Genomic DNA, 71766 nt, shown 5'->3' with positions numbered 1-71766 from the left:
GGCTGTGTCCCTGTAACTTTCTCATAGCCCAGTCTGGATGGGGCTGTTTCCTTGTAACTTTATCCTAGCCCAGTCTGGGTGGGGCTGTGTCCCTGTAACTTTCTCCTAGCCCAGTGTGGGTGGGGCTGTTTCCCTGTAACTTTCTCTTAGCCCAGTCTGGGTGGGGCTGTTTCCTGTAACTTTCTCTTAGCCCAGTCTGGGTGGGGCTGTTTCCCTGTAACTTTCTCATAGCCCAGTCTGGATGGGGCTGTTTCCCTGTAACTTTATCCTAGCCCAGTCTGGGTGGGGCTGTGTCCCTGTAACTTTCTCATAGCCCAGTCTGGATGGGGCTGTTTCCCTGTAACATTATCCTAGCCCAGTCTGGGTGGGGCTGTGTCCCTGTAACTTTCTCATAGCCCAGTCTGGATGGGGCTGTTTCCTTGTAACTTTATCCTAGCCCAGTCTGGGTGGGGCTGTGTCCCTGTAACTTTCTCCTAGCCCAGTGTGGGTGGGGCTGTTTCCCTGTAACTTTCTTAGCCCAGTCTGGGTGGGGCTGTTTCCCTGTAACTTTCTCTTAGCCCAGTCTGGGTGGGGCTGTTTCCTGTAACTTTCTCATAGCCCAGTCTGGATGGGGCTGTTTCCCTGTAACTTTATCCTAGCCCAGTCTGGGTGGGGCTGTGTCCCTGTAACTTTCTCATAGCCCAGTCTGGATGGGGCTGTTTCCTTGTAACTTTATCCTAGCCCAGTCTGGGTGGGGCTGTGTCCCTGTAACTTTCTCCTAGCCCAGTGTGGGTGGGGTTGTTTCCCTGTAACTTTCTCTTAGCCCAGTCTGGGTGGGGCTGTTTCCTGTAACTTTATCTTAGCCCTGTCTGGGTGGGGCTGTTTCCCTGTAACTTTCTCTTAGCCCAGTCTGGATGGGGCTGTTTCCCTGTAACTTTATCCTAGCCCAGTCTGGGTGGGGCTGTGTCCCTGTAACTTTCTCATAGCCCAGTCTGGATGGGGCTGTTTCCCTGTAACTTTATCCTAGCCCAGTCTGGGTGGGGCTGTGTCCCTGTAACTTTCTCATAGCCCAGTCTGGATGGGGCTGTTTCCTTGTAACTTTATCCTAGCCCAGTCTGGGTGGGGCTGTGTCCCTGTAACTTTCTCCTAGCCCAGTGTGGGTGGGGCTGTTTCCCTGTAACTTTCTCTTAGCCCAGTCTGGGTGGGGCTGTTTCCCTGTAACTTTCTCTTAGCCCAGTCTGGGTGGGGCTGTTTCCCTGTAACTTTCTCATAGCCCAGTCTGGATGGGGCTGTTTCCCTGTAACTTTATCCTAGCCCAGTCTGGGTGGGGCTGTGTCCCTGTAACTTTCTCATAGCCCAGTCTGGATGGGGCTGTTTCCCTGTAACATTATCCTAGCCCAGTCTGGGTGGGGCTGTGTCCCTGTAACTTTCTCATAGCCCAGTCTGGATGGGGCTGTTTCCTTGTAACTTTATCCTAGCCCAGTCTGGGTGGGGCTGTGTCCCTGTAACTTTCTCCTAGCCCAGTGTGGGTGGGGCTGTTTCCCTGTAACTTTCTCTTAGCCCAGTCTGGGTGGGGCTGTTTCCTGTAACTTTCTCTTAGCCCAGTCTGGGTGGGGCTGTTTCCCTGTAACTTTCTCATAGCCCAGTCTGGATGGGGCTGTTTCCCTGTAACTTTATCCTAGCCCAGTCTGGGTGGGGCTGTGTCCCTGTAACTTTCTCATAGCCCAGTCTGGATGGGGCTGTTTCCTTGTAACTTTATCCTAGCCCAGTCTGGGTGGGGCTGTGTCCCTGTAACTTTCCCCTAGCCCAGTGTGGGTGGGGCTATTTCCCTGTAACTTTCTCCTAGCCCAGTCTGGGTGGGGCTGTGTCCCTGTAACTTTCTCTTAGCCCAGTCTGGGTGGGGCTATTTCCCTGTAACTCTGTACTAGCCCAGTCTGGGTGGGGCTATTTCCCTGTAACTTTGTACTAGCCCAGTCTGGGTGGGTCTGTGTCCCTGTAACTTTCTCTTAGCCCAGTCTGGGTGGGGCTGTGTCCCTGTAACTTTCTCCTAGCCCAGTCTGGGTGGGGCTGTGTCCCTGTAACGTTCTCCTAGCCCAGTCTGGGTGGGGCTGTGTCCCTGTAACTTTCTCCTATCCCAGTCTGGGTGGGGCTGTGTCCCTGTAACTTTATCCTAGCCCAGTCTGGGTGGGGTTGTTTCCCTGTAACTTTCTCTTAGCCCAGTCTGGGTGGGGCTGTTTCCCTGTAACTTTCTCTTAGCCCAGTCTGGGTGGGGCTGTTTCCCTGTAACTTTCTCTTAGCCCAGTCTGGATGGGGCTGTTTCCCTGTAACTTTATCCTATCCCAGTCTGGGTGGGGCTGTGTCCCTGTAACTTTCTCCTAGCCCAGTGTGGGTGGGGCTGTTTCCCTGTCACTTTCTCCTAGCCCAGTCTGGGTGGGGCTGTGTCCCTGTAACTTTCTCCTAGCCCAGTCTGGGTGGGGCAGTGTCCCTGTAACTTTCTCCTAGCCCAGTGTGGGTGGGGCTATTTCCCTGTAACTTTCTCTTAGCCCAGTCTGGGTGGGGCTTTGTCCCTGTAACTTTCTCCTAGCCCAGTCTGGGTGGGGCTGTGTCCATGTAACTTTCTCATAGCCCAGTCTGGATGGGGCTGTTTCCTTGTAACCTTATCCTAGCCCAGTCTGGGTGGGGCTGTGTCCCTGTAACTTTCTCCTAGCCCAGTGTGGGTGGGGCTATTTCCCTGTAACTTTCTCCTAGCCCAGTCTGGGTGGGGCTGTGTCCCTGTAACTTTCTCTTAGCCCAGTCTGGGTGGGGCTATTTCCCTGTAACTCTGTACTAGCCCAGTCTGGGTGGGGCTATTTCCCTGTAACTTTGTACTAGCCCAGTCTGGGTGGGTCTGTGTCCCTGTAACTTTCTCTTAGTCCCGTCTGGGTGGGTCTGTTTCCCTGTAACTTTGTACTAGCCCAGTCTGGGTGGGGCTGTGTCCCTGTAACTTTCTCCTAGCCCAGTGTGGGTGGGGCTGTTTCCCTGTAACTTCCTCCTAGCCCAGTCTGGGTGGGGCTGTGTCCCTGTAACGTTCTCCTAGCCCAGTCTGGGTGGGGCTGTGTCCCTGTAACTTTCTCCTATCCCAGTCTGGGTGGGTCTGTGTCCCTGTAACTTTATCCTAGCCCAGTCTGGGTGGGGTTGTTTCCCTGTAACTTTCTCTTAGCCCAGTCTGGGTGGGGCTGTTTCCCTGTAACTTTCTCTTAGCCCAGTCTGGGTGGGGCTGTTTCCCTGTAACTTTCTCTTAGCCCAGTCTGGATGGGTCTGTTTCCCTGTAACTTTATCCTAGCCCAGTCTGGGTGGGGCTGTGTCCCTGTAACTTTCTCCTAGCCCAGTGTGGGTGGGGCTATTTCCCTGTAACTTTCTCCTAGCCCAGTCTGGGTGGGGCTGTGTCCCTGTAACTTTCTCTTAGCCCAGTCTGGGTGGGGCTGTGTCCCTGTAGCTTTCTCCTAGCCCAGTCTGGGTGGGGCTGTGTCCCTGTAACTTTCTCCTAGCCCAGTCTGGGTGGGGCTGTGTCCCTGTAACTTTCTCCTAGCCCCGTCTGGGTGGGTCTGTTTCCCTGTAACTTTGTACTAGCCCAGTGTGGGTGGGGCTGTTTCCCTGTAACTTTCTCCTAGCCCAGTCTGGGTGGGGCTGTGTCCCTGTAACTTTCTCCTAGCCCAGTCTGGGTGGGGCTGTGTCCCTGTAACTTTCTCCTAGCCCCGTCTGGGTGGGTCTGTTTCCCTGTAACTTTGTACTAGCCCAGTGTGGGTGGGGCTGTTTCCCTGTAACTTTCTCCTAGCCCAGTGTGGGTGGGTCTGTTTCCCTGTAACTTTGTACTAGCCCAGTGTGGGTGGGGCTGTTTCCCTGTAACTTTCTCCTAGCCCCGTCTGGGTGGGTCTGTTTCCCTGTAACTTTGTACTAGCCCAGTGTGGGTGGGGCTGTTTCCCTGTAACTTTCTCCTAGCCCAGTCTGGGTGGGGCTGTGTCCCTGTAACTTTCTCCTAGCCCAGTCTGGGTGGGGCTGTGTCTCTGTAACTTTCTCTTAGCCCAGTCTGGGTGGGGCTGTGTCCCTGTAACTTTCTCCTAGCCCAGTCTGGGTGGGGCTGTGTCCCTGTAACTTTCTCCTAGCCCAGTCTGGGTGGGGCTGTGTCCCTGTAACTTTCTCTTAGCCCAGTCTGGGTGGGGCTATTTCCCTGTAACTCTGTACTAGCCCAGTCTGGGTGGGGCTATTTCACTGTAACTTTGTACTAGCCCAGTCTGGGTGGGTCTGTGTCCCTGTAACTTTCTCTTAGCCCCGTCTGGGTGGGTCTGTTTCCCTGTAACTTTGTACTAGCCCAGTCTGGGTGGGGCTGTGTCCCTGTAACTTTCTCCTAGCCCAGTCTGGGTGGGGCTGTGTCCCTGTAACTTTCTCCTAGCCCAGTCTGGGTGGGGCTGTGTCCCTGTAACGTTCTCCTAGCCCAGTCTGGGTGGGGCTGTGTCCCTGTAACTTTCTCCTATCCCAGTCTGGGTGGGGCTGTGCCTGTAACTTTATCCTAGCCCAGTCTGGGTGGGGTTGTTTCCCTGTAACTTTCTCTTAGCCCAGTCTGGGTGGGGCTGTTTCCCTGTAACTTTATCTTAGCCCAGTCTGGGTGGGGCTGTTTCCCTGTAACTTTCTCTTAGCCCAGTCTGGATGGGGCTGTTTCCCTGTAACTTTATCCTAGCCCAGTCTGGGTGGGGCTGTGTCCCTGTAACTTTCTCCTAGCCCAGTGTGGGTGGGGCTATTTCCCTGTAACTTTCTCCTAGCCCAGTCTGGGTGGGGCTGTGTCCCTGTAACTTTCTCTTAGCCCAGTCTGGGTGGGGCTGTGTCCCTGTAGCTTTCTCCTAGCCCAGTCTGGGTGGGGCTGTGTCCCTGTAACTTTCTCCTAGCCCAGTCTGGGTGGGTCTGTGTCCCTGTAACTTTCTCCTAGCCCCGTCTGGGTGGGTCTGTTTCCCTGTAACTTTGTACTAGCCCAGTGTGGGTGGGGCTGTTTCCCTGTAACTTTCTCCTAGCCCCGTCTGGGTGGGTCTGTTTCCCTGTAACTTTGTACTAGCCCAGTGTGGGTGGGGCTGTTTCCCTGTAACTTTCTCCTAGCCCAGTCTGGGTGGGGCTGTGTCCCTGTAACTTTCTCCTAGCCCAGTCTGGGTGGGGTTGTTTCCCTGTAACTTTCTCTTAGCCCAGTCTGGGTGGGGCTGTTTCCCTGTAACTTTCTCCTAGCCCAGTCTGGGTGGGGCTGTGTCCCTGTAACTTTCTCCTAGCCCAGTGTGGGTGGGGCTGTTTCCCAGTCACTTTTTCCTAGCCCAGTCTGGGTGGGGCTGTGTCCCTGTAACTTTCTCATAGCCCAGTCTAGATGGGGCTGTTTCCCTGTAACTTTATCCTAGCCCAGTCTGGGTGGGGCTGTGTCCCTGTAACTTTCTCCTAGCCCAGTGTGGGTGGGGCTGTTTCCCTGTAACTTTCTCCTAGCCCAGTCTGGGTGGGGCTGTGTCCCTGTAACTTTCTCTTAGCCCAGTCTGGGTGGGACTGTGTCCCTGTAACTTTCTCCTATCCCAGTCTGGGTGGGGCTGTGTCCCTGTAACTTTATCCTAGCACAGTCTGGGTGGGGCTGTTTCCCTGTAACTTTATCCCAGCCCAGTCTGGGTGGGGCTGTTTCCCTGTAACTTTCTCCTTGCCCAGTCTGGGTTGGGCTGTGTCCCTGTAACTTTCTCTTAGCCCAGTCTGGCTGGGGCTGTTTCCCTGTAACTTTCTCCTAGCCCAGTCTGGGTGGGGCTGTGTCCCTGTAACTTTCTCCTAGCCCAGTCTGGGTGGGGCTGTGTCCCTGTAACGTTCTCCTAGCCCAGTCTGGTTGGGGCTGTTTCCCTGTAACTTTCTCCTAGCCCAGTCTCGGTGGGGCTGTTTCCCTGTAACTTTCTCTTAGCCCAGTCTGGGTGGGGCTGTGTCCCTGGGTGTGCTGTCTGCTATAGGGGGTTAGTGTGGAGCTGAGCCCTGCGCTGCCTGCCCATGGCTCAGCTCAGGCCTAGAGATTTAAGATGCTTTTGAGTTTGAGTTTATTTTTTATTTTTACAGGGACAGTGCACATTAATCAACGTTTCAGTAAAAGTGCCGGTTTTAGCCAGCCGGCTAATTTTCAACCGCAGTCCCTGGGCAGGTTATTAAAAACAATTACAATATAGACAATAGCAACATAGAACAAGCAAGCCATAGCAACATAGGACAAGTAAGACATAGCATACAGACAGAGCAACATAGGACAAGCAAGACGTAGCATACAGACAGTGCAACATAGAACAAAAAGCAGCAAGACAAAATTCATAAAAGCAACAAAGTGTTTCCACACCTCACAAGCTACAGACAACAGACAACATGGAAAGCGGCAATACACAGCTAGGGACCATGTTCACAAATCTGATTGACCTTTAGCCATGTCTTCAAGCATTTTGTGAAAGTGTGATATGTGGTGCAGTTATGTGTGTCTGATGGCAGTGTATTCCAGACATGGGAAGCTCTCACAGAGAATGCAGATTTACTAAAGGTGCTTTTCCTTAGGGGAACTATACAGTCACCTCTCATGGCAGACCTTGTGGATCTGCTGCCATATGTCTGGGTTTTCTGTTTAACAAAAATATTGAGTGGAGGGGGAGCCAGGCCATTAAGGATCTTGAATACAAGACATGCGTCGGTGTATTGCACAAGATTTTCCCAACTCAAGAGCTCATGCTTTCTAAGGATGTGACAATGAGGATGGCTATTGGGCTTCCTATCAAGCACTTTGAGAGCCTGTTTGTAGACAGACTGAATAGGTTTTAATGTTGTACAGCAAGCTTGGGCCCAACTAGTCAAGCAGTATGTTAAGTGGGGGAGTATCATAGATTCGAAGTACAGTTTTGCTACCTCTGTAGTCAAACAATTTCATATAAATCGGAAATTAGCTAGGTTGAATTTGGTTATTTGAATTATCTTTTTCACATGCTTTTTAAAAGAGAGGTTGGAATCAAGTATGATGCCAAGGTACTTAAAATCAGATACCACCTGGAGCTTCTCCAATGACACATAGACATCTGGCTCAGTAGCATCTGTTGCCCTCTTTGTGAAGAACATGCAAACAGTTTTTTTCACATTGAGATGCAAACACGAGTCACTGAGCCACTTTGTAACCTGGACCATTACAGTAGTGAGTTCTTGTGCAGCTTGTTGTTTGCTCTTTGCATGCACATATATCACTGTATCATCTGCATACATTTGAACTTCAGACCCAGTACAGACAGAAGGCAGATCATTAATGTTCAGGCTGAACAGGAGGGGCCCCAGTATTGACCCTTGGGGCACGCCCACATCATAGCTACGAGTGGGCGACAGCTCATTGCTCACTCTGACACACTGAGTTCTGCCTTCAAGGTATGATTTCATCCATCTCAAGGCATCAGGGGAAAAGTTGAACTTGGACAATTTTGTGATGAGAATCTCATGGTTAACAGTATCAAAAGCCTTCCTTAGGTCAGACAAACACAGCCCCAACAGCACCCCTTTGTCCATCTTGGACTTCACATTTTCCAGAAGAAAGTAGTTGGCCGTTTCTGTGGAGTGTTTCGCTCTGAAGCCAAACTGCATGGAGTGTAATGTGAAGGGGCTGTTGTTGAGGTGGGCAATCAGTTGTTCTGCTACACACTTTTCAACAACCTTTGACACCACAGGTAGTATACTAATGGGCCTGTAGTTACTCACGTCAGCAGGGTCGCCTGATTTAAAGATGGCCGTTATTATGGCCGACTTCCATACCCTTGGAAACACACCGAGACCAATAGATGTGTTGGTGACCTTAGTAATGGGGCCAATGAGTGACTCTTTGTAGTTTTTAAGAAGGGTAGAGTCCATCCCAAACACATCTTTGGCTTTAGAGTTCTTTAGTGAGCTAATCACCTTGTTCACCTTTGACTCAGAAACCTCCCTTATGATGAAGACAGGTTGAGTGTCATTCACTCGCACTGAGCCCAAGAAACCAGTGGAGGGGTTCTGTGTCAGTACCCTGACAGAGTCAATAAAGTAGGAATTGAAGGCTGTTGCTATTTCGACTGCATCCTGTGTTAGTTTGTTATTCACCATGATTTCTAGTCTTTTTGCAGTGTTACTATGGTCTTTCCCTGTTAACTTTTTTAGATTCTCCCATATCAATTTAGAATTTCCCTTTGCTTCACCAATTATGTTAATAAAAAAGTTTGCCTTGGCCTGTCACCTTATTTCTCAACATGGTAAACCTACGTCTGTCATGCTCTAATTTAGATTTTAGGGCTATTTTTAGAGCATAATCTCGTTCTTTCATCAATTTCCAGATTTCTCCATTTAGCCAAGGAAGAGTGCTCTTTTGGCCAGGTTTGGATTTGATTTTCTTTAGGAAGCCATTTATTGTAGTCTGGATTGTGGATAGAAAAACCTGACTATCAGCTTCCACGTCTGTATAGGACAAGAGATCATTCCAGTTTATTCCCTTAATTGCTTTTTCAAAATAGTTTAATTCACTCTTAGGTATTCTGAGTTGATCCGGCTTTCTAACAGTAGAGAGGTTAAACCTGCTCTTAGACAGCTTTCTGGCTATAAGTGTCAGATTATGATCAGACAGCCCAGTAACCATATTGAATGATTTAGTCACTCTCTCTGGTTTATTACTGAACACCAAATCAATCTGTGTTTTAGAGCAACAAGTCACCCTGGTTGGCCCTTTAACTAGCTGTGTAAGATCAAAGGTATTAGTGATCCGTTTGAGGGTTTTCCTACAACACTTGTCTTCATAATTAATGTTAAAATCTCCCATTAAGATGACCTCTTTCCCAAAATCACATTCCCTAAGCATGATATTAAACTGATAAAAAAACACACTTTTGGTGGAAGGTGGCCTATACATTCCAATGAGGGTAAAGGCCCTGTGGCCCACAAAGCCACGTGTGTATATATATATATATATATATATATATATATATAGAGAGAGAGAGAAAAACGAGAGAGGGGGGTAAGAGAGAAGGAGTGAAAACAGGAATGTGCAATGAAAATGCACCAACACCATGGCATGCAGATGCAGACCCACATCCCTCCCTCCCCAGTCAGTCAGTAGACATGCCTCTGATCCAGGCTGTGGGAACAGAGCCATAGTTCAGCATTGTTGACCTTTGACCCTTGCCTCCAGCTGTATTGCTGCTGGCCGGTCAGCCGGCTTGCTGATGGCTTTACAACATGGCCTCTCTCTCTACTCTGCTCTGTTCTCTGCTCTCTGCTATGGGAAGGTCAACAAATGCTACTGGGCAAGCTCACAACCAGCTGGCTCTACAGTAGGAAGTGATTTACATCAATACTATTTACCTTGCCCATAGGGGGAGAGGTAGATATTCAGTCTGTGTCGTTTGGCTGAATCAGTGTGCATGTGGCAGGTTGATGTTTGTTGTTACGAGTCTTGTCCTGGAGGCACAACTGAACAATTTCCCTTTAGATAGGCCAGCTGCAAAGTCAAAATTGGCTATATTGTATAAATTAATGAAAACAAACATGAGCTTTTTGGTCTTAATTTAAGGTTAGGGTTAGGCAGTAGGATTTGCAGTGTGGTCAAGGTTAGGTTTAAAAACAAATTTTATGACTTTGTGTTCGTGCCAGCTATGGACCACTCTGCAGAGCTGCTTCCAGAACCAGATTCGTGACGGAAAAACACAAACCTGTGTGCACGTGTGTGTGTTCCTTCTTCAGGGGCAGAGTGTGTGTTTATGTTTCAGTCTGTCTGTCCTTTGGCTGAGTCATTGTGTGTGTGTGTGTGTGTGTGTGTGTGTGTGTGTGTGTGTGTGTGTGTGTGTGTGTGTGTGTGTGTGTGTGTGTGTGTGTGTGTGTGTGTGTGTGTGTGTGTGTGTGTGTGTGTGTGTGTGTGTCCATCAGGGGCAGAGTGCATTGCGGGTGCTGTAGAACACATGTGGTGTATGTCTATGGAACGGAGGAGAGGAAAATAAAGAGTGCCATCTGATGAAGGGTGGAGAGAGAGAGAGGGGAGCTACGTCTGTTTGTCACATTTCACCATTCCTCAAATCCAGCTGGACAGAACGAGGGAGGAGAGGGAGGGAGAGAAAACAGACAGAGTAGAGGGAGAGAAAACAGACAGAACAGAGGGAGAGAACAGACAGAACAGAGGGAGAGAACAGACAGAACAGAGGGAGAGAAAACAGACAGAACAGAGGGAGAGAACAGACAGAACAGAGGGAGAGAAAACAGACAGATCAGAGGGAGAGAAAACAGACAGAACAGAGGGAGAGAACAGACAGAACAGAGGGAGAGAAAACAGACAGAACAGAGGGAGAGAACAGACAGAACAGAGGGAGAGAAAACAGACAGAGCAGAGGGAGAGAAAACAGACAGAACAGAGGGAGAGAACAGACAGAACAGAGGGAGAGAACACAGACAGAGTAGAGGGAGAGAAAACAGACAGAGTAGAGGGAGAGAAAACAGACAGAACAGAGGGAGAGAAAACAGACAGAACAGAGGGAGAGAAAACAGACAGAGTAGAGGGAGAGAAAACAGACAGAACAGAGGGAGAGAAAACAGACAGAACAGAGGGAGAGAAAACAGACAGAGTAGAGGGAGAGAACAGACAGATCAGAGGGAGAGAACAGACAGAACAGAGGGAGAGAAAACAGACAGAACAGAGGGAGAGAACAGACAGATCAGAGGGAGAGAACAGACAGAACAGAGGGAGAGAAAACAGACAGATCAGAGGGAGAGAACAGACAGAACAGAGGGAGAGAAAACAGACAGAACAGAGGGAGAGAACAGACAGATCAGAGGGAGAGAAAACAGACAGAACAGAGGGAGAGAAAACAGACAGAACAGAGGGAGAGAAAACAGACAGAGTAGAGGGAGAGAAAACAGACAGAACAGAGGGAGAGAACAGACAGAACAGAGGGAGAGAAAACAGACAGAACAGAGGGAGAGAAAACAGACAGAACAGAGGGAGAGAACAGACAGAACAGAGGGAGAGAACAGACAGAACAGAGGGAGAGAAAACAGACAGAACAGAGGGAGAGAACAGACAGAACAGAGGGAGAGAAAACAGACAGATCAGAGGGAGAGAAAACAGACAGAACAGAGGGAGAGAACAGACAGAACAGAGGGAGAGAACAGACAGAACAGAGGGAGAGAAAACAGACAGAACAGAGGGAGAGAAAACAGACAGAACAGAGGGAGAGAAAACAGACAGAACAGAGGGAGAGAAAACAGACAGAACAGAGGGAGAGAACAGACAGATCAGAGGGAGAGAAAACAGACAGAACAGAGGGAGAGAAAACAGACAGAACAGAGGGAGAGAAAACAGACAGAACAGAGGGAGAGAACACAGACAGATCAGAGGGAGAGAAAACAGACAGAACAGAGGGAGAAAACAGACAGATCAGAGGGAGAGAAAACAGACAGAACAGAGGGAGAGAAAACAGACAGAACAGAGGGAGAGAACACAGACAGATCAGAGGGAGAGAAAACAGACAGATCAGAGGGAGAGAAAACAGACAGAACAGAGGGAGAAAACAGACAGAACAGAGGGAGAGAACACAGACAGATCAGAGGGAGAGAAAACAGACAGATCAGAGGGAGAGAAAACAGACAGAACAGAGGGAGAAAACAGACAGAACAGAGGGAGAGAAAACAGACAGATCAGAGGGAGAGAAAACAGACAGATCAGAGGGAGAGAAAACAGACAGAACAGAGGGAGAGAAAACAGACAGAACAGAGGGAGAGAAAACAGACAGAACAGAGGGAGAGAAAACAGACAGAACAGAGGGAGAGAAAACAGACAGAACAGAGGGAGAGAAAACAGACAGAACAGAGGGAGAAAACAGACAGAACAGAGGGAGAGAAAACAGACAGAACAGAGGGAGAAAACAGACAGAACAGAGGGAGAGAACAGACAGATCAGAGGGAGAGAAAACAGACAGAACAGAGGGAGAGAAAACAGACAGAACAGAGGGAGAGAAAACAGACAGAACAGAGGGAGAGAAAACAGACAGAACAGAGGGAGAGAAAACAGACAGAACAGAGGGAGAAAACAGACAGAACAGAGGGAGAGAAAACAGACAGAACAGAGGGAGAAAACAGACAGAACAGAGGAGAAAACAGACAGATCAGAGGGAGAGAAAACAGACAGAACAGAGGGAGAGAAAACAGACAGAACAGAGGGAGAGAAAACAGACAGAACAGAGGGAGAGAAAACAGACAGAACAGAGGGAGAAAACAGACAGAACAGAGGGAGAGAACAGACAGATCAGAGGGAGAGAAAACAGACAGAACAGAGGGAGAGAAAACAGACAGAACAGAGGGAGAGAAAACAGACAGAACAGAGGGAGAGAAAACAGACAGATCAGAGGGAGAGAAAACAGACAGAACAGAGGGAGAGAAAACAGACAGATCAGAGGGAGAGAAAACAGACAGATCAGAGGGAGATAAGTGTTCATACATATACAGTATGTAGAGAGAGAGAGAGAGAGAGAGAGAGAGAGAGAGAAATAAAGTTAGGAGAAGGAAAGTGGAACCAGTTGAAACGGGAAATGGAAGAGTGGAGAGAAGAAATGAAAGAGAGATAGAGATTAAGATAAAGAGAGAAGAGGAGGAGGAGAGTGGAAAATGTCATGGTTTCAACTAAATTATCAAAAGACGATTTCTTACAAACAACTTTAATTTTTTCCTTCAAACGTTCAATAAATACAAGCAAAATTCAGAAAAATAACAACACTAATACAAAGTATTTTAAAATAATTATACATATTACTGAAATGAGAAACAGACAACCACATGAAGAGGTGCAATACAGGTCAATGGTACCAGACTCAGAGCTGCAAATAAATCTAAATCAAATGTTTATGTAAAGTTACTGTATATTCTAATCTCTTCAGTGAGCAATTAGAATAGATACTTGGGTGTGTTATGCTTTTCCAAGGGAAGAGTTCCACTTATGTGTGGTGCTGACTGGATGGGATGACAGGACATATGTGGTGCTGACTGGATGGGATGACAGGACATATGTGTGGTGCTGACTGGATGGGATGACAGGACATATGTGTGGTGCTGACTGGATGGGATGACAGGACATATGTGTGGTGCTGACTGGATGGGATGACAGGACATGTGTGTGGTGCTGACTGGATGGGATGACAGGACATATGTGTGGTGCTGACTGGATGGGATGACAGGACATGTGTGTGGTGCTGACTGGATGGGATGACAGGACATATGTGTGGTGCTGACTGGATGGGATGACAGGACATGTGTGTGGTGCTGACTGGATGGGATGACAGGACATATGTGTGGTGCTGACTGGATGGGATGACAGGACATATGTGTGGTGCTGACTGGATGGGATGACAGGACATATGTGTGGTGCTGACTGGATGGGATGACAGGACATATGTGTGGTGCTGACTGGATGGGATGACAGGACATATGTGTGGTGCTGACTGGATGGGATGACAGGACATATGTGTGGTGCTGACTGGATGGGATGACAGGACATATGTGTGGTGCTGACTGGATGGGATGACAGGACATGTGTGGTGCTGACTGGATGGGATGACAGGACATGTGTGGTGCTGACTGGATGGGATGACAGGACATGTGTGGTGCTGACTGGATGGGATGACAGGACATATGTGTGGTGCTGACTGGATGGGATGACAGGACATGTGTGGTGCTGACTGGATGGGATGACAGGACATGTGTGGTGCTGACTGGATGGGATGACAGGACATATGTGTGGTGCTGACTGGATGGGATGACAGGGCATATGTGTGACTATGTTTTGTGTGTGTTTCCATCTAGCCACCAAGCATTTTTACCACTGGCAGGCAGACACACACACACACACACACACACACACACACACACACACACACACGCATCTAACAATGCAAAGACTACCAACACATCCATTTTACAAACTAAGCAAACCTTGTTGTATTCGAATATGAAGGGTAATTGTATGTGATTTTTGAAAGGGCGGGCAAAATTCATCACGGGGAGACAAAAGAACTGAAAACAAAACAAAAATGGCACATTTCAAAGGAGGAACCAGTCAAAAGACACTGCTGCAGCAGCTGTGGTTGGTCCACTTCAGATCTCTTTTTGTTCCCTTCTTTCCATTCTCTTCCATGACACCTCAGTGCTTCTCTTTCTTTTCTTCTGTTTGTCTTTCCTTCCTTCGTTACAATCCTTGTGGACAGGGGGGTTGTGGGTTGGGGCTGGAGGGTTATAGGGGTCTCGATTTTAGGGGGTGTTAGCTGACCCAGTGTGCAGGTCTAGGTCTGCCCATGAGGGGGTAGGTAGAGAGAGGAGGGGGGGTGCGGGGGAAGGTAGAAGTGGGGGATGCGGGTGGAGAGGGCATCTCAGCTCAGTGTCTCCAGCTGTTCTTCTTTTCCGGAACTTTCATCAGCTCCTCCTCTTCCTCTTTGGAATCTAAACAAAAGAGACAATCAAATATGAATGAATCTGTGATTACTACATGAATCATCACTGTTTGAAAGCATGTCATCAGGATTGAGAGCATGTCTCGCTATTTCAAGCATGTGTCCTTGGATGCTCTGGCTAGGGAGCATGAGGGAGGAGGGTGTATGTTTGTGTGTGCTTGGATGCTCTGGCTAGGGAGCATGAGGGAGGAGGGTGTATGTTTGTGTGTGCTTGGATGCTCTGGCTAGGGAGCATGAGGGAGGAGGGTGTATGTTTGTGTGTGCTTGGATGCTCTGGCTAGGGAGCATGAGGGAGGAGGGTGTATGTTTGTGTGTGCTTGGATGCTCTGGCTAGGGAGCATGAGGGAGGAGGGTGTATGTTTGTGTGTGCTTGGATGCTCTGGCTAGGGAGTATGAGGGAGGAGGGTGTATGTTTGTGTGTGCTTGGATGCTCTGGCTAGGGAGCATGAGGGAGGAGGGTGTATGTTTGTGTGTGCTTGGATGCTCTGGCTAGGGAGCATGAGGGAGGAGGGTGTATGTTTGTGTGTGCTTGGATGCTCTGGCTAGGGAGCATGAGGGAGGAGGGTGTATGTTTGTGTGTGCTTGGATGCTCTGGCTAGGGAGCATGAGGGAGGAGGGTGTATGTTTGTGTGTGCTTGGATGCTCTGGCTAGGGAGCATGAGGGAGGAGGGTGTATGTTTGTGTGTGCTTGTCACCTTGGCACTCAGGACAGCACATGCCCTCCCGGCGGGTGATGTTACTACAGGTCAGAACTGGACACTGTTTCCTCTGACACTTAGTCACACCATGCTGGAGAGAGGGGGAGAAAGAAAGAAAGGAGGGAGGGAGAGAGAGACCAAGGGAGGTACATTAGGAATGCTTCTCACAATGCTGTGAAACCAGAAAATGCTCCACTCCAAATCCCAGAGTTCCCCACACTGACACTGGAATGTTTATGGACCAGACAAGGGGTATGGACCAGACAAGGATTATGGACCATCCCTACAGCTATGAAGCCCAACAAAGTCTGAAACATCCCTACTCTATCTGTACAAATATGTATTGAGCACAGTGGCATGGAAAAACTTCTTCAGTCTTCTTCAGAAACGTTGAGTCTTTTTCTAAAGGTTTACTGAAACAGAGGGAGTTCTACAGTGTTTTTTCCTTTTTGGTCTATGGGGTTTAGGTCCAACAGTCTGAAGCTTTTTTGTCTTGAGTTTTGTTGCTTGGCAACAGGTCCAAACTCACTCTTAAGTGTCTGTATTTTGTAAAAGACTTGTCTGGTCCCCGACTGGTCCCCGACTCCCTGTAATACTCACGTCACACCAGCAGGTGATGCACTTCATCTCTCCCATCAAGGGTACACGGGGGTGCCAGTTGTCACTGTTCTGGTAGAAGTTCTTCCCAAACTTGCAGTGACGCGTTCCGTCTGCCTGCATCATGTCAGCGTGCACCAAGGGGGGTTTGTCTTCCTCCGGACATTCCTTACAGCAGTCTGAGGGGCTACGGCGTACCGGACGACTGCAGGTCAGGGCTGGACACGTCACCTTCTCACAGTGCACCTCGCCTGTCGCCCCCTACAGGAGTAGAGGAGGAAGGACACAATGGGAAATTAGCGTAATTTACGTTAAATTCTACGAAGCTGCAGAAAGATTATGTTTCTAATGATGTTTTGTTAGCATCACTTATCGACTTACATCATCCTAGCTGTGAAGAAGTAACCTAGAGGCCTACCTTGCAGGTGCAGAGAGCACACTTGATGTAGCCAAATGGAGGGACGAATGGATGCCATGTTGACCCAGGAGCATGCATCTTCTGGTCCCCCTCAAAGTAACAACCTGAGTGAGTGAGTACAGGGGGGTTCAAAGGGATGAGAGAAATAGAGGACACTCTTAGCATTAGAAATACATATCAATCTCAGAGGTAAAACGTATCTGTTGGCACAAAGAGACAGAGGGAACAGACAGATGGAGAGGAGGGAGGGTGATGTAGAGAGACAGAACGAGTGTCCCCTGGCAGGGAGAGACAGAGGGAACAGACAGAAGGAGAGGAGGGAGGGTGATGTAGAGAGACAGAACGAGTGCCTCCTGGCAGGGAGAGATAGAGGAACAGACAGAAGGAGAGGAGGGAGGGTGATGTAGAGAGACAGAGCAGTGCCTCCTGGCAGGGGAGATAGAGGAACAGACAGAAGGAGAGGAGGGAGGGTGATGTAGAGAGACAGAACGAGTGCCTCCTGGCAGGGAGAGACAGAGGGAACAGACAGAAGGAGAGGAGGGAGGGTGATGTAGAGAGACAGAACGAGTGCCTCCTGGCAGGGAGAGATAGAGGAACAGACAGATGGAGAGGAGGGAGGGTGATGTAGAGAGACAGAACGAGTGCCTCCTGGCAGGGAGAGTTAGAGGAACAGACAGAAGGAGAGGAGGGAGGGTGATGTAGAAAGACAGAACGAGTGCCTCCTGGCAGGGAGAGACAGAGGAACAGACAGAAGGAGAGGAGGGAGGGTGCTGTAGAGAGACAGAACGAGTGCCTCCTGGCAGGGAGAGACAGAGGAACAGACAGAAGGAGAGGAGGGAGGGTGATGTAGAGAGACAGAACGAGTGCCTCCTGGCAGGGAGAGACAGAGGAACAGACAGATGGAGAGGAGGGAGGGTGATGTAGAGAGACAGAACGAGTGCCTCCTGGCAGGGAGAGACAGAGGAACAGACAGAAGGAGAGGAGGGAGGGTGATGTAGAGAGACAGAACGAGTGCCTCCTGGCAGGGAGAGACAGAGGAACAGACAGAAGGAGAGGAGGGAGGGTGATGTAGAGAGACAGAACGAGTGCCTCCTGGAAGGGAGAGACAGAGGGAACAGACAGAAGGAGAGGAGGGAGGGTGATGTAGAGAGACAGAACGAGTGCCTCCTGGCAGGGAGAGATAGTAGAGGAACAGACAGAAGGAGAGGAGGGAGGGTGATGTAGAGAGACAGAACGAGTGCCTCCTGGCAGGGAGAGACAGAGGGAACAGACAGATGGAGAGGAGGGAGGGTGATGTAGAGAGACAGAACGAGTGCCTCCTGGCAGGGAGAGATAGAGGAACAGACAGAAGGAGAGGAGGGAGGGTGATGTAGAGAGACAGAACGAGTGCCTCCTGGCAGGGAGAGACAGAGGAACAGACAGATGGAGAGGAGGGAGGGTGATGTAGAGACAGAACGAGTGCCTCCTGGCAGGGAGAGACAGAGGGAACAGACAGAAGGAGAGGACGGAGGGTGATGTAGAGAGACAGAACGAGTGCCTCCTGGCAGGGAAAGACAGAGGGAACAGACAGAAGGAGAGGAGGGAGGGTGATGTAGAGAGACAGAACGAGTGCCTCCTGGCAGGGAGAGACAGAGGGAACAGACAGAAGGAGAGGAGGGAGGGTGATGTAGAGAGACAGAACGAGTGCCTCCTGGCAGGGAGAGATAGAGGAACAGACAGAAGGAGAGGAGGGAGGGTGATGTAGAGAGACAGAACGAGTGCCTCCTGGCAGGGAGAGATAGAGGAACAGACAGAAGGAGACGAGGGAGGGTGATGTAGAGAGACAGAACGAGTGCCTCCTGGCAGGGAGAGACAGAGGGAACAGACAGAAGGAGAGGAGGGAGGGTGATGTAGAGAGACAGAACGAGCGCCTCCTGGCAGGGAGAGATAGAGGGAACAGACAGAAGGAGAGGAGGGAGGGTGATGTAGAGAGACAGAACGAGTGCCTCCTGGCAGGGAGAGATAGAGGAACAGACAGAAGGAGAGGAGGGAGGGTAATGTAGAGAGACAGAACGAGTGCCTCCTGGCAGGGAGAGACAGAGGGAACAGACAGAAGGAGAGGAGGGAGGGTGATGTAGAGAGACAGAACGAGTGCCTCCTGGCAGGGAGAGATAGAGGAACAGACAGAAGGAGAGGAGGGAGGGTGATGTAGAGAGACAGAACGAGTGCCTCCTGGCAGGGAGAGATAGAGGAACAGACAGAAGGAGAGGAGGGAGAGTGATGTAGAGAGACAGAACGAGCGCCTCCTGGCAGGGAGAGATAGAGGGAACAGACAGAAGGAGAGGAGGGAGGGTGATGTAGAGAGACAGAACGAGTGCCTCCTGGCAGGGAGAGACAGAGGGAACAGACAGAAGGAGAGGAGGGAGGGTGATGTAGAGAGACAGAACGAGTGCCTCCTGGCAGGGAAAGACAGAGGGAACAGACAGAAGGAGAGGAGGGAGGGTGATGTAGAGAGACAGAACGAGTGCCTCCTGGCAGGGAGAGACAGAGGGAACAGACAGAAGGAGAGGAGGGAGGGTGATGTAGAGAGACAGAACGAGTGCCTCCTGGCAGGGAGAGATAGAGGAACAGACAGAAGGAGAGGAGGGAGGGTGATGTAGAGAGACAGAACGAGTGCCTCCTGGCAGGGAGAGATAGAGGAACAGACAGAAGGAGAGGAGGGAGGGTGATGTAGAGAGACAGAACGAGTGCCTCCTGGCAGGGAGAGACAGAAGAACAGACAGAAGGAGAGGAGGGAGGGTGATGTAGAGAGACAGAACGAGTGCCTCCTGGCAGGGAGAGACAGAGGAACAGACAGAAGGAGAGGAGGGAGGGTGATGTAGAGAGACAGAACGAGTGCCTCCTGGAAGGGAGAGACAGAGGGAACAGACAGATGGAGAGGAGGGAGGGTGATGTAGAGAGACAGAACGAGTGCCTCCTGGCAGGGAGAGATAGAGGAACAGACAGAAGGAGAGGATGGAGGGTGATGTAGAGAGACAGAACGAGTGCCTCCTGGCAGGGAGAGATAGAGGAACAGACAGAAGGAGATGAGGGAGGGTGATGTAGAGAGACAGAACAAGTGCCTCCTGGCAGGGAGAGATAAAGGAACAGACAGAAGGAGAGGAGGGAGGGTGATGTAGAGAGACAGAACGAGTGCCTCCTGGCAGGGAGAGACAGAGGGAACAGACAGAAGGAGAGGAGGGAGGGTGATATAGAGAGACAGAACGAGTGCCTCCTGGCAGGGAGAGACAGAGGAACAGACAGAAGGAGAGGAGGGAGGGTGATGTAGAGAGACAGAACGAGTGCCTCCTGGCAGGGAGAGACAGAGGGAACAGACAGAAGGAGAGGAGGGAGGGTGATGTAGAGAGACAGAACGAGTGCCTCCTGGCAGGGAGAGATAGAGGAACAGACAGAAGGAGAGGAGGGAGGGTGATGTAGAGAGACAGAATGAGTGCCTCCTGGCAGGGAGAGACAGAGGGAACAGACAGATGGAGAGGAGGGAGGGTGATGTAGAGAGACAGAACGAGTGCCTCCTGGCAGGGAGAGATAGAGGAACAGACAGAAGGAGAGGAGGGAGGGTGATGTAGAGAGACAGAACGAGTGCCTCCTGGCAGGGAGAAACAGAGGGAACAGACAGAAGGAGAGGAGGGAGGGTGATGTAGAGAGACAGAACAAGTGCCTCCTGGCAGGGAGAGACAGAGGGAACAGACAGATGGAGAGGAGGGAGGGTGATGTAGAGAGACAGAACGAGTGCCTCCTGGCAGGGAGAGACAGAGGGAACAGACAGAAGGAGAGGAGGGAGGGTGATGTAGAGAGACAGAACGAGTGCCTCCTGGCAGGGAGAGACAGAGGGAACAGACAGAAGGAGAGGAGGGAGGGTGATGTAGAGAGACAGAACGAGTGCCTCCTGGCAGGGAGAGATAGAGGAACAGACAGAAGGAGAGGAGGGAGGGTGATGTAGAGAGACAGAACGAGTGCCTCCTGGCAGGGAGAGATAGAGGGAACAGACAGATGGAGAGGAGGGAGGGTGATGTAGAGAGACAGAACGAGTGCCTCCTGGCAGGGAGAGATGGAGGGAACAGACAGATGGAGAGGAGGGAGGGTGATGTAGAGAGACAGAACAAGTGCCTCCGGGCAGGGAGAGACAGAGGGAACAGACAGAAGGAGAGGAGGGAGGGTGATGTAGAGAGACAGAACGAGTGCCTCCTGGCAGGGAGAGACAGAGGGAACAGACAGAAGGAGAGGAGGGAGGGTGATGTAGAGAGACAGAACGAGTGCCTCCTGGCAGGGAGAAACAGAGGGAACAGACAGAAGGAGAGGAGGGAGGGTGATGTAGAGAGACAGAACGAGTGCCTCCTGGCAGGGAGAGACAGAGGGAACAGACAGAAGGAGAGGAGGGAGGGTGATGTAGAGAGACAGAACGAGTGCCTCCTGGCATGGAGAAACAGAGGGAACAGACAGATGGATAGGAGGGAGGGTGATGTAGAGAGACAGAACGAGTGCCTCCTGGCAGGGAGAGATAGAGGAACAGACAGAAGGAGAGGAGGGAGGGTGATGTAGAGAGACAGAACGAGTGCCTCCTGGCAGGGAGAGACAGAGGGAACAGACAGATGGAGAGGAGGGAGGGTGATGTAGAGAGACAGAACGAGTGCCTCCTGGCAGGGAGAGATAGAGGAACAGACAGAAGGAGAGGAGGGAGGGTGATGTAGAGAGACAGAACGAGTGCCTCCTGGCAGGGAGAAACAGAGGGAACAGACAGAAGGAGAGGAGGGAGGGTGATGTAGAGAGACAGAACAAGTGCCTCCTGGCAGGGAGAGACAGAGGGAACAGACAGATGGAGAGGAGGGAGGGTGATGTAGAGAGACAGAACGAGTGCCTCCTGGCAGGGAGAGACAGAGGGAACAGACAGAAGGAGAGGAGGGAGGGTGATGTAGAGAGACAGAACGAGTGCCTCCTGGCAGGGAGAGACAGAGGGAACAGACAGAAGGAGAGGAGGGAGGGTGATGTAGAGAGACAGAACGAGTGCCTCCTGGCAGGGAGAGATAGAGGAACAGACAGAAGGAGAGGAGGGAGGGTGATGTAGAGAGACAGAACGAGTGCCTCCTGGCAGGGAGAGATAGAGGGAACAGACAGATGGAGAGGAGGGAGGGTGATGTAGAGAGACAGAACGAGTGCCTCCTGGCAGGGAGAGATAGAGGGAACAGACAGATGGAGAGGAGGGAGGGTGATGTAGAGAGACAGAACGAGTGCCTCCTGGCAGGGAGAGACAGAGGGAACAGACAGAAGGAGAGGAGGGAGGGTGATGTAGAGAGACAGAACGAGTGCCTCCTGGCAGGGAGAGACAGAGGGAACAGACAGAAGGAGAGGAGGGAGGGTGATGTAGAGAGACAGAACGAGTGCCTCCTGGAAGGGAGAAACAGAGGGAACAGACAGAAGGAGAGGAGGGAGGGTGATGTAGAGAGACAGAACGAGTGCCTCCTGGCAGGGAGAGACAGAGGGAACAGACAGAAGGAGAGGAGGGAGGGTGATGTAGAGAGACAGAACGAGTGCCTCCTGGCAGGGAGAAACAGAGGGAACAGACAGATGGATAGGAGGGAGGGTGATGTAGAGAGACAGAACGAGTGCCTCCTGGCAGGGAGAGATAGAGGAACAGACAGAAGGAGAGGAGGGAGGGTGATGTAGAGAGACAGAACGAGCGCCTCCTGGCAGGGAGAGACAGAGGGAACAGACAGATGGAGAGGAGGGAGGGTGATGTAGAGAGACAGAACGAGTGCCTCCTGGCAGGGAGAGATAGAGGAACAGACAGAAGGAGAGGAGGGAGGGTGATGTAGAGAGACAGAACGAGTGCCTCCTGGCAGGGAGAGATAGAGGAACAGACAGAAGGAGAGGAGGGAGGGTGATGTAGAGAGACAGAACGAGTGCCTCCTGGCAGGGAGAGATAGAGGGAACAGACAGATGGAGAGGAGGGAGGGTGATGTAGAGAGACAGAACGAGTGCCTCCTGGCAGGGAGAGATAGAGGGAACAGACAGATGGAGAGGAGGGAGGGTGATGTAGAGAGACAGAACGAGTGCCTCCTGGCAGGGAGAGATAGAGGGAACAGACAGATGGAGAGGAGGGAGGGTGATGTAGAGAGACAGAACGAGTGCCTCCTGGCAGGGAGAGACAGAGGGAACAGACAGAAGGAGAGGAGGGGGGGTGATGTAGAGAGACAGAACTAGTGCCTCCTGGCAGGGAGAGACAGAGGAACAGACAGATGGAGAAAGTGAGAAAGAAAGAGGAGTGACAGTCAGACAGAGAGATGGTTCAGAACCTTCTGGATGCTCATCTAGCCTCTCTGGAGTCTTCATGTTCTTGGGGTCTTTCCTCTCTAAAGGACAGACAGGGGTAACGGACACAGGAAAGTATTATTTCACAACTTTACGACCGAAATGTCAATAGTAAGTCCTCTCAAGAATAAGGAAAACACACTCAAGCACACAATCCTATTCAAACATAGTAACACACACACACTCATACACACACACTCACCGAGACACACGGGGCAGCACTTGTCCTCAGGTTGTATGGTGCGAGAACAGGTGAGGACTGCACAGATGACCGGGTCACAGATCACTGTGCGCTTCTACAGGGAGAACAGAGAGATGAGGGAAGAGAAAATGGACAGAAGAAGAGAGAGAGTGGTTAGACACAAAGTCACTCAATATAGAAGTAGAAACTATACTTCTAGATTCTCCATGGAAAGGGCTTCTTAATTCAGGACCAGACTTAATCAGTGTCTGGAAAACCAGCAGTTAATTTAATGCGTAGCTATAGCGCCGCCCTAGTGGTTGTAGTTTGACCAGTCCTACCTGACAGCTGCAGGTGAAACAGTTGTTGTAGTTCGGGGTCCAGAGTGAGCCGTGGGCATGGTGTTGACTCTCGAAGAAACAGGTGTGGGGGTCTTTCTTTAGTTCCTCAGGATCATGCACAAACAGGCCATCAAACTCAGCCACCTCCACCTCACCCCTTGTCCCAAACTCACAGTTGTTAGGCACATGGACCTGTAGGGAGAGAAAGACAAAAGGAGGGAGGAAGAGAGAGCAGAATGGAAAGGGGGGTGATAGAGAGAGAAAGAAAGAAAGAGGGGACGAGCTTGAGAAAGGGACATAGATAGAGAGGGGCAGAAAAGGGGTGAGTATGAGAAAGGGACATAGATAGAGAGGGGCAGAAAAGGGGTGAGCATGAGAAAGGGACATAGATAGAGAGGGGCAGAAAAGGGGTGAGCATGAGAAAGGGACATAGATAGAGAGGGGCAGAAAAGGGGTGAGCATGAGAAAGGGACATAGATAGAGAGGGGCAGAAAAGGGGTGAGCTTGAGAAAGGGACATAGATAGAGGAGGGGCAGAAAAGGGGTGAGCATGAGAAAGGGACATAGATAGAGAGGGGCAGAAAAGGGGTGAGCATGAGAAAGGGACATAGATAGAGGAGGGGCAGAAAAGGGGTGAGCATGAGAAAGGGACATAGATAGAGAGGGGCAGAAAAGGGGTGAGCATGAGAAAGGGACATAGATAGAGGAGGGGCAGAAAAGGGGTGAGTATGAGAAAGGGACATAGATAGAGGAGGGGCAGAAAAGGGGTGAGCATGAGAAAGGGACATAGATAGAGAGGGGCAGAAAAGGGGTGAGCATGAGAAAGGGACATAGATAGAGAGGGGCAGAAAAGGGGTGAGCATGAGAAAGGGACATAGATAGAGAGGGGCAGAAAAGGGGTGAGCATGAGAAAGGGACATAGATAGAGAGGGGCAGAAAAGGGGTGAGCATGAGAAAGGGACATAGATAGAGAGGGGCAGAAAAGGGGTGAGCATGATAAAGGTACATAGATAGAGGAGGGGCAGAAAAGGGGTGAGCATGAGAAAGGGACATAGATAGAGGAGGGGCAGAAAAGGGGTGAGCATGAGAAAGGGACATAGATAGAGAGGGGCAGAAAAGGGGTGAGCATGAGAAAGGGACATAGATAGAGGAGGGGCAGAAAATGGGTGAGCATGAGAAAGGGACATAGATAGAGAGGGGCAGAAAAGGGGTGAGCATGAGAAAGGGACATAGATAGAGAGGGGCAGAAAAGGGGTGAGCATGAGAAAGGGACATAGATAGAGAGGGGCAGAAAAGGGGTGAGCATGAGAAAGGGACATAGATAGAGAGGGGCAGAAAAGGGGTGAGCATGATAAAGGTACATAGATAGAGGAGGGGCAGAAAAGGGGTGAGCATGAGAAAGGGACATAGATAGAGGAGGGGCAGAAAAGGGGTGAGCATGAGAAAGGGACATAGATAGAGAGGGGCAGAAAAGGGGTGAGCATGAGAATAGGAGAATAAGAGAAGGGACCAAGAGATAGAGTACAAGGAGGAGGAAGTAGGGAGAGAGGGGGGGAAGACAGAGGTTAGGATTTCAGTGATTTGTTGGACAAACCTCCCTTGTGCCTTGTTATAAAGTGTACTTGTAAATTAGTCCTAAATGGAGCGTTCAGCCAGCTTTCCGCCCATGTCTCTACGGCTCCACGTCAGATGGCTGTTTATGTGTCAGACCTGTTTGCTATTAAAACTACCGGACCTTACTGTGTGTGTGTGTGTGTGTTCTCACACGTTTCTTTCTTCCATTCTAATCCCTGGCAGCTAAGACAAAATCATAAACCAAGCCACCTGCAGATATGTTAGTGTGTAACGATGTATTTGTGTGTGTGTGTGTGTGTGTGTGTCCTCACAAACTTTTACTTTTCAACAAAATGTCTCTAAAAACACAAGACCACCTGCCAGTGAGTGGCCCACACTGGCTAAGTGAGCAATCACACACACACACACACACACACACACACACACACACACACACACACACACACACACACAGCTGACTAGGGCCCTAAGGAGCCTCAGCTCCCTCCCTCCTCTCCTCCACCTGTTATCGCTCCATCTCTATAATCCTCAATATATTCCAGTAATGCATGATCAAACTGAAGAGTGTGGATTGAGAGTGTGAGGAGTGTGGATCGAGCTACGGTTGAGGTTGAGATGTGCACTGTGTTAGGATTTTAGAGTGGTTGATTAACGGTTGTTAAGTGGTTTAGTTCTGGTTGTTAAGTGGTTGAGTTCTGGTTGTGGTCCTACTCACCCGTCCACGTATCTCTCCTCTGGTGTTGACCTTGGTGCTGACCTGAATGAAGGCTGTCCCTCTGTCCAGGTGACGCAACAACTCTACACTGATGTCCTTCAACACACCCTGGGCCTGAGAGAGAGAGAGAGAGAGAGAGAGAGAGAGAGAGAGAGAGAGAGAGAGAGAGAGAGAGAGAGAATGGAATAAGATTCTGCTGTATGTATACATGATCTATATCATACTGTCATGACGAAGTTGTGTGCCTGTGATTATTCATGTGTCTCCCTCTGCCTACCTGAGAACCGTAGAACCCTGTCAGCAGTCTCTTGTGATTGGTGCTGCTCTCGCCAAGCTCTCCGATTTCGGCAAATCCATGAAGGTGGGCGCTGACTGTGAGGTCATCAGCTTTGCTGAGGCCTGCCACCACGATCTCATAATGGAGGTGACAGCGCTCATCCACAGACACCCAGGCATGGCCCCCAGCACTGGTCAGGACTGGAGGGGCCACAAACTGGCCTGCCAGAGGGATAGGGATCTCTAGGGAAGGAGAGGGTGAGAGTTAAATATGAATGAAAAGCAAAAGACTAGAGTTAAAGAGAATAATCTCAAATTGGGATCAATGTTTTTCTTTCAGATACTTTATAAAAGGTGCCTCTGTGGACACTGTCTCTAGTCTAGAGGACTGGAGTATCCATCCCTGAACTATGCATTTACTCAACCTAAGTGTATTTGAGTTTCTCTATGGTGAATCCTCAACCAGTCCACTACCTAATCGCTCGGAGGGCCTTCCATTGTCACGTGTTACTAACAAAACTCAAAGGGTAATTTCAAGAGTGGTGAGGGGATCAATCAACTTCAGGACATACTGTAGTAACACAACCCCACCAAGCCGCACTGCTTCTTGACACAACGCCCACTTAACCCCGAAGCCAGCCGCACCAATGTGTTGGGGGAAACACGGTACACCCGGCGACCATGTCAACGTGCATGCGCCTGGCCAGCCAAAGGAGTCGCTAGAGCGCGATGGGACAAGGGCATCCCTGCCAGCCAAACCCTCACCTAATCTAGACAACACTGGGACAATTTTCTCATGGGTCTACCGGTAGCGGCCGGCTGTGACAGAGGTTCGGGATATACTCTTGACTTGAATGATGCAATTCATATTCCACATTTAAATAATAAAATGGACATGAAATTCAAATGGGAAAAAAGTCGTTTTATAAGATAACAGTCACAGTTAAACATGTCATTTGGGAGGTATTTCATCTGTTACCTGTGTCAAACACAAACAAACACAGGTGGCTCATAATTATGCGCGACCCCATTCTAGTGTGAAATTGCGCAAACTCAAAAACAATTCACGAATGGATGAGCGAATGCACAAATGAAGGAGCGAGACAAAGGGGGTTGATTTAGGATTCAGCCCTAGTTTCTGCTCTGGTCTGAGGTCAGTGTCTCACCATGTCTGGGTGCCTCCAGACCGCTGTAGAGCAGGCCTCTGATCTGTCCGCGTAGCTCCCCCTCCTGGCTGTGTGCTGTAGCCACGTTGATGAACAGTTCGTTCTGCAGCAGCATGTGGATGTGACGCGCCTCCAGACGACTCCAGCTTCCCGTCGCTCGCCCGCTGGGCCTGTCGAACTCTGAAGCTAGGTCATACAGCACGGAGCGCTTACTGCGCCGCCGAGGCTTTAGCTCGATGGTCAGACCCACCACTTCACTGGATAACCCCGCTATCTGGACCTGTGGACGGAGCAGGATATGGGTTGGATTGGTGGTTCAGTTCAGTTCAGAAATGTAAATAGTGACAGTACAATTCCATTTGATTCATTTATTTCAAATCAATTAAATTCAGTTCAGATCCATACCTGGTAGTCCAGGGTGCCGTTGTCATGGAGATGAAAGAATGCTGATCCCACACCACCTGTCTTCCCTGGTGTCAATGCATCACCACTGGACATGACACTCTGGATGGCTGGAGAGAGAAAGAGAGGGAGTGGAGGACAGAAAGAGAGAAGTGAGAGAGGAAAACATGTTAGTAAATGATTTCTACATAACAGATGAACACGCAGTGCCACATTTGGATTTTTTCACGTTTCCATAAAGCAAATTGAAGGTGGAACGAGAGAGGATGATGAGAGAGTGAGTATGAGTAGGGTCTCCCTGATTCTGATCTCAAAACATTGTTCCCTTTCCATTTCAGCCCCAGACCCAGACTACTACAGACTAATCTGTGTGTGATGAGGCAGCTCTTGCATGCGAGATGAGGCAATGCTCTCTGTCGTGTTATAATTCACCATGTTAGTCTGGAGAGCCAGACAGGGGGGAGCCGAGAGAGGGCCAGAACACATTCTCTCACGTCTCCGCTGTAGAACGACACACACACACACACACATGCACACACACCCCATGTCATCACTCCACCAAAGGGGACAATCACAGGGAACGGAATAGAGCACAACCCATCCATACAGAACTTTGGGGTGAGGGTAAGTGTGTGTCATCTCAAAAGAGAGAATTCTAGCTTAAGTGGTGTACCCCCCAACACATGCACACTCTAACCCAAGGTTAAACCGTGGGATGAGGTAACCCTTGTTGAACACCAAGGGGCTTAGAGGACAGACAGGGAAAGACAAATAGAGAATGAGAGAAGAGAAAAGAAGGGAGAAAACTACTCAAAAAAAGGCCGAATGAGAGTGATAGAGGGGAAGGAGTTCAAGACAGAAAAAGAACAGAACAAGAGAGACAGGCAGAGAGAGAGAGAGAGCAAGAGAGAGAGAGAGAGAGAGAGAGAGAGAGAGAGAAAGAGATGTAAGGAGAGAGTGAAACGAGTGTTTTGGGTTGAATTCTTCACACATAACGTCAACCTGTTAATCATGGAGCTGGAACACCAGTATGGAGAGTGAGGTCCAGCAGACTGTGACCTTGGCATCGCCCAGTGTGTGTGTGTGTGTGTGTGTGTGTGTGTGTGTGTGTGTGTGCGTATGAAAAAGACAATGTGTGTGTGAGTGTGTATGGGGGGGATCTAAGTATATAAGTATGTTTGCATTAGAGTCGCTTGAATGGAACATGTGTGCGCTGAATTGTCTCAGACTTTGTCTACGACACACCTCCTCTCCCGGTCTTGGTGGACCACCAAGTCAAACAGCGGGGCTATAAACATGGTTTTACTTCAGTGATAAGACTTGAAAGAAAGGAGTATGTATAGAAGAGAGAGAATTGCTAAAACAGCCATGGAGGAATAGAAGGGGAACAAGTGAACTGAAAGACAAAAAACACATTCCTCCTAGGTCTCTCTCTCATTTCAGGTGTGATGGGATGACAGAAGATGAATGTTTGATGTTGAGCGACTCGAGTAACTTAATCGAATCAACATGTCACCTGTCTGAGTGACTGACTGTGGGCTGATTGATTGATTGGTTGTTCTACATAAAGGGACGTGGCACTTACTGTCACATGACTTCCTTCCAGTGATGAAGCCAGAGATGTGTCTCGGGTCCGGGCCCTCGGTTTCTACGGCGATCACCAGCTGGCCCCTTGACAACCAGAAGAGCTCCCGACTGTTCAGGTCTGTCAGTACCTCAGCAAAGTCTGGGTCCTAAAGGGAGAACGTTGGGGAAATGGTGATACATCGTCAGACTTATCAGAAACAAACACACAAGGGGTTGTAAATAGATAAACTCACAAAGTCATTCTACTCAAACACACATACAGACACTGAAACACACTCATTATGTCACAAGAACACACTCTCTCTGTCTCGCTCAACAACCCCCCCTCCCCCACACACACACACACTGGCCTTAGACACACCAGAAATATGGCTTGCTTTGGGGTTAATATCTCACACAATTCATATCCTTCCAACCGCCAGAACTTTAGATAAACAGAGATTGGAAAGTTATTTGAAAAATGTTGTATTAATGTGACACGTGTATGACTGTGGTGAACACATTACTTTTATGACCCCGGGGCACATTTCAATAGAAATATCCCATGTACAATAAATCCAGGGACAGAATTGAGCCAAGAGAGAGAGAGAGAGAGGGAGAGAGGGAGGGATGGATGGAGGAATGACAGGAGGGAAGGTAAGGAAGTAAAGGAGGAAGGAAGGAGTGATTGAGAAATGTGGAGAGTAAAAAGCATGATTGGAGATGAAAGGAAAGTAAAGAAGGATGGTAATATATTAAGAGCAGGAAAGGGAGGAGAGCACACACTACCATTCAAATGAGTGGATTTGGCTATTTCAGCCACACTGTTGCTGAAAGGTGTATAAAATCAAGCACACGGCCATGCAATATCCATAGACAAACATTGGCAATAGAATGGCCTTACTGAAGAGCTCAGTGACTTTCAATGTGGTACCGTCATAGGATGCCACCTTTTCAACAAGTCAGTTCATCAAATTTCTGCCCTGCTAGAGCTGCCCCGGTCAACAGTAAGTGATGTTATTGTGAAGTGGAAACGTTGAGGAGCAACAACGGTTCAGCCGCAAAGTGGTAGGCCACACAAGCTCATAGAACAGGACCGCCGAGGGATGAAGCGTGTAAAAATCCTGGAAGCAGCATCAGCAAAATAACTGTTAGTCTGGAGCCTCATGAAATGAGTTTCCATGGCCGAGCAGCCGCACATAAGCCTAAGATCACCATGCGCAATGCCAGGCGTCGTCTGGAGTGTTGTGAAGCTAGCAGCCATTGGACTCTGGAGCAGTGGAAACGCATTCTCTGTAGTGATGAATCACGCTTCACCATCTGGCAGTCCGATGGACACATCTGGGTTTGACGGAAGCCAGAAGAACGATACCTGCTCCAATGCATAGTGCCAACTGTAAAGTTTGGTGGAGGAATAATGGTCTAGGGATGTTTTTCACGGTTCAGACTAGGCCCCTTAGTTCAAGTGAAGGGAAATCATAACGCTACAGTGTACAATGATATTCTAGACAATTATGTGCTTCCAACTTTGTGGCAATAGTTTGGGAAAGACCATTTCCTGTTCCAGCACGACAATGCCCCAGTGCACAAAGCGAAGTCAATACAGAAATGGTTTGTCGAGATCAGTGTGAAAGAACTTGACTGGCCTGCACAAAGCCCTGACCTCAATCCCGTCGAATACCTTTAGGATAAATTGGAATGCCGACTGCGAGCCAGGCCTAATCGCCCAACATCAGTGCCCAGCCTCACTAATGCTCTTGTGAATGGAAGCAAGTCCCAGCAGCGATGTTCCAACATCTAGTGGAAAGCCTTTCCAGAAGAGTGGAGGCTGTTATAGCAGCAAAGTGGGGACCAACTCCATATTAATGCCCATGATTTTGAAATGATATGTTCGGCCAGCAGGTGTCCACATACTTTTGGTCATGTAACGTAAAGACTACTTAGTGTATGTGTGTGTGGGTGTAAAACAAAAAGAGGGGCACATCAACTCTCAGATTCACATAATTCCCACCAGATCAAAAACAGACCCCTCCTTTCATCCCTCCTCCTCCCTCTATCCCTCCCTCTCTTCCTCCCCCTTTCTGGTTCCACAGACAACTAACCACTGACATGTGTGAGGAGTGTGCATGCCGTCCCATTCTCTCTCCCTCACTCTCTCCTTTCTGTCTCTCATCCTCCATCTCTCCCTCACTCTCTCCTTTCTGTCTCTCATCCTCCATCTCTCCCTCACTCTCTCCTTTCTGTCTCTCATCCTCCATCTCTCCCTCACTCTCTCATTTCTGTCTCTCATCCTCCATCTCTCCCTCACTCTCTCCTTTCTGTCTCTCATCCTCCATCTCTCCCTCACTCTCTCCTTTTTGTCTCTCATCCTCCATCTCTCCCTCACTCTCTCCTTTCTGTCTCTCATCCTCCATCTCTCCCTTACTCTCTCCTTTCTGTCTCTCATCCTCAATCTCTCTTTTCTGTCTCATCCCTCCATCTCTTCCTCACTACATCTGTCTCTTACAACCCCCCTCCACTCTCTCTCTTTCTTTTTCTTTGTCCATCACATCTCTATGGAGGTTTAACAGTACTGTCAACGGCAGTAGGTTGTGGGGAAGGAACCTCAGCGGGAGAGTGTGTCACAATGTCATCTGTTTCCCCCCTTTCCTCCTGACTCTTGGTTTGTCCCTGATGTCACGATGTCATCTGTTTCCCCCCTTTCCTCCCGACTCTTGGTTTGTCCCTGATGTCACGATGTCATCTGTTTCCCCCCTTTCCTCCCGACTCTTGGTTTGTCCCTGATGTCACGATGTCATCTGTTTCCCCCCTTTCCTCCTGACTCTTGGTTTGTCCCTGATGTCACGATGTCATCTGTTTCCCCCCTTTCCTCCCGACTCTTGGTTTGTCCCTGATGTCACGATGTCATCTGTTTCCCCCCCTTCCTCATGCCTCTTGGTTTGTCCCTGATGTCACGATGTCATCTGTTTCCCCCCTTCCTCATGACTCTTGGTTTGTCTTGATGTGTGTTTTCCTCCTAATGCTTAAGGTTAGGATCTGGTTTGTGTTCAAGAGAGAAGCAGAAAGAGAGAGAGAGAGAGAAAGCGAGAGAGAGAGAGTGTGTGTGTGTGTGTGTGTGTGTGTGTGTGTGTGTGTGTGTAGTTTATATAACATACATAGGCGGTGACGTTGGCATGGATCTCTCTCAGGACATGTTGGCTGTACTGCAGTCGTACCCGGATGGGCACCAGGGGGGAGTCTACAGGGCCGAGAGAGAGCACACAGAACAAACTTAGAACCATGTCACACTGGCTCACAGCACTCCCTAGTCCCAAAACCACTTCTAGTCTCTTGTCTTAGCCCCTAACTTACTCCCTAGTCCCCAGTCCCTAAACAACCTGTAGTCTCTTGCCTTAGCCCCTACTCTCTAGTCCCAAAACAACCTCTAGTCGCTTGTCTTATTCCTTAAGGTTCTCCCTTGTCCCCAGTCCCAAAAAAACCTCAAGTCTAGTGTCTTAGTCCCTAAATGACTCCATAGTTTCCAGTCACAAAACAACCTCTAGTCTCATCTTATTCCGTAAGGTACTCCTTAGTCCCCAGCCCCAAAACAACCTCTAGTCTCTTGTCTTAGCCCCTAAGTTACTCCCTAGTCCCCAGCCCCAAAACAACCTCTAGTCTCTTGTCTTAGCCCCTAAATGACTCCTTAGTCCCCAGCCCCAAAACAACCTCTAGTCTCTTGTCTTAGCCCCTAAGTTACTCCCTAGTCCCCAGCCCCAAAACAACCTCTAGTCTCTTGTCTTAGCCCCTAAATGACTCCTTAGTCCCCAGCCCCAAAACAACCTCTAGTCTCTTGTCTTAGCCCCTAAGTTACTCCCTAGTCCACAGTCCCAAAACAACCTCAAGTCTAGTGTCTTAGTCCCTAAATGACTCCATAGTTTCCAGTCACAAAACAACCTCTAGTCTCTTGTCTTAGCCCCTACTCTCTAGTCCCAAAACAACCCATAGTCTCTTGTTTTATGCCTTAAGGTACTCCCTAGTCCCCAGTCCCAAAACAACCCCAAGTCACTTCTCTTGGCCTCTACTCCCTAGTCCCAAAACAACCCATAGTCTCTTGTTTAATGCCTTAATGTACTCCCTAGTCCCTAGTCCCCAGTCCCAAAACAACCCCAAGTCACTTGTCTTGGCCTCTACCTCCTAGTCCCAAAACAACCCATAGTCTCTTGTTTAATGCCTTAATGTACTCCCTAGTCCCTAGTCCCCAGTCCCAAAACAACCCCTAGTCACTTGTCTTGGCCTCTACTCCTTAGTCCCACAAACAATCCCTAGTTTCTTGTTTTAGCACCTACTCCCTAGTCCCAAAACTACCTGTAGTCTCTTGTCTTATGGCTGAAGGTATCAGTCCTCCCTCCCCCATCCCCCTCTCTCCCCCTCTCACCTCTCTGTCTGTGTTGTATCAGTCCTCCCTCCCACACACCCCTCTCTCTCCCCCGCTCACCTCTCTGTCTGTGTTGTATCAGTCCTCCCTCCCACACACCCCTCTCTCTCCCCCGCTCACCTCTCTGTCTGTGTTGTATCAGTCCTCCCTCCCTCCTCCATCCCTCTCTCCCCTCTCTGTCTGTGTTGTATGAGTCCTCCCTCCCCATCCCTCTCTCTCCCCCTCTCCCCTCTCTGTCTGTGTTGTATCAGTCCTCCCTCCCACATCCCCCCTCTCTCCCCCTCTCACCTCTCTGTCTGTGTTGTATCAGTCCTCCCTCCCTCCCTCCCCCATCCCTCCCCCTCTCACCTCTGTCTGTGTTGTATCAGTCCTCTCTCCCCCTCTCACCTCTATGTCTGTGTTGTATTAGTCCTCCCTCCCTTTCCCCATCCCTCTCTCTCCCCTCTCACCTCTGTCTGTGTTGTATCAGTCCTCCCTCCCCCTCTTACCTCTCTCTCTGTGTTGTATCAATCCTCCCTCCCCTCTTACCTCTCTCTCTGTGTTGTATCAGTCCTCCCTCCCCCATCCCTCTCTCTCTCACCTATCTGTCTGTGTTGTATCAGTCCTCTCTCCCCCTCTCACCTATCTGTCTGTGTTGTATCAGTCCTCCCTCCCTTTCCCCATCCCTCTCTCTCCCCCTCTCACCTCTGTCTGTGTTGTATCAGTCCTCCCTCCCCCTCTTACCTCTCTCTCTGTGTTGTATCAGTCCTCCCTCCCCATCCCTCTCTCTCAACTCTGTCTGTGTTGTATCAGTCCTCCCTCCCCCTCTTACCTCTCTCTCTGTGTTGTATCAGTCCTCCTCCCCCATCCCCCTCTCACCTCTCTGTCTGTGTTGTATCAGTCCTCCCTCCCCCTCTCACCTCTCTGTCTGTGTTGTATCAGTCCTCCCTCCCCCTCTCACCTCTCTGTCTGTGTTGTATCAGTCCTTCCTCCCTTTCCCCATCCCTCTCTCTCCCCCTGTCTGTGTTGTATCAGTCTTCCCTCCCCCTCTCACCTCTCTGTCTGTGTTGTATCAGTCCTCCCTCCCCCTCTCACCTCTCTGTCTGTGTTGTATCAATCCCTGCAGTATGAGGATGAAGTGAAGGTTGTTCTCTGTGTCACTCAGAGTCAGCATGGCGATGCCTCCCATCCCAGAATGCTCTTTTTCTGAGGTCAGAGTGGAGCTGAACGTCTCTGTGGGTTCACACAGATATCACACTCACATTATATACACACATGATATACACACATACCTTTTTTTGACTGCATTTGGTTATGAAGGCCATCCACTGTGTTCTCATGCAGATACTGTTTACAATAAGATCTGTATACATTACTGAATGTTTGTCCTCATTGAAATGTACACAAATGTATTGTATCCCTCATTTCCTCAAGGGGTTCCTTTATTTTGGCAGTTACCTGTACACATACATTTGAAGTCGGAAGTTTACATACACTTAGGTTGGAGTCATTAAAACCCATTTTTCAACCACTCCACAAATGTCTTGTTAACAAACTATAGTTTTGGCAAGTCGGTTAGGACATCTACTATGTGCATGACACAAGTCATTTTTCCAACAATTGTTTACAGACAGATTATTTCACTTATAATTCACTATCACAATTCCAGTGGGTCAGAAGTTTACATACACTAAGTTGACTGTGCCTTTCAACAGCTTGGAAAATTCCAGAAAATGATGTCACGGCTTTAGAAGCTTCTGGTAGGTTAATTTACATAATTTGAGTCAATTGGATGCGTACCTGTGGATGTATTTCAAGGCCTACCTTCAAACTCAGTGCCTCCTTGCTTGACATCATGGGGAAATCAAAAGAAATCAGCCAAGACCTCAGAAAAATAATTGTAGACCTCCACAAGTCTGGTTCATCCTTGGGAGCAATTTACAAACGCCTGAAGGTACCACGTTCATCTGTACAAACAATAGTATGCAAGTATAAACACCATGGGTCCACGCAGCTGTCATACCGCTCAGGAAGGAGACGCGTTCTGTCTCCTAGAGAGGAACGTACTTTGGTGTGAAAAGTGCAAATCAATCCCAGAACAGCAGCAAAGGACCTTGTGAAGATGCTGAAGGAAACAGATACAAAAGTATCCATGTCCACAGTAAAACGAGTCCTATATCGACATAACCTGAAAGGCCGCTCAGCAAGGAAGAAGCCACTGCTCCAAAACCGCCTTTAAAAAGCCAGACTACGGTTTGCAACTGCACATGGAGATGGTACTTTTTGGAGAAATATCCTCTGGTCTGATGAAACAAAAAGAGAACTGTTTGGCCATAATGACCATCATTAAGTTTGGAGGAAAAAGGGGGAGGCTTGCAAGCCGAAGAACACCATCCCAACCGTGAAACACAGGGGTGGCAGCGTAATGTTGTGGGGGTGCTTTGCTGCAGGAGGGGCTGGTGCACCTCACAAAATAGATGGCATCATGAGTAAGAGAAATTATGTAGATATATTGAAGCAACATCTCAAGACATCAGTCAGGAAGTTAAAGCTTAGTCGCAAATGGGTCTTCCAAATGGACAATGACCCCAAAGCATACTTCCAAAGTTGTGGCAAAATGGCTTAAGGACAACAAAGTCAAGGTATTGGAGTGGTCATCACAAAACCCTAACCTCAATCCTATAGAAAATTTGTGGGCAGAACTGAAAAAGTGTGTGTGAGCAAGGAGGCCTACAAACCTGACACAGTTAGACCAGCTCTGTCATGAGGAATCGACCAAAATTCACCCAACTTATTGTGGGAAGCTAAACAATTTAAAGGCAATGCTACCAACTACTAATTCAGTGTATGTAAACTTCTGACCCACTGGGAATGTGATGAAAGTAATAAAAGCTGAAATAAATCATTCTCTCTCATATTATTCTGACATTTCACATTCTAACTGACCTAAGACAGGACATTTTTACTAGGATTAAATGTCAGGAATTGTGAAAAACTGAGTTTAAATGTATTTGGCTAAGGTGTATGTAAACTTACGACTTCAACTGTATGTACATAAATCTGAATTCATGGAAATATTGAGTCTTCTTCTATCCACATTTAAACAGATACACAAACACTTTCATGCACCCATAAATACACGCACGCACACACACCTGCGAACAGTGCTCTGTGTTTGATGATCTTTCCTTCGATCTGCTCCCGTCTACCAGTGGCTGTTGTCATAGTAACCCGAAGTTGTTCTGCCTGTAGCTGTCGCACGTGGGATTGGGGAAGATTCTTCCACACCCCGCAGATCTGAAACACACACACACACACACACACACACACACGTTCTTAGCCAAGGCTGGGGTTTGAGTGTGTGTGTGGTGTTTTTAGCCAAGGCTGGGGTTTGAGTGTGTGTGTGTGTGTGTGTGTGTGGTGTTTTTAGCCATGGCTGGGGTTTGAGTGTGTGTGTGTGTGTGGTGTTTTTAGCCAAGGCTGGGGTTTGAGTGTGTGTGTGTGTGTGTGTGTGTGTGTGGTGTTTTTAGCCAAGGCTGGGGTTTGAGAATGTGTGTGTGTGTGTGTGTGTGTGTGTGTGTGTGTGTGTGTGTGTGTGGTGTTTTTAGCCAAGGCTGGGGTTTGAGAGTGTGTGTGTGTGTGTGTGTGTGTGTGTGTGTGTGTGTGTGTGTGTGTGTGTGTGTGTGTGTGTGTGTGTGTGTGTGTGTGTGTGTGTGTGTGTGTGTGTGTGTGTGTTTTTAGCCAAGGCTGGGGTTTGAGTGTGTGTGTGTGTGTGTGTGTGTGTGTGTGTGTGTGTGTGTGTGTGTGTGTGTGGTGTTTTTAGCTTTTAGTTTTTTTTGTTGTTTTTTTTGTCATTTTTTTGTCATAGTAACCCGAAGTTGTTCTGCCTGTAGCTGTCGCACGTGGGATTGGGGAAGATTATTCTGTGTGTGTGTGTGTGTGTGTGTGTGTGGTGTTTTTAGCCAAGGCTGGGGTTTGAGTGTGTGTGTGTGTGTGTGGTGTTTTTAGCCAAGGCTGGGGTTTGAGTGTGTGTGTGTGGTGTTTTTAACCAAGGCTGGGGTTTGAGTGTGTGTGTGTGGTGTTTTTAGCCAAGGCTGGGGTTTGAGTGTGTGTGTGTGTGTGTGTGTGTGTGTGTGTGTGTGTGTGTGTGTGTGTGTGTGTGTGTGTGTGTGTGTGTGTGTGTGTGTGTGTGTGTGTGTGTGTGTGTGTGTGTGTTTTTAGCCAAGGCTGGGGTTTGAGTGTGTGTGTGTGTGGTGTTTTTAGCCACGGCTGGGGTTTGAGTGTGTGTGTGTTTGTGTGTGGTGTTTTTAGCCAAGGCTGGGGTTTGAGTGTGTGTGTTTGTGGTGTTTTTAGCCAAGGCTGGGGTTTGAGTGTGTGTGTGTGTGGTGTTTTTAGCCAAGGCTGGGGTTTGAGTGTGTGTGTGTGTGTGTGTGTGGTGTTTTTAGCCAAGGCTGGGGTTTGAGTGTGTGTGTGTGGTGTTTTTAGCCAAGACTGGGGTTTGAGTGTGTGGTGTTTTTAGCCAAGGCTGGGGTTTGAGTGTGTGTGTGTGTGTGGTGTTTTTAGCCAAGGCTGGGGTTTGAGTGTGTGTGTGTGTGTGTGTGGTGTTTTTAGCCAAGGCTGGGGTTTGAGTGTGTGTGTGTGTGGTGTTTTTAGCCAAGGCTGGGGTTTGAGTGTGTGTGTGTGTGTGTGGTGTTTTTAGCCAAGGCTGGGGTTTGAGTGTGTGTGTGTGTGGTGTTTTTAGCCAAGGCTGGGGTTTGTGTGTGTGTGTGTGTGTGTGTGTGTGTGTGTGTGTGTGTGTGTGTGTGTGTGTGTGTGTGTGTGTGTGTGTGTGTGTGGTGTTTTTAGCCAAGGCTGGGGTTTTAGTGTGTGTGTGGTGTTTTTAATCAAGGCTGGGGTTTGAGTGTGTGTGTGTGTGTGTGTGTGTGGTGTTTTTAACCAAGGCTGGGGTTTGAGTGTGTGTGTGGTGTTTTTAGCCAAGGCTGGGGTTTGAGTGTGTGTGTGTGTATGTGGTGTTTTTAGCCAAGGCTGGGGTTTGAGTGTGTGTGTTGTATTCTGCCATAGTTACAGCTTCCAAACTGACTCAAAACAGTCTGCATATGCTGTTTAATTTCTCTGCAACACACACAGTTCCATCTGTGGAAAAGATCAGCCCGTCGAGACTCTGGACTCAAACAACGAAACCTCCGGAAAAAATATTTGCCTTAGAGGGGTAAGAAATGTGATGACGGACACACACCTCATAGCTCAGACTCCAGGATATAATCTCCTCTTTTAATTATAATTGTGCTCGGTCTCCTTCGCACGGGGTAATGTCACGCACTAAATACCACCCCCCGAGATAATCTGTGCCAACAAACCCTCCCCCTAGCCGTCCCAGGGCGGTTTCACTAAGGTCCTCTAGCACTCGACACTTGATAGGGGCATTTGTCCCAAAAATTATAAGTACATTTTTTTCTAGGCCCATATTCAGGGGTCCTGACTTAAGTTGTTACCGAATGTGATGATGTTACGTGTGTAATTTGGCTTTAGACGGGAAATTGTGCACTGGTGATGACACACACACACACAGCTCCCCTCTTAAATAAACTATACCTTCCTTTCTCCTTCTCTTTCTCTGTGTTTACTCTGTGTAAAGTTAGGTGACTGTGGCAGTTCCTTGTGCCTCTCAGTCCAACAGTTGCACCATTCCATTTGACCCAATAAAATCAACTGTTTGTGAGAATGGCTCCATGCGTTATTTTACAGTAATCAAGAACTGATTACCTCAGCAACATTCGGACAACATTCGGATAAGGCAATGCTGTGACAATACTGTGAGTGTGTGTGTGTGTGTCTGTATGAACGTGCGCGTGTGTGTGTGTGTTTGTGTATTTGTGGCAGCGTCTGTGTTTATCATTGCAGGGTGAATTATGTGGGGGCGAGTGAGAGTTTGACCGGAGAGTCACAGAGAGAGTGCGTTTATCATGGAGGTGCTTCATCTTTCTCTCCCTGTCTTCTCACATTCACACACACATAGACACACAACAAAAACATAAATTGCGGAAATGTCTACCTAGGAACAGAGAGTGTTCCAGTCTCTTACCATGTCTGAGTCTCTCTTAGGGGTCTTGTACTCAAACGCAGTGTTTCCATCTGAATCAAGGAAGGCAACCCTGCTTGGTCGCCCAATCCTAGGAGAGGAGAGAGGGAGAACAGGAGAGAAAGATACAATTTCATTTGATCAAGTTAGAGACTAGTCATTACTAATGATTATCACATGATTATTGTTAGTTTTTCTGTCAGTGTGTGTTACCTCTGGTAGGTGATGGAGAAGGTCAGGCTGGTTCTAGTGAGAGAGAAGCGTGCCCGGGCCACACCACTGGAGCTGGGTAACCAGGAGCCTGTCACTCCCGTCAACACTGCTACAAAGTCTGGACACACACACACACACACACACAGTTAAGTAAAGATGTAATTCAGAATGACTGAATGGAGGAATAATTTCCTTGTTACGGGGGCTGTGAGAGAATGTGTCCTTCTCTGTATATCCTTGTACTGTATATCCATGTACTGCATGTATAATATGTGTGTGTGTTTCCATGTCAGGTAGCCTAGCGGTTAAGAGCATTGGGCCAGTAGTCGAAATGTTGCTGGTTCGAATCCCCGAGACGACTAGGTGACCAAATCTGTTGATGTGCCCTTGATCAAGGCACTTAACCCTAAAAACTACCGTAAGTGATTAAAATGTTAATCACTAAATGTAAATGATGTATTTCCATGCATGAGTGTACAGTATGTGTGTTTGTGGGTTTGTGTGGTCGAGTGTGCATGCTCACCAGTGCGGCTCTCCCCAGAGGAAATGTCCTCAGAGCTGAGGTATGAGCGGTCATTGTAGGACTTGTGCAGGTCATCCTCTTTCTCCTTCTCCTGGAAGTACTCGAAGCCATCAAACACCGCCTCCGCCTGCTTCCTGTCCACCTCGCCTGGACAAGTGCAACACAACACCCAGGGGCACAGCGTGTGAGGCGGTGGGCTATTTACACAACATCTACAGGTTGGCATTACTTTAACATGAAGACATAAAGTAAGGAGAATCACAGCAAATGTTGAATGAGTGAAACAGCTAGAAAGAGTGACAGGGTGAAATAGAGGAGAGGAATAATTCTGAAATGCCAGAGTTCTTTCTGTCCTCCCTAATTCTTTCTGTCTCTCTCCCTCTCTTATTTCTCTCTATCCACCCTCTCTGTCTGTCTCTCCTCTTTCTCTCTCTCTCCAGGTGTCTCTTCCAATCACTTGTTGGATCACTCCTGGCTCGTCTGGGTGCCACGGTAGGAAGGTTTGTTTCTTAGTCCGAGGAGCAGAGGGGGAGTGACACTCACGTGCAATCCCAACAATGACCTGCTGTTCTAAACCACTGTGTGTCCTGATGCCATGAGCACATTTCAGCGCCTCACACACACTGAAATACAGACACACTGAAAAGCATACTGAGAGAAAAACACACACACTACGAGACAGACAGGCTCTTACTCACACACACATCATCAAAGAGTCCAGACCTATCTCTTCAAGGTCATCCACTCTACTCCTAGACTATCTGCTCTCTCTCTCTCTCTCCCTCTCTCCCTCCATAGGGCATGCTCTAGGGCTTCTGTGTAGTGTCAGTCTCACCTCCTTCCATTCCACTATACTGTATCCTCAGGTGCACCAGTGAATATATATATATATACACACACACAAGCATGTGTGCATACACACCCCGTTTTCCATCACTTAGACAAACATACTCAAAGCTTTTTAACATTTAGACACACACACTCATACTTTTCCTAAAGACACAACCACAACACACTCCCAAGCTTTTCAAAAAATCACCACTACGACACACACACTCAACATTTTCCCACATGAACACAAACACACTCAATGTTGTCTCAGTGCTGGGGGCCCACACCTCAGAGAAACCCAGGGCTTTACCTTAACTTTCCATTACCAAAACACACTGCTGACACGTGTGAGTGAATGTTTGCGCAGGCGCGTGCGTGGTGTGTGTGTGTGTGGGCGGCGGGGGGTGCAGGGGGGGGGTGCGTGTGCATGATTGTGAGTCTGGGTGAATGGGGGAGTGACAAAGAGGGAATAAGATAAATTAATAAAAGGAGAGCGAGAATGAGCGTATTTGACACAGTCAAGTAGGAGAGACAACCGAGACCAGACCGGCTACTGACTACCAATCAGCCTCTCTAGAGAACAACATAATGAAACTAACTGACCTAGAGAGAGCGAGAGAGGGGTAACAGGAGACATGGGGCAGGATAGATCATTAGTAGGCTAGTAGGGGTTACCTTTGGGCAGTTCTATATAGTGTTAGGGACAGTTAGTAGGCTAGTAGGGGTTACCTTTGGGCAAGTCTATACAGTGATAGGGACAGTTAGTAGGCTAGTAGGGGTTACGTTTGGGCAAGTCTATATAGTGATAGGGACAGTTAGTAGGCTAGTAGGGGTTGCGTTTGGGCAAGTCTATATAGTGTAAGTCGCTCTGGATAAGAGCGTCTGCTAAATGACTTAAATGTAAATGTAATGATAGGGACAGTTAGTAGGCTAGTAGGGGTTACCTTTGGGCAAGTCTATATAGTGATAGGGACAGTTAGTAGGCTAGTAGGGGTTACCTTTGGGGCAGGTCTTGCAACATTGTCCAGGTAGCAGTACTGGGTCATCACAGCTAGGCTCAGGACAGTCCCGCTTGACGTTCTTACAGCTTACCTTCCCCAACACCTTACTCTTACGACCCCTTTGCTGAAAATAATAGACAAGAAGCATCAACTCCTCATCCGACACTGACCTCAAAACTGTATCACACAGGCCTGATGATATTTGTTAAATGGGGTCATTTTGGGGGCACTAAGATCTGGAGATGATTTTGGTCATTGATTAATTCATAATTCATTTGTTTGTTATTTCAGGCCCAATTTCTGTCCATTGATAGGCCTACATAATGGCTCCACTATCCAAGATTGACATGTACTCTATTAGGCTTATTGTGAAGGGTGTTACTTACTGTCTCGCAGTAACATTGGACACAGTGCATGACTCCAAACGGCTCCCCGAGGTCAGGGTGCCAAGTGTCCTCCAGAGAATAGAATCTTCCTCCGAATGAACATCCTGCAATCAGTCCAGAAGAACCCATTAAAACAACAATACACTAGCAGTTGGTAGAGTCCACATATACATGTAAAACTGGTGAGTGGCCTGTATAACATCCCTCTGTTTAGATTGCTTAAGTTAATAAGAACTGAGGTTGGGGCGTTAGTATACTTTAGTTGACCTTTAAATCAGAAGTATGCTGGCATTACGTAGTTCACATGGCATATCACTCCATTACGTAGTTCACATGGCATATCACTCCATTACGTAGTTCACATGGCATATCACTCCATTACGTAGTTCACATGGCATATCACTCCATTACGTAGTTCACATGGCATATCACTCCATTACATAGTTCACATGGCATATCACTCCATTACATAGTTCACATGGCATATCACTCCATTACATAGTTCACATGGCATATCACTCCATTACATAGTTCACATGGCATATCACTCCATTACATATCACTCCATTACATAGTTCACATGGCATATCACTCCATTACGTAGTTCACATGGCATATCACTCAATTACATAGTTCACATGGCATATCACTCCATTACATAGTTCACATGGCATATCACTCCATTACGTAGTTCACATGGCATATCACTCCATTACATAGTTCACATGGCATATCACTCCATTACATAGTTCACATGGCATATCACTCCATTACGTAGTTCACATGACATATCACTCCATTACATAGTTCACATGGCATATCACTCCATTACATAGTTCACATGGCATATCACTCCATTACATAGTTCACATGGCATATCACTCCATTACATAGTTCACATGGCATATCACTCCATTACATATCACTCCATTACATATCACTCCATTACATAGTTCACATGGCATATCACTCCATTACATATCACTCCATTACATATCACTCCATTACATAGTTCACATGGCATATCACTCCATTACGTAGTTCACATGGCATATCACTCCATTACATATCACTCCATTACATAGTTCACATGGCATATCACTCCATTACATAGTTCACATGGCATATCACTCCATTACATATCACTCCATTACATATCACTCCATTACATAGTTCACATGGCATATCACTCCATTACGTAGTTCACATGGCATATCACTCCATTACATATCACTCCATTACATAGTTCACATGGCATATCACTCCATTACATAGTTCACATGGCATATCACTCCATTACATATCACTCCATTACATATCACTCCATTACATAGTTCACATGGCATATCACTCCATTACATATCACTCCATTACATATCACTCCATTACATAGTTCACATGGCATATCACTCCATTACGTAGTTCACATGGCATATCACTCCATTACATAGTTCACATGGCATATCACTCCATTACGTAGTTCACATGGCATATCACTCCATTACATAGTTCACATGGCATATCACTCCATTACGTAGTTCACATGGCATATCACTCCATTACATAGTTCACATGGCATATCACTCCATTACGTAGTTCACATGGCATATCACTCCATTACGTAGTTCACATGGCATATCACTCCATTACATAGTTCACATGGCATATCACTCCATTACATAGTTCACATGGCATATCACTCCATTACGTAGTTCACATGGCATATCACTCCATTACATAGTTCACATGACATATCACTCCATTACATAGTTCACATGGCATATCACTCCATTACATAGATCACATGGCATATCACTCCATTACATAGCCTAGTCTGAGATCAACATGTTATGATGCTGTATTGTTTACTTATTCGAATGGCTACAATTAATTCACAATTTATGCTCGAAACAATCAACCAAACATTTAGTAGAACAGAAACGATTGCATGACATTGCCAGACACTTCAATAGGATAGCCAGGCCTATGCTCTTGCCAATGAGATATGTACTGGACAGTTCACTGCGAAGTGAAAGACTACATACTCCCACATTGGCGTCAGACAGAACGTCACAATAGGATTCTGCCCAGCCAGCCAGACTGTGGATGTTTGACAGATCATCGATTCCGCCGCTGGGACATGTTGGGTGGATTGACTGGATGTCTCATGCTCCAGAGCTCACCGACGCCTCCTGTTTCATTTAAATGGTGCGGGGGACCCTCAAATGAATTAAAAAATAAGTCCATTCACACAACAAACACCAAGCCATTTGGAAAGAGAAATAAAAGGAATGCGCTTTTGGTAGCCTACCAGGGGCTATGTAATGGAAACGAATTGATATATTAGGTTTCAGTATTTCAAAATAATTGTTAAAGTAGTATTAATAAAAGTATTGCATTATAAAAAGCCTACATAACAATTGCCCCAGCAACAAGTGTTTGCACCACAACCCTCCCCTGCATAGCTCCATATGGGTGTTCGCCGCAGCCTGGAGGTGAGGCTCCGCAGTGCCAAGTTCACTCCTGTTGATTTGATATTGCGCGGTTGCCGTAGCTGCTAACAACCTGGTTCGCATTATTCTTTCATTAAGTGACTACACTTTAAACAGTCCAGTCGCGTTAGAGTTAGACGTAGCACCATGCTTTCCCGCACAACTCACTGCAATATAAATCACTGCTTGGCACAGCCGATTGATTACAGTTTCCAGAATTGGATAAACGTTATTAGTGGCAGTTGTTAATACACTGCTCTAATCCCTTGACTTCTTACCATTTTAAAAAACAAGCAGTTTAAAGCCCTGCATATGAACCAGATGGCATTCTCGGTGGTTATGATTAAGATGTTTTCTGCAAAATTGTTCATGAAGTAACCATAACAATGGGACATTTAAGGAAGAGAACAAACAAAAAGATTGGGTTGATAATAAGGGTGATGCTGTGCAGTGACAAACTTTGCTCGACAAAATGATAAGAATAGGCTAAGAATAGGCTGTAGTAGCCTAAGTAATCATCTACTGACGGTCTTAAAAAGCTATAGACATATTAGGCTATACATTCACATTTATATTTGGCAGATTAGCAAACGAGCACTAGGCTAGCCTATAGTGCTGAAATGCCCGTGCCAGGATTCAAAACGCAGCAGGGGTCATTCATTGAATTCAGATATTTAGGTTGAAAAGAAGTAGAAGAAGCATCTTGGCTCACCTGACATGCCCTTGGATGGTAAAGGTTCCCTCTCCGAATGGATGGGCAGAACGGGAGATTTATGCCGTGAGGCCAGTCCAGAGTGCAGCCACGCGCAGCTCATCACGCACAGTAAGGAACTCAGCGCGCTGCGAGTCTGCATCCCCGCGAGTGGTAGCATCCCAAACTGGCTCCGGTTTCTCTTTTCCCTTTTTGTTCTTGAAAACTTCTTCCCTTCGTTTTTAGAAGCTTTCACGTGAACGTAAGTTGTCACTCCAGTAATAAACCTTCTCTAAATAATCAGGAATAGGTCAGCATTCAAGTCGCCTATTTGTTGATGGTCTTGAAGTTATTCCTATTCGGAAATAAAGACTCCCAAGTTGTGCAACAGAGAGAAGCAGCGAAAGTGACCAGAGGTTGGAGATTTTCCGAGGCAATGACTGTACCAGCACAGAAGCGTATGTCCCGTCCGTGCGGGTCCCTTCCCACTTTATACTTTCCCTGGACACTTGGAGCAGGCACGGGCAGGGAGGGGTCAGAAGGAAAGGAGTGGGTGGTGTTAGGAGGGGGGGGGGGGGGGTTAACAGGGGTCTTAGAGCCTATACCCCTAAACTAATTCCATGTAAAATGTGAACACCTAATGAAGGAAAGTGGAATCTTCAGGGCTGTAGCCTACAGTAGGCTAGGGAGGAATGTTGGTTTCTGTGTGTGCAGCCTGTTCTGTATTTATACAACTGCTTCTAGAGTTCAGACATAAGTGACTTAACAGAAACAAATGAACATTGTTTGAATAGCTCGGGCGACGTATTTCAATCTGTGTTGATCCTCTATCACAGAATGACCTTTTTTATTTAACACTTTATTTATTTTGGCCAAATTAACTTCAGCTTCAAATACCTACCATTCCTACCTGAACATTCATACGTTTGTGTAGCCTATTTGTGTAGCCTGTTCTCATTGAATAAGAATGGCTGAAGTCATCGACAATATCGACTCACATTCTTTATTATTTTGTTTATGGAAACGTTCTCTTATTCTTATAAAAATGAAAATTACATACAATAAAACACTTGATTTACATTTGCTTTAAGTTTAGCAATATGCTTCCAACTCCTCCATGTTCCATAGGTGCAAGAATGCGTGCAAGAGGCTTCAGGCATGGTCCCTACCGAGGCATCACGAGCGCTCGGCGGGTCAAGTTTACAGTGAAGTGCGCACGGAGATTTATTTGTATAAGTTCACAGCAAGAGTCTCGCCATTCAGTCATTCTGTGGAACAGTAATGATCCCTTTGTGAGTGTAAGTACAGGACAACCACCCCCAATTAGACATAATATGATGATAATATAGATAGTAATGATAAGATTAATCAAAATAATAATGGCACATAATAACACATGTCAAACTTGGGGGGGGAGTCAGGCTGTTTAGAGAAGAACCATATATCTACTACTGATTGTGGCTTTGTCTGTCGCGCTCCGGAAACGGTGCAGGTCTCTCGCCTCTAAACCCTCCCCAATCCATCCACATGCTAAACATGACGATACAATATGCTCAATGGCGATAACCTATCCCATTCAATAAGAAACCAGCACGTCCCCTTTCTGCCCGAATGACCCTGTCTCTAACAAGTGCTATAAACAACAACTATGAAAAGAAAGGGACAACGATGTCTCGAAGCATAGGCCTTTATCCAAATTAAAGTTTTCTAAAGTCTTAGGTAGGGCTGTGACGATTATTACATTTTGGGTAACGGTTATTGTCGAAACATTTTTTGAATTTGTAGGCCTAATGCTTCATAATTGTGTTTGGGGCGGCAGGTAGCCTAGTGGTTAGAGTGTTGGGCCAGTAACCGAATTGTTGCTGGATCGAATCCCCGAGCTGACAAGGTAAAAATCAGTCGTGCTGCCCCTGAACAATGGCAGTTAACCCACTGTTCCCCGGTAGGCCGTCATTGTAAATAAGAATTTGTTCTTAACTGACTTGTCTAGTTAAAATATATATTTTTAATAATGAATCTCTGAAAATGTGACATCATACCTAATGCATACAACACAGCTTTGGCGACACCCTTCAAAACACGAATTAAGCTTTTCCTCCCAACTGTGGTGTTCTACTCATTAAAAAAAACTGTAAAAATGAAAAACTGCTATTGGGTAAGCTAGATCTACTTCCATACGGTATGAAGTTGAATCCCCTCTTCCCCTAAAATTAATATATTAAGACAATTATGTCAATATATTTTTGGGGGTCCATGGTTATTGTCTATAATTGTCGGTTGTATTATTATATGATAATTGTGCCATCACTAGTCTTAGGCTATTTGAATAAAATTGCATTCTATTTTCTGCATCCGTTTGTATTTATGGCTAGTTCCCCAGCGCCAGTGTAGGTGGAGATAGAAGTGAATGTGGGAACCCCTAAATATCTGTCAAAGCATTGGAATAAAAGTGACTTATTTTGTCCCCGTGTTTATGCTATAGACAGACATTGTAGCCGAAATTGAAGAGCAAATAAACATTATTATTGAAAAAGTACAGATCTGACATGCCAGTTTGGTGGTGAAAGTACATATAAAGTACACAAATACAGCACCAGTCAAATATATATTTGGATTTGTTTAACACTGTTTTGGTTACTACATGATTCCATGTTTTATTTCATAGTTTTGAAGTCTCCACTATTATTCTACAATGTAGAAAATAGTAAAAAATAAAGAAACACACTGGAGTAGGTGTCCACACATTTGACTGGTAGTATATATACATTACATTTATATTCCTGACATTGTTAGTTCTGTTTTTTCCCCATTTCCTTCTTTTAATTTATTTTGAGATTTGTGTGTATTGTTTTGTATTGCTAGGTATTACTGCACTGTTGGAGATAGCGAAGTTGTATGTGTGAGGACAGCGTGCAATTATTATGCATATGTCACATTATGTGGCTGTGAGAGACTTCCATTTAGGTGAGTGAATTCACACGCGGGTTCCCCTCTCCTCCGTCCACTTCGCGCACCCGTGAAATGGAATCGATGATGGTCTATTTGCACTTCATCACGAAGTGATAACCGCCGCTTTTATTTATTGCTGCACGGACCAATTCATTAGACTGGCTAGCGAATTGTCTATTGGAGCTAACACCACACATTTATATTATGCGGGTCACACTCAGAGTAATGAGGGGAGCTTTTGTGTATTTCCCCACACACATGGATTGCTACATAGTAGGTGCACTTTTCTGAATTCCAAAAATGATGTGTGTGTGGACATGCCTGAGATAATACAACACCCATATTATTGGGTGTATTGTACAGCCTCCTATTATTGTATATGTAAAAGTAACGGATTCAGGGTTGAAAAGTAGAGTCTCTCCACCTCGGTAGCTAGTGTAGAGTTTGTCGTTACCTGCCGATTTTTAAAAAATGAGTCTCATTCTCGCACCAACTTCAAGAATGAAAGTAGCTTAGCCAGCAGTTTACAGTCGTTCCCCTAAGCCTTGACTAGTGGTTTAATTTAAAGAAGAGAGGAGCGAGAGGAAGAGACAATGAGAGGGAAAAGGAAAGAGAGAGCGCACGCGTCTGAAGTCATTGCCAAAAAACATTGATTGCGTTCTAATACGATCAATTAACCGCGACCAGCGTTTTATGAGAGTGATTAAGGTTACAATTCCGATAAGACCCAACCTAATATAAACCAGACACCATGCCTGTTTTTATAGTCAAAGTGTTGTGTAATATGTTCTCCCTGAAGATAGGACATACCCGAGGCCTAAAATAGGACCAGATCAAAGAAACAGAGACGCTATATAGGCCTATGTGAGAACATATTGGTGCTTTTGATGCCATCATGCCTCTTCTCTGTGTATTTGCTGATGGTGTCGAATACAGACAGCCGAAAGTGCATAAACAAGGCAGCGCATGTTTCATTTGTGTAGGCCTACTTCCCCAGAAACCCCCTCACTCCATCCTCTTTCCGTCTGACTGGCACACGTTCGGGACCGCATCCTGTTTGCTGGCTGGATTATACTGGAGGTGTGAATATACCAGCCCAGCCGAATATACAGCGAGAAGGGGGAGCAGATAGCCTGGCAGATGTGTACCAACCGGTTACAGGACGCCCCCAACACCACCTGTTCCCCATCACGGTTTTATGTACACTGATCAAATGGCAGAGGTCGACAACGAGGTCATTACAATCTCTGTCCTTCTTTTACGCACTCACATTTAACCCGCTGTGGCACCTGAGAGATGGATTTGTTTGGTAATATGCCTGATGTCCTTAATTAGAATTTACATTCCAGTCTCAATCATTTCTGACTCGAGTGTAAATGTCGTGAAACAAACCAGAACAAATGCGCTGAATGGAGTATGGACATCCTGTCTCCCGCGCTCTCCTTGGACCACTGCTCGCTTTATCAAGTCCAGACATCGAGACGGAATTTTGTTTCTCAAGAACAACTCAGAAAAAAGGAAAGTTCCTCACTGATTAGTTCACTTTTATAGAGCGTCGTCAGAAATACGATGACTCATTTTATTTTACCCTTGATAAAATCCTTAATATGACTCTTGGAGGAGGTGGATATTATTTAGCCTAATGATGGAAAAAATAATAAGATGCCAGTGATTGAATAGCCATGCCAGTGTTTATAAATTAAACGTATACATGATGAAATATAAATCGGTCATATTCAGCACTAATCATCTACACGGACACATTATGAGGTCAATTGAAACCAGAATGTGTCTCGCGGAAGACCCTTTTACTGCCTCCAATTTGGTTCTTAATGGAAACTGACAGAGCAACAAAACGGTAAGGGATGATGTCTTTATAGCTACTGTTATGCTGATGTTGATAATGATGGTAATAAGACCAACCAAGCCTACATGACTTGGTGTTGTCAGGCTAATTCTTGTGTTACTCCTAGCAATGGAAAGTAGAGAATAGCCACTCAACATTTAAATTGCGGTCTGGTTAGAATGAATGTTTATTCATGTATAAACGCTCGGAATCAATACGCAAACACTTCCGAAACGGCTAAATGAAAGTGGACGGGGGTGCGAATGAAATTGGTGCTCCTGGTTGTCTTTTGCTCACAATCCATTTTCGAGGGTTCCCTAGATGGAGAGTGTGAGTCTAATTATTGCCCTCCATGCAATTAGCGACCAGAAGCCATTGGCATGGAAACGTGGGGAGGAGGGGGACACAACACCACTTGTCTTTGACACCTCGGATCCAACTGTGATATCTCTCACTTTAGGCTTGTACAATTGCGTTACTCCAAGTCGTCACTGTAGCAGCCTGCTGTATATATCTGATATTATATAGTAGTTTAGGCCTAGTCTTGATTCTCTAATGTTACCAGACCGTTGTGTCCGTTATACAACTCGGCCTAAACGTTGGCGCCAAAATAATAACTCACTGACACCTACAGTACTGTATGTAACGTTCAGGGTCTATGTGGGTCTGTTCTTCTCTACAGCTGTTCCCGTGTTGCTTACAGATCTGCTCCCCCCTCGATAAGCAAACACCAGGCTTGAATCACCCCCCGACAGAAACCTCATTACTGAGTGCCTTTGAATTCTGCATTACCCCTTCTAATTTTGTTTATAAGAGTGAGATTACTTCCACACTTTATTTTAAGCGGCTTTGGAAAGTTGATAGTTCTCAAGAGTCGAGAACCCAGTGATAACTGGCCGCAGTACACACATTTTTATTCCTGCGGTAAATACCTCAACCATTAAACATCAACACAGTCATCAAGATTAGTGTTTCGGGGGGCGACAGTGTAACAGCGCATTTGACTCACAGACCAACCGTCTCTTCCGAATTATTCCACTGATACTGACGCAGTCTTTTGTGCGCAATTATGTTCCCTGAAGATGCGTGACAAGTAGCACGTCAATGAATTAAATTATTGGCCCAGCCCAACAACTACTCGGTGGACATCTTGTTTTCTCCTCTCCACAGGTACAAACGGCTCTTCCCGTGATTGATGGTTGTTTTAATTTGGTGGATTAAAAAAAAAATGTACAATGTGATTTACAACTTGGGTGGTCTGACCAAATGATTGGATTGTCCTTTCCAGAACATGCAAAAAGCAGAAAAAGAGAAAACAGACAGATCATGGAGAGACAAGATGGGGCAGAGTGAGTAACACACACACACACCACTGGATAAATGTACTTTACCACTTGTCTTTGTGACCCAGTGTTAACACTGGTAGTGTCACTGCCACTGGCTCCCACACCTCACATCCTCACACACACCGCCACCATCCGTATCAACCCTACTGTCCTACCATCAACCCCCACACCAAAATGTGGGACCCCCAGTGAGAAATCCTCCTCCTCCTCCTACAGACAGCCCGGGCCCAGCCCCAAACCTCTGGGGGTTGTGTAGCTGAGAGGAAGCCCAGCGTCCTGGGGAGAAAGTAAACTACTGGGTCACAATCACACTGATGAGAAAGTCAGAGTTCTTCAGAGATGAGAAATTAGTCATGGAAATAGTCATCCAAAGATCAAACTCATCCCAAATGGCTTTCTCCTATCATAAAGCAGAAGAATGGCCCTTCCATCTCACACGTTTATCCCACATTTTTCACACAGTGTCATCACCAACCTTATAAAAACCTATTTGTAATGTGACGTGGTAGTAGTTTGCTCCTATCACCAGCGGGTAGAGGCCCATCATTGTACAAGGTACTATAATCTGTCCTCCACATGTCACTCTGCCCCAGCCCCCTTCCCCTCTTGCCCAGGATGGCAAGCTGCTCCTGGGCTGAGGCTGAAGCCTAGACCTGCTTCGGCCAAGGAGGCCAGAGTGGAGCAGGACGACCCAAAACTGGACACCAGCCCAGAGTGAGAATCTGACACCGCCAGCTCCTCAAACTTCTGGATGACCGCCCGTACAGACTGGAAGGGCACGTCTCTGCGCCAGCGACCCCCACCAGTGGACGCGGCGGACACTCGGCTGAGGAAGATGTGGGGTGGAGGGGGTAGGCCACAGCGGAGCCTCAGCCTGCCCTGGCCCAGCCCCAGAGCGGGACGCACCCCAGCGTTGCTGAAGCGAGTGGGCAGTAAGGGCTCCCGACGGCTATCGTACACAGTGGAGAAGGACAAGCCCCGCCTTTCAAGCCACCAGCCGCAAGCATCGTCCAATGAGCTCACTCCTGTATGGAAAATAGGAATGGAACTTATGTCTTTAAATATTGTGCGAATAAACATTGCAATGTCATTATGAAACGGGGTGGTCTTTATGCCCGACTTTTTCTGCACTCAACAAAGCTACATAGTTGTTGCCTCGTTTGGCCTGACTAAAACATGTTGATTGGAGCAGGAACAAAATGTCCCCCAGGCACCTACAGTGTTTCCCCTATATGCATTTAGTACCGGCAGTGCATGGCAGCCACTTGTACTTAAAAACAAAACGTTGTTATATGTATTCCCCAGGAAGACCCCATGAAGACTGTAGTTGTTAGTTTACTATGGTATAAAAATCGTAGTAAGAAAAACAATATACTATAGTAATTACTGTAGTGTTTTTGCAGACTGTAAAATACTTGTGGAACCCTAATGGACAAAACATTTAAAGAGCAAATTCTCCATAACCTATACAGTAGGTAGGTAGAACTGAGGTCTGAATGGACAGTCAGCTTCTGCTCTTTTCTATGTAGGGAACACAATAATATTGGTGCCACCCATAAGAGAGAAACATCTCTCACTTATGGGTGGAACAAATTGGGATATAGGAGGGGAATGTGCTGGGTATATGCAACTGAAATACTGTAGTATATACTATAGTAATTACAGTAGTGTTTTTGCAAAGATTACTGTAGTATTTACTGGAGTGTTTGTGGTCTGTAGTATACTGTAGTATTTACAATAGTATACTACAACATTCTATAGTAAGTACTGTAGCATTCTATAGTAAACCGTAGTATTCTTTTCATGTGGGATAGGCACGAGTGAGCAATAATATGTGAAATATCAATGCTGTTCCCATCCCATGTTCGGTCGACAGTGCCAGTCATCCTGGTCAACAACCACTAATACGTATTTGGCCTGACTCTCTACAGTTAATGATGAAGCTGCACATTTCTGTCATATTTGATTCAAATCAACAGATTGTTTATGGCTTATTGCTGGGCCAAATTATTAGAGTTTCTGTTGTTTACAGAGAGCAGATGTCAATATGCCTTGTCAGCCAAAATGAAATTGTTAAAGAAACTATTTAATTGCTAGTGGTTTGGCCAAGCGCTGGGAAATCCATGCTGACATCCTGTTCACCACCGGGTGGCACCACAGAGCAGAGTTAAAGGACGTGAATGAACTTTATGTAGGACAGAGCCTGTGTCATGTATGCCCTAGGGACAATATTATGAGTGTGTGGGAGTATTTGCACAAGGCTGCCTGTATGTATTTGTAGGCTACAACCGCCACATGATTATGTGTAAGAAATGTAGCCCATCTGTCAGTAGAAATATATCAGCATGCCAGAGGCTAAGAGTATTATTATCAAAGCAGTGATTTGTACTTGTTCTGCCACTACCATTAACTCATGGCCAGGTGGAGTAGAGTGCACATCCTCACCTATCCTATACAGAGTGCTGTTGCAGACATCCACCTCCCAGTAAAACTGACCCCTGACGATGACCACGTCCCCACACACCTGAGGGAGGAGCTGAGGGGCAGACTCCTGGGATACTGAACCAGTGACCCTGTTGCTATGGTGACGAGAGGGTAGTGACGGAGGGCTTGGTCCGTGGAAGGTCACAGTGAGGGAGGAGGTGGAGGGATAGAGCAGCAGGGATCCAGGGTGAACGTCAGACCTGGGAAGGGAGAGATTAGGACAAAAGAGAAGGTGAAACCTGATTTACTCTAATCAGGGGCATTGTAATTAATAAGATGTGTATTTGTACTCTTCTTCTACACCAGTGAAGGATGCTGAGGGGAGGATGGCTCATAATCATTTCTGGAATGGAGTAAATGGAATGGTATCAACCACTTGGTTTTTATGTGTTTGATTTGATACCATTCACTCCATTCTATCCATTATTATGAGCCATCCTTCCGTCAGCAGCCTCCACTGTTCTATACAGTATATCAATACATTCTTGGATAAAGTCTTGCATTGGACTCACTGACAGACTGTTCCATCTCTTCCTCTTGTAGTTCTATAGCCCCCTCCAGTGGTGAGCCTGTATCCATGCATACACAGAGAACAGAGTTAAAACAGCCCACAAAACAGTTGGCGCCCTTTAAAGCATGTAGGGATGTAAGCATGCCAGATTATCCTTGACCCATTTATTCTCATTTTCCCATGACGTTTACCAGTATTTAGAGGAACCAGAAACCCAACACTGAAGAAACAGAGTAACCACAACAACAATAACTATCTGGCATGCCTCCCAGTTTAAACATGGAGCCTGCAGAATGTGTCTGACCTAGACTAACTGCCAAGCACAGGAGGTTGGTGGCACTTTAATTGGGGAGGGCGGGCTCGTGGTAATGGCTGGAGCGGAATGGTGGCAAATACATCAAACACATGGTTTCTATGTGGTTCACATGGTTTCTATGTGGTTCACATGGTTTCTATGTGGTTCACATGGTTTCTATGTGGTTCACATGGTTTCTATGTGATTCACATGGTTTCTATGTGTTTGATGCCATTCCATTTGCTGTTCCACCCATTATTGTTAGCTGTCTTCCCCTCAGCAGCCTCCACTGCTGCCAAGGTGCCATTTCACTCACCATATGCAGCAGTGCTCTGGTCCTTGACATCCCCTGTGTCCCTGAACAATGGATTCCCCTGCAGGTGGGATTAGTGGGGTGGGAAAGAATGGGAAGGTGAGTCAGGGAGGGTTCAGTCACTGGGTCACTTGGAGGGTGTGACCTATATTCATCCGAAGATAGAATAGGGCCATGGGACCAGATTGAGCATCCATAAGACTTGTGTGCCTCTCACTTGTCTAAAACAAAGATGTCTAACTATCCTACCTGAAAAGAAAATAAGCTTCCTTACCTGTGAGAAGGCCTTCGTCCCTCCTTCCGCCTGTTCCCCAGCTCTACTGGCTGTCCACCCAGGGGTCAGGGTGGGGTCGGGAGGCAGGCAGGCAGCAGGTGGCAGAAGCCCACTCCCAGCATGGCAGCTCCACAGAGTGGCAACAGCAAGGGCACAAAACGTCAGACATAGGGGGACTGATAGAGCGGTGGTGGGCAGAACGGGTGCCACCTTGGGAAGCATGGCACACCCCTTCCTCACTTAGTACACATCGCCCTGCCCCCTCCCCACCCCCGACACAGCGCCCACACAGGGTATGGGAAGCATGGCACACCCCTTCCTCACTTAGTACACATCGCCCTGCCCCCTCCCCACCCCCGACACAGCGCATGGGAAGCATGGCACACCCCTTCCTCACTTAGTACACATCGCCCTGCCCCCTCCCCGACACAGCGCCCACACAGGGTATGGGAAGCATGGCACACCCCTTCCTCACTTAGTACACATCGCCCTGCCCCCTCCCCACCCCCGACACAGCGCCCACACAGGGTATGGGAGCATGGTAGGAGAAGGGCAACGTCAAAATCATGATGACCCTTTTATTCTCCCTTCTGTTCCTCCTCTTGTTCCTCCTCCTCACCCTGTCGCTTGTCGTTCTTTTGGAGTGTTCCGTCAAGACAGGGTGGTGTCTTTCGCATTATTGACAGATGTTGAGTTCAATGCATTTATAGCTCAAATTCATCCTATCACCCTTGTCATGCAATTATTTTTTAGTCTTCACCAAAACAAAGGTCAGCATAGTCAACATGTAATGTTGACGATTCAAATAGTGAGGGGGCCATCCCTGAATCACGTATTTTCTATGGGCTGATGCAATGTAACATGTGCAGCCACAGTATCCTATTAACCATTATTCCCGAGAGCCTTGGCCAGCACAAAAGATCCTCCTCAGAAACACACAATGAGGAGAGATCCCCACTGTACAGTCATCCTTTTCTAGCACATATCAAAGAGATTTTTCCTCAACAGATCACAACTCTGGTAAATGAAAGATCCTCTTCTTTGACAGACCAAAGATGTCCCCCACACAGGTGGATGATACAGCAGGCTGCATTCACAGAGGGCTCCACTCGATGAAGGGTGAGACGTTAGACATATTCCTGTCCTTTTCTCCCACCTCGCTCTTCCATCTATCTCCATCTGCTGATGTTGAGCATGCTGTGCTACGTAGGTTGGCAAGGCAGACAGAGGAAGAGAAAGGAAGTGAGAGAGAGATTGAGGGAAGCAGCCTTTTATTAGACACTGCTTGGCATTGCCATGGTTATGGCCTTACGCAAAGACACCAGTAAGGCTGGCCCACTGAGCACACAAACACACACTAGGGATTAATGTAATGGTCACACACACACATATAAACACACACACACAAGGAATTAATGTAATGGTCACACACACACACACTAGGGATTAATGTAATGGTCACACACACACACACACACACACTAGGGATTAATGTAATGGTCACACACAGACACTAATTTGTCATGCAAACCTTTTCCTTAATCTTCCCCTCTCTCCGTGTCTCCTGCTGTACTACGTGAATTATGTGAAAGGGTTTTTGCTACATGATGGGAATATAAAGATCTGCCACAGCTCCATCACCGTGGTTACACTTTCTGTCTCCATATGGGCTGGTGGGGCCATTGTTCCCTGGGCCACTCCACAACACCAGGGCCAGCTCAAAGTGGGCTTCTGGGGTGAAAGTGTGCAGGACGAAGGAGGGGTAGGAGGAGGATAGAATGGAGACAGGACGATAAATAGGGAGCTCAGTTGGTAGAGCATGACGCTTGCAATGCCAGGACAGTGGGTTTGATTCCTAGGACCACCCGTAGGTAAAAATGTATGCACCCATTTGGATAAAAGTGACATTCATATATATATACACTGCTCAAAAAAATAAAGGGAACACTAAAATAACACATCCTAGATATGAATGAATTAAATATTCTTATTACATACTTTTTTCTTTACATAGTTGAATGTGCTGACAACAAAATCACACAAAAATTATCAATGGAAATCAAACTTATCAACCCATGGAGGTCTGGATTTGGAGTCACACTCAAAAATTAAAGTGGAAAACCACACTATAGGCTGATCCAACTTTGATGTAATGTCCTTAAAACAAGTCAAAATGAGGCTCAGTAGTGTGTGTGGCCTCCACATGCCTGTATGACCTCGCTACAACACCTGGGCATGCTCCTGATGAGGTAGCGGATGGTCTCCTGAGGGATCTCTTCCCAGACCTGGACTAAAGCATCCGCCAACTCCTGGACAGTGTGGTGCAACGTGGCGTTGGTGGATGGAGCGAGACATGTTGTCCCAGATGTGCTCAATTGGATTCAGTTCTGGGGAACGGGGCGGGCCAGTCCATAGCATCAATGCCTTCCTCTTGCAGGAACTGCTGACACACTCCAGCCACATGAGGTCTAGCATTGTCCTGCATTAGGAGGCACCTAGGGCCAACCGCACCAGCATATGGTCTCACAAGGGGTCTGAGGATCATCTCGGTACCTAATGGCAGTCAGGCTACCTCTGGCGAGCACATGGAGGGCTGTGCGGCCCCCCCAAAGAAATGCCACCCCACACCATGACTGACCCACCGCCAAACCGGTCATGCTGGAGGATGTTGCAGGCAGCAGAATGTTCTCCAGACTGTCACATGCTCAGTGTGAACCTGCTTTCATCTGTGAAGAGCACAGGGCGCCAGTGGCGAATTTGCCAATCTTGGTGTTCTCTGGCAAATGCCAAACGTCCTGTACGGTGTTGGGCTGTAAAGCACAACCCCCACCTGTGGACGTCGGGCCCTCATACCACCCTCATGGAGTCTGTTTCTGACCGTTTGAGCAGACAAATGCACATTTGTGGCCTGCAGGAGGTCATTTTGCAGGGCTCTGGCAGTGCTCCTCCTGCTCCTCCTTGCACAAAGGCAGAGGTAGCGGTCCTGCTGCTGGGTTGTCGCCCTCCTACGGCCTCCTCCACGTCTCCTGATGTACTGGCCTGTCTCCTGGTAGCGCCTCCATGCTCTGGACACTACGCTGACAGACACAGCAAACCTTCTTGCCACAGCTCGCATTGATGTGCCATCCTGGATGAGCTGCACTACCTGAGCCACTTGTGTGGGTTGTAGACTCAGTCTCATGCTACCACTAGAGTGAAAGCACCACCAGCATTCAAAAGTGACCAAAACATCAGCCAGGAAGCATAGGAACTGAGAAGTGGGCTGTGGTCACCACCTGCAGAACCACTCCTTTATTGGGGGTGTCTAGCTAATTGCCTATAATTTCCACCTGTTGTCTATTCCATTTGCACAACAGCATGTGAAATGTGCTTCCTAAGTGGACAGTTTGATTTCACAGAAGTGTGATTGACTTGGAGTTACATTGTGTTGTTGAAGTGTTCCCTTTATTTTTTTGAGCAGTATATATATATAGAGCCGTCATACCGCTCAGGAAGGAGATGCTTTGTGTCTCCTAGAGATTAACGTACTGTGGTGCGAAAAGTGCAAATCATTCCCAGAACAACAGCAAAGGACCTTGTGAAGATGCTGGAGGAAACGGGAACAAAAGTATCTTTATCCACAGTAAAATGAGTCCTATATCGACGTAACATGAGAGGCCGCCCAGTAAGGAACGAGCCACTGCTCCAAAATCACCGTAAAAAAGGCCAGACTACAGTTTGCAATTGTACATGGGGACAAAGATCGTACTTTTTGGAGAAATGTCCTCTGGTCTGATGAAACAAAAATAGAACTGTTTGGACATAACGGCAAGCCGAAGAACACTAGCATCATGTTGTGGAGGTGCTTTGCTGCAGGAGGGACTGGTGCACTTCACAAAATAGATGGCATCATGAGGTGGGACAATTATGTGGATATATTGAAGCAACATCTCAAGACATCAGTCAGGAAGTTAATGCTTGGTCGCAAATGGGTCTTCCAAATGGACAATGACCCCAAGCATACTTCCAAAGTTGTGGCACAATGGCTTAAGGACAACAAAGTCATGGTATTGGTGTGGCCACCACAAAGCCCTGACCTCAATCCTATAGACAATTTGTGGGCAGAATTGAAAAAGTGTATGTGAGCAAGGAGGCCTACAAACCTGACTCAGTTACACAAGCTCTGTCAGGAGGAATGGGCCAAAATTCACCCAACTTATTGTGGGAAGCTTATGGAATGCTACCCAAAACGTTTGACCCAAGTTAAACAATTTAAAGGCAGTGCTACCAAATACTAATTGAGTGTAAGTAAACTTCTAACCCACTGGGAATGTGATTACAGAAATAAAAGCTGAAATAAATCATTCTCTCTACTATTATTCTGACATTTCACATTCTTAAAATAAAGGTGTGATCCTAACTGACCTAAAATAAGGAATTGTTACGTGGATTAAATGTCAGGAATTGTGAAAGAGTTTAAATGTATTTGGCTAAGGTGTATGTAAACTCGGACTTCAACTGTGTATATAAACTCAGCAAAAAAGAAACGTCCCTTTTTCAAGACCCTGTCTTTTAAAGATCATTCATAAAAATCCAAATAACTTCACAGATCTTAATTGTAAAGGATTTAAACACTTGTTTCCCATGCTTGTTAAATGAACCATAAACAATTTAATGAATATGCACCTGTGGAACGGTTGTTAAGACACTAACAGCTTACAGACGGTAGGCAATTAAGGTCATTGTTGTGAAAATGTAGGACACTAAAGAGGCCTTTCTACTGACTCTGAAAAACACACAAAAAAAGATGGTCAGGGTGCTTGCTCATCTGCGTAAACGTGCCTTAGGCATGCTGCAAGGAGGCATGAGGACTGCACATGTGGCCAGGGCAATAAATTGCAATGTCAGTACTGTGAGACGCCTAAGACAGCGCTACAGGGAGACAGGACGGACAGCCGATTGTCCTCGCAGTGGCAGACCACGTGTAACACCTGCACAGGATCGGTACACCTGAACATCACACCTGCGGGACAGGTACAGGATGGCAACAACAACTGCCCGAGTTACACCAGGAACGCACAATCCCTCCACCAGTGCTCAGACTGTCCGCAATAGGCTGAGAGAGGCTGGACTGAGGGCTTTTAGGCCTGTTGTAAGGCAGATCCTCACCAGACATCACCGGCAACAACGTCGCCTATGGGCACAAACCCACCGTCGCTGGACCAAACAGGACTGGCAGAAAGTGCTCTTCACTGACGAGTCGCGGGTTTGTCTCACCAGGGGTGATGGTCGGATTCGTGTTTATCGTCGAAGAAATGAGCGTTACACTGAGACCTGTACTCTGAAGCAGGATTGATTTGGAGGTGGAGAGTCAGTCATGGTCTGGGGCGGTCTGTCATCGGACTGAGCTTGTTGTCATTACAGGCAATCTCAACGCTGTGCGTTACAGGGAAGACATCCTCCTCCCTTATGTGGTACCCTTTCCTGCAGGCTCTGCTGCTCATTCTGTGCTTGATTTCCTGCAAGACAGGAATGTCAGTGTTCTGCCATGGCCAGCGAAGAGCCCAGATTTGAATCTTATTAAGCATGTCTGGGACCTGTTGGATCAGAGGGTGAGGGCTAGGGCCATTCCTCCCAGAAATGTCCGGGAACTTGCAGGTGCCTTCGGCGGAAGAGTGGGGTAACATCTCACAGCAAGAACTGGCAAATCTGGTGCAGTCTATGAGGAGGAGATGCACCGCAGTACTTAATACAGATGGTGGCCACACCAGATACTGACTGTTACTTTTGATTTTGACCCCCCCTTTGTTCAGGGACACATTGTTCCATTTCTGTTAGTCACATGTCTGTGGAACTGTGACAGTTTATGTCTCAGTTATTGAATCTTGTTATGTTCATACAAATATTTACACATGTTAAATTTGAAGAAAATAAACGCAGTTGAAGTTTCTTTTTGCTGAGTTTACACACACACAAAAGTTGGGACACACCTATTCATTCAGGATTTTTTCTTTATTTTACTATTTTCTACATTGTAGAATAATAGTGAAGACATCAAAACTATGACATAACACATATGGAATCTAGCAGTAACCCCCCAAAAAGTGTTAAAGAAATCTAAATATATTTTATATTAGAGATGCTTTCAAGAAACCACCCTTTGCCTTGATGACAGCTTTGCACACTCTTGGCTTTCTCTTAACCAACTTCATGACGTAGTCACCTGGAATGCATTTCAATTAACAGGTGTACCTTGTTAAAAGTTCATTTGTGTAATTTCTTTCCTTCTTAATGCGTTTGAGCCAATCAGTTGTGTAGTGACTAGATAGGGGTGGTACATAGAAGATAGCCCTTTTTGGTAAAATACCAAGTTCATATTATGGCAAGAACAGCTCAAATAAGCAAAGAGAAACGACAGTCCATCATTCATTACTTTAAGACATGAAGGTCAGTCAATCTGGAAAATGTCAAGAAGTTTGAAAGTTTCTTCAAGTGTCGTCGCAAAAACCACAATGCACTATGATGAAACTGGCTCTCATAAGGACCGCTACAAGAAAGGAAGACCCAGAGTCACCACTGCTGCAGAGGATAAGTTCATGAAAAAGTCACCAGCCTCAGAAATTGCAGCCCAAATAAATGATTCACAGAGTTCAAGTGTCAGACACATCAACATCAACTGTTCAGAGGAGACTGCTTGAATCAGGGCTTCATAGTCAAATTGCTGCAAAGAAACCAGTACAAGCAGATGCCAATAATAAACATTTTGGTTCCAACAGCTGTGTCTTTGTGAGATGCAGAGTAGGTAAACGGAGAAGGAGGTGTGGGGGTGTGGGGGTGCTTTGTTGGTGACACTGTCAGTGATTTATTTAGAATTCAAGGCACACTTAACCAGCATAGCCACCAGAGCATTCTGCAGCGATACGCCATCCCATCTGGTTTGCGCTTAGTGGGACTATCATTTGTTTTTCCAACAGGAAAATCACCCAAAAAACACCTCCAGGCAGTGTAAGGGCTATTTGACCAAGGAGAGTGATGGATTGCTGCATCAGATGACATAGCTTCCACAATCATACGACCTCAACCCAATTGAGAAGGTTTGGGATGAGTTGGACCGCAGAGTGAAGGAAAAGCAGCCAACAATGCTCAGCATATGTGGGAACTCCTTCAAGACTGTTGGAAAAGCATTCCTCATGAAGCTGGTTGGGAGAATGCCAAGAGTGTGTAAAGCTGTCATCAAGGCAAAGGGTGGCTACTTTGAAGAATATAACATATTTTGATTTAACTTTTTTGGTTACTACATGATTCCATGTTTTATGTCATAGTTTTGATGTCTTCACTATTATTCTACAATGTAGAAAATAGTTTTTAAAAAATAAAGAAAAACCCTTGAATGAATGTGTCTCCAGACTGGTTATTATAGGAGGACTGCTGTGGCTGGGTAGATGTAGGGGGCTTATCTCACCACGGAACTATTCCTAGTGCCTTTTACTTTAACCACCAAACACTGCTTTTTAATCTAATCTTGATATCAGGATAATTCACAGTGTGTGGCGGGAGTTGGAGTGGGGTGAATGAGAGTACATAGTGTTCACCAAACCAGCATGCAGTATGCACAATGTCCAAAGGCCATTTCTTAGCAAGCAAAATCCAGTGTTGTAGATTAGGCAATAGCCTCTATACATCCAGATACATTATCAATATTCTAGTGATTAGATTATCTATTGACTCATGAAAAGAAATGGAGGTTGCCTAGGCCTACTCAAAGGGATAATGGAAATATAGGAAATAAGAGATTATGAACAGATAATCATATTATTTTATATTTTACTTTGAGCAACAAAAAAAAGAAGAAAAAACATACCGGTTTGTCTTGTTCCTTTCAGATTTGTTTTCCCGTGCACGTATCTCATTTCATACTGCTTTTGGGAGAGTTGTACCGTTTATGTGCACACCGTTGACAGGAGGATGGCCAGCTGTCAAACATTAACGCCAGGGTAAATCAAATATGACGTTCAGTCCACATTTTTTGCGGTTGCCTAAAACGCATGTGAGTTGGATTCGATTAAATTGGTCATTTATTATTCCAACCTTCTACTTTCAAAAGAAATATTAATCAAAAGTTAGGCTAGGTTATCGTCACTCGCTCACTGGATATTATACGTTTTATGGGCATGTGAATCTACGGATTGCTATATTTCAGGAATCATAAACATTTCCGCACATTAGGTCCAATTGTTGGCACAACAAACAAAAAAACTCACCAAACAAAACAGGTTTCCAGAGGCACACGCCTAGGATAAACAGCTCAAGAAGGCACACGCCTAGGATAAACAGCTCAAGAAGGCACACGCCTAGGATAAACAGCTCAAGAAGGCACACGCCTAGGATAAACAGCTCAAGAAGGCAGACGCAAAGTGGGATTTGGTGACTATAAGTGACTTTAAACCTATATAACGGTGTCGCGAACTCCTATGATATCCCACCTGGAATAAATGGAACACGGGGACGAGCACCATGGAAGAAAAGGCCTTGATTGAAGGGCGTCATGCGCACAGGAGCGGGCTATGGCTTTAAGCAGTGGGTATCCAAATGCGCATTGCAGTAGTGCTATCATCATACTATACGAATACACATGCAATGTGAATTATTTATGTGTTTGTTTAATCGATCAGTTATCAGCGTGGTTTATTAGACCCCTCAAGTGATATTTTAGTAGAATAAGTATAGATTGATGAATAGTGATAATTTGACCCTTTCTGGCAATGTGATACACTAACATAAAATGTGACATACAAATGGGAACTCTGTGCATTATTCATTGATATGTGTTTCTTTAAGACTTTGTTGGGGGCCTAGCCCAAACCATGAAAAACAGCCCCAGATCATTATTCCTATTCCACCAGACTTTACCAAACTTTACAATATGCATTGGGGCAGGTAACTTTCTCCTGGCACCCGTCAAACCCAGATTCGTCCGTCAGACTGCCAGAAGGTGAAGTGAGATTCATCACAACAGAGAACGCGTTTCCACTGCTCCACAGTCCGATGGCGGCAAGCTTTACACCACTCCAGCCAACGCTTGGCATTGCGCATGGTGATCTAAGGCTTGTGTGCATCTACTCAGCCATGGAAACCCATTTCATGAAGCTCCCAACGAACAGTTATTGTGCTGACGTTGCTTCCTGAGGCACTTTGGAACTCGGAAGTGAGTGTTGCAACCGAGGACAGATGATTTTTACGTGCTGTGCCACTTCGCAGCTGAGCCGTTGTTGCTCCTTGATGTTTCCACTTCACAACAACAGCACTTACAGTTGACCGGGGCAGTTCTAGCAGGGCAGCTCTAGCAGGGCAGCTCTAGCAGGGCAGAAATTTGACGAACTGTCTTGTTGGAAAGGTGGCATCCTATGATGGTGCCACGTTGAAAGTCACTGAGCTCTTCAGTAAAGTATATTTTAAAATGTACCCCAATACATATTTTAGGAATGTGATTGATGCTCTTTTGTTTGTGCAAAACAATAGCCATTTTTAAGAAAAATATATTCATCACTTTAATTGTAAATATCCTATTCGTTATATTGTGATTTCGGGAGGTATTCAGACACCTTGACTTTTTCCACATTTTGTTATGTTACAACCTTATTCTAAAATGGATTAAATCCCCCCACCCCAAATCTGCACACAATACCACATAATGACAAAGCAAAAACTTTTTTTTAAAAACATTTTGGCAAATGTCTTAATGTTCAACTGAAATATCACATTTACATACATATTCAGACCCTTTACTCAGTACTTTGTTGAAGCACCTTTGGCAGTGATTACAGCTGGAGTCTTCTTGGGTATGATGCTACAAGCTTGGCACACCTGTATTTTGGGGAGTTTCTCCCATTCTTCTCTGCAGATCCTCTCAAGCTCTGTCAGGTTGGATGTGGAGCTTCGCTGCACAGCTATTTTCAGGTCTCTCCAGAGATGTTTGATCGGGTTCAAGTCCGGGCTCTGGCTGGGCCACTCAAGGACATTCAGAGACTTGTCCCGAAGCCACTCCTGTGTTGTCTTGGCTGTGTGCTTAGGGTCATTGTCCTGTTGGAAGGTGGACCTTGGCCCCAGTCTGAGGTCCTGAGGGCTCTGGAGCAGGTTTTCATCAAAGATCTCTGTGTACTTTGCTCCGTTCATCTTTCCCTCAAACCTGACTAGTCTCCCAGTCCTTGCCGCTGAAAAACATCCCACAGCATGATGTTGCCACCACCATGCTTCACCGTAGGGAGGTGCCAGGTTTCCTCCAGATGTGACACCTGGCATCAGGCCAAAGAGTTCAATCTTGGTTTCATCAGACCAGAGAATTTTGTTTTCTTATTTCTCATGTTCTAAAAGTGTTTAGGTGCCTTTTGGCAAACTCCAAGCGGGCTGTCATGTGCCTTTAACTGAGGAGTGGCTTCCCTCTGGCCACTCTACCATAAAGGCCTGATTGGTGAAGTGCTGTAAAGATGGTTGTCCTTTGGGAAGTTTCTCCCATCTCCACAGAGGAACTCTGGAACTCATTCAGAATGACCATCAGGTTCTCCCTGACCAAGGCCCTTCTCCCCCAATTGCTCAGTTTGATGGTTTGGCGGTCTTCGTGGTTCCAAACTTCTTCCATTTAAGAATGATGGAGGCCACTGTGTTCTTGGGGGCCTTCAATGCTGCAGAAATGTTTTGGTACCCTTCCCCAGATCTTTGCCCTGCCACAATCCTGTCTCGGGGGCTCTATGGACAATTCCTTTGACCTCATGGCTTGGCTTTTGCTTTGACATGCACTGTCAACTGTGGGACATTATATAGACAGGTGGGTGCCTTTCCAAATCATGTCCAATCAATTGAATTGATTGGTGGACTCCAATAAAGTTGTAGAATCATCTCAAGGATGATCAATGGAAACAGGATGCACCTGATCGCAATTGCAAGTCTCACAGCAAAAGGTCTGAATACTCAGGTATTTCCGTTTTATTTTAATGCATTTGTTACAATTTCTTAACCTGTTTTTGCTTTGGCATTCTTGGGTATTTTGTGTAGATTGATGAGAAAAAACAAAATGTTGAAAAAGTAAAGAAGTCTGAATACTTTCCTAATGCAATGTAATTATTTTGGGCTGATTTTGTGGTATGGGCCTATCGTTTTAAGATTTCACATTGAAATATGATGTTTAGACCAATAGAATTATAAACTTTCCACAGGGATATCAGAACATTTAACTTGGCATGCTTTTTATTATTGAGGAGAACTTATTGAAGCAAGAAGGATCCGTTCAGTGCACCAGAGTGTTGGGTAATCCATGGACCGTAATAATAAAACGCTCTTTTCTTAAGAAACAGTGTGAGACAACACTTGGCTTGGCTCCTGTGTTAAAGAAGTTGCCAAGAAGTGTCCAAAAAACACCCCATGTAATAGAGACATTAGGTGGAAACAACAGATTGTGTAAATGTGGTCAAATCTGCCTCTTTTAGAGCCACTGAACTGGTCTAGGAATATATGCTATCTTGATTGTAGTGTGGGACACATTTACCATTGTAATCCCAGCGTCTAAGTAATATCTGCTCTTCACTCCTTTAGGAATTCTGCTCCTGCTGTTGTGCGTGGTTTCTTTTGAGGTACCCAATGCCAAGACGAGACCAATCGACTTTGTGTGCAACGCACACGCCAGGAGAAACATGAACAACGTGAAGGACCTGGAGGTTTCCATGGTGAGAGACAGAAACTTGTCAATCACACAGAAATCCACACATTGTGTCTATCTTATCTGTTTTATGTACACTGAACAAAAATATAAATGCAACATGCAACAATTTCAAAGATTTGACTGAATTACAGTTGATATTTAAATGAATGAATTTGGTCCTTATGTATGGATTTCACCTTACTGGGAATACAGATATGCATCTGTTGGTCACAGATACTTCACCCTGTCGAAACGTTGGTGTTTATTTATCTGATAAATTACTGGGAGGTTATACATATGGAGTGTTCGACTCTCTTTGTTTTAATAGGTCACAGATACATTACCTTAAAAAAAAGGGGCTTACAATGGGCCTCAGGATCTCGTCACAGTATTTTTGTGCATTCAAATTGACATCGATAAAATGCAATCGTGTTCGTTGTCCATAGCTTATGCCTGCCCAACCATAACCCCACGTCCACCATGGGACACTCTGTTCACAGCGTTGACATCAGCAAACCACAAGCCCTCACGACACCATACACATGGTCTGTAGTTGTGAGTCCGGTTGGACTTACTGTCAAAAAACTTTGGAGGCGGCTTATTGTAGAGAAATTAACATTAAATTATCTGTCAATAGCTCTGGTGGACATTCTTGCAGTCAGCATTCCAATTGCATGCTCCCTAAAAAATTGAGACATCTGTGGCCTTTTGTTGTGTGACAAAACTGCACATTTTAGTGACCTTTTATTGTCCCCAGTACAAGGTGCACCTGCATAATGATCATGCTGTTTAATCAGCTTCTTGATATGCCACACCTGTCAGGTGGGTGTATTATCTTGGTGGAGAAATGCTCACTCAAATTTGAAACAAGCTTTTTGTGAGTATGGAAGATTTCTGGGATCTTTTATTTCAGCTCATGAAACATGGAACCAACACTTTACTTCACATTATATTTTTGTAAATATGTTTCTTTAATCCATCCAGGTTGACTGTAGTGGTTCAGACCAACTCCCCTCCTCCCTTCAGATACCCTGTGTCAGGATTCTAAAGGCATCCTGGGATCACAAATCTGTAAGCGTTTCTCTCTATAACACTTACATCTACAGTATAACGCTCTATAACACATAAAGTCAAAGTTGCAATTTGATTGTGTGTTTCTTTGTCTGTGTGTGTGTGTGTTTCTGTGTGTGTGTGTGTGTCCTTAGCTACAGCAGAAGCGTGCTGAGGTGAGAGGGGCTCTGGGAGTGTTGTTGGACGGTGTAGGGAGAGTGAGGAAAGAGACCAAACTCAGCTGTCAGTCATCTTTGCTGGAGAGACTTGAGCATGGAATCACAAACTACCTGCACATAGTCACCAAACTGGACATCAAGGTGAGACGACACACGCACGCACACACCCACTTTAATTCTTTCCAGACCTCTCTTTCCCTCCTCCTCTCTCCCCTCACAAACACTTGACTGTGTGTCTATTGGTCCACAGGGTGACTTGACAGAGCCAGAGCCAGGCTGTCCCAGCCAGCAGAGCCGGAGTCTGACCCAGGTGCTGCAGCTGTACGGCAGGCTGCTCCGGGGGAAGCTGGAGTGGCTCTCACTGGACCTCAGAGACAGCTGTCTGGACCAGAGATGATAACCTGGGATTTCTTTTATCCCTCTCCAGTATTATCAACGCTGAACTGGATGAGGTAGAATTCCCTAGTAGAGGCTGTCTGTACTACATGGCAGTGTTTTGCTGCCACCTGTATTTATTAATGGAGTTACATTACCCTCTTCTGGTCATATACAGTATGACATGGTGTTGTACCTGTTGCGGAGTAGTTGGGATCTGAGTAGGCTACAAAGTGCCTGCTTTTGATAGTAGCCATATCAGAGAGAGCAAGACCAAGACCAAAGAGACTGGACCTATGCTCTTATTAGATAAGACAATTCTAAAGACTTTTGCCCTGACTTTAATGTGCCTCTGTGCCAAATTGGAAGAAGACTATCAACAGTATTTTCAAAGGTGAATATCAACAGAGTAAAGGAAGCCTAACATGCATGGGATTTTCACAGCCATGTCAGGAGGGAAAGAAACATCCACGGTGGATGTATAGTTGGTTCAAATGGATTACTGCACTGGTTGGAAGAATGGAAGAGGAATGTAAATCAAAGGCATACTTTTGAAGAATGACTATTTTGGAAAAAGTTGAGCCAGATGACAATGAAAATGTCAAGAGGGAGAAAGAGTTTGTTGAATTCTATATGTAGCCTCTCTCTGTATATGATTGATATTAAAGTGTCCCTGTCAAAAAAACACATTTTGGACTATGTCATATCAATGCTTTAAATTACCCGAACGGCACCAGAACATCAAGATTAAATGTATTTTGAATCTTGTTCCAGTAATAAGGTGCATTAAAACTAAAAAGCAGATTTATCTAGCTCGTGGAGACCGAGGAACCTCAAGAGTCCACCAATCCTGTGAACGGGTTAGGCAACTCAGGTGTCTATACTTCAACAGCAAGGTTAGGCAAGACAGAAGTTTATGAAGTAGGCCCTTGTAAACAAAAAGGTAGCAATGTAGAAATCTACAGGTCTACAAAGTCCAGACAACCTTTAGATACAGGATGCAGTGATGACTATCAAAACTGTTACAGGTACCAAAACAAAGAGCACTATGGTAAATGGCATCTAAAGGTTTAAGAGTAGTAACAGCTGCACTTTGATAAATAATATCGCCATAATCAATAACAGAAAAATTATGACTGAATAATCTGCTTCCTACTGCTTAGTCAGGCATGATCTGTTTCTATAGAAAAAGATCACTTTAAATCTTAGCTTCTTAACCAGCTCAACAAATCAAATCACATTTTATTTGTCACATGCGCCGACTACAACAGGTGTAGACCTTACAGTGAAATGCTTACTTACAAGCCCTTAACCAACAATGCAGTTAAGAAAAATACCTAAAAAGTAAGAAATAAAAGTAACAAGTAATTAAAGAGCAGCAGTAAAATAACAATAGCGAGGCCATATACAGGTAGTACCGGTACAGAGTGAATGTGCGGGGCACCGGTTAGTCGAGGTAATTGAGGTTATATGTACATGTAGGTAGAGTTACTAAAGTGACTATGCATAGATAACGGAGCGTAGCAGAAGCGTTAAAGATGGGGGGGGGGGGGGGGGGCAATACATATAGTCAGGGTAGCCATTTGATTAGATGTTCAGCAGTCTTATGGCTTGGGGGTAAAAGCTGTTTAAAAGCCTCTTGGACCTAGACTTGGCACTCCGGTACCACTTCCCGTGCGGTTGCAGAGTGAACAGTCTATGACTGGGATGGCTGTAGTCTTTGACAATTTATAGGGCCTTCCTCTGACACCTCCTGGTATAGAGGTCCTGGATGGCAGGAAGCTTGGCCCCAGTGATGTACTGGGCCATACGCACTACTCTCTGTAGTGCATTGCGGTCGGAAGCCGAGCAGTTGCCATACCAGGCAGTGATGCAACCCGTCAGGATGCTCTCGATGGTGCAGCTGTAGATCCTTTTGAAGATCTGAGGACCCATGCCAAATCTTTTCAGTCTCCTGAGGGGGAGACTGAAACCTCGAGACTTCCTTAGATATCGTGCAACAGCTGTTGTCTACAAATATAGGTAGACCGCTACCCCGTCTTACCAGAAGCTGCTGTTCTGTCCTGCCGACGCAGTGTATAACCCTCCAGCTGTATGTTATTCATTTCGTTGTTCAGCCACGACTTGGTGAAACATAAGATATCACTGTTTTTAATGTCCCGTTGGTAGGATTTCTAACTATGTTTTTTAAACGTCAAATCCATATGCGTAAGTATTTATATATGGAAACACGTTTGATTGGAGCACCATCTAATGAGAGAACATGTAGTTAATCTGAAACATTCTTATGAGAGTTTAAAAACAACATGTATTTCATTTTTTGTATTAAGCACACATTTTAAATCAGCAAGGGATTCCTGCATAGCTATCAAATCTAACTGTAGTTCTGACACAGCCAGATCAACAGTCGGGTTAATAGCATACAGTTGAAGTCAGAAGTTTACATACACTTAGGTTGTAGTCATTAAAACTTGTTTTTCAACCACTCTACACATTTCTTGTTAACAAACTATAGTTGTGGCAAGTTGGTTAGGACATCTACTTTGTGCATGACACAAGTCATTTTTCCAACAATTGTTTATACAGATTATTTCACTGTATCACAATTCCAGTGCGTCAGAAGTTTACATACACTAAGTTGACTGTGCCTAAAACAGCTTGGAAAATTCCAGAAAATGATGTCATGGCTTTAGAAGCTTCTTAACATCATTTGAGTCAATTGGTGGTTGTTCCTGTTGATGTATTTCAAGGCCTACCTTCAAACTCAGTGCCTCTTGGCTTGACATAATGGGAAAATCTAAATAAATCAGCCAAGACCTCAGAAAAAAAAATGTAGACCTCCACAAGTCTGGTTCTTCCTTGGGAGCAATTTCTAAACGGCTGAAGGTACCACGTTCATCTATACGCAAGTATAAACACCTTGTGAAGATGTTGGAGGAAACGGGAACAAAAGTATCTATATCCACAGTAAAACAAGTCCTATATCGATATAACCTGAAAGGCCGCTCAGCAAGGAACGAGACACTACTCCAAACCGCCATAAAAAATCCAGACTACGGTTTGCAACTGCACATGGCGACAAAGATCATACTCTTTGGAGAAATGTCC

At 46.7% G+C, this 71766-nt stretch overlaps 1 protein-coding gene and 1 long non-coding RNA gene across 2 annotated transcripts; both read right to left on the bottom strand.

Annotated features, from left to right (window-relative positions):
* Positions 1–14348: 14348 nt before the first annotated feature.
* On the bottom strand, positions 14349–45874 carry LOC115141309 (chordin-like). Its single transcript, XM_065000478.1, has 21 exons — positions 45387–45874; positions 42183–42286; positions 41794–41920; positions 39965–40111; positions 39442–39559; positions 39232–39319; positions 36305–36446; positions 34245–34382; positions 31912–31994; positions 28776–28923; positions 27194–27300; positions 26789–27068; positions 25624–25865; positions 25347–25460; positions 23058–23249; positions 22738–22831; positions 22520–22576; positions 16191–16294; positions 15776–16033; positions 15173–15266; positions 14349–14466 (listed from the first exon to the last, which is right to left on the bottom strand). Exons 1-21 carry the CDS (start codon positions 45544–45546, stop codon positions 14402–14404), a joined length of 2862 nt encoding a protein of 953 aa, XP_064856550.1. The 5' UTR covers positions 45547–45874; the 3' UTR covers positions 14349–14401.
* A 9949-nt stretch (positions 45875–55823) lies between these two features.
* Positions 55824–63712, bottom strand: LOC135559694 (uncharacterized). The gene is made up of 3 exons (XR_010458543.1): positions 63624–63712; positions 63224–63335; positions 55824–56585 (listed from the first exon to the last, which is right to left on the bottom strand). It is a non-coding gene; the product is annotated as an uncharacterized LOC135559694 (long non-coding RNA).
* Between the last annotated feature and the right edge of the window lie 8054 nt (positions 63713–71766).

Source organism: Oncorhynchus nerka, linkage group LG14, assembly GCF_034236695.1.
Source record: "Oncorhynchus nerka isolate Pitt River linkage group LG14, Oner_Uvic_2.0, whole genome shotgun sequence".
Lineage (NCBI taxonomy): Eukaryota > Metazoa > Chordata > Actinopteri > Salmoniformes > Salmonidae > Oncorhynchus > Oncorhynchus nerka.
This window is presented reverse-complemented; position numbering and strand designations above follow the sequence as displayed.

Bases quoted from the DNA above. Each gene is read 5' to 3' on its own strand.
- LOC115141309 (XM_065000478.1), bottom strand. From the start codon at position 45,546: ATGCTACCACTCGCGGGGATGCAGACTCGCAGCGCGCTGAGTTCCTTA. The intron at 39,560-39,964 runs GTGAGCATGCAC...GTGTGTGTCCAG, and splicing joins CTCTGGGGAGAGCCGCACTG to ACTTTGTAGCAGTGTTGACG. The intron at 31,995-34,244 runs GTGAGAGGGGGA...TCGGCCCTGTAG, and splicing joins GATACAACACAGACAGAGAG to ACTCCCCCCTGGTGCCCATC.